General features: G+C 35.2%; 2 pseudogenes; one reads left to right on the top strand and one right to left on the bottom strand.

The window, feature by feature from the left end:
- Positions 1-30034: 30034 nt before the first annotated feature.
- On the top strand, positions 30035-30363 carry LOC117038698 (non-histone chromosomal protein HMG-14-like; annotated as a pseudogene).
- A 24383-nt stretch (positions 30364-54746) lies between these two features.
- LOC117038641 (2-iminobutanoate/2-iminopropanoate deaminase-like) lies at positions 54747-55159 on the bottom strand (annotated as a pseudogene).
- Positions 55160-72089: the final 16930 nt, after the last annotated feature.

The raw sequence follows: 72089 nt of genomic DNA, 5'->3' as shown, positions 1-72089 counted from the left end.
CTGCGCCTGGCTTGAGTTGTCTCCCCCCTCACCCCCCCCCCGTGGGGAATCTTACTCGTCATTGGCTGACCAGCCATCTTATTGGGGCCAAACAGAGAGACATGAGGTGCAAGCACAAAGGTGAAGCAAATTCCCTGAAAGGATCCGTCTCACAGACTCTCCTTGCTTTAGGGGCAGGTACGAGGGGACAGACGGGTAGGCTGCTGCGTGTCAACACCCCTTGACCTCTGGGGAGGGGAAAAGGGTTGAAGGTTGAATCGATCAATGGCGAATGTACAAAGATTTAACAAATCATGCCTATATAACTAAGCCTCCATAACAACCCAAAAGTACAGGCTTCAGAGAGATTCTGGGTTGGTGAACACATGGAGATTCTGGAAGACAGCATGTGCAGAGAGTGTGGAAACTCTTAGCCCTTTTCCCATACCTTGGTTCCATGCATGTCTTCCATCTAGCTGTTCCTGAGTTATATCCTTTTATACTAAACTGGTGATTTGGTAAGTCAAATGTTTCTCTGAGCTTTGAGCCACTCTAGCAAATTAATAAAACCCAAAGAGGGGGTTGTAGGAACCTCTGACTTATAACCAGTCAGTCAGAAGTACAGGTGACAACCTGGTCTTGCAACTCACATCTGAACAATGTTGGGGGGTGGATGGAAACAAGATTGTGAGACTGAACCCTTACTTAACCTGTGGGATCTGCTGCTATCTCCAGGTAAATAGTGTCAGAATTGAGTTGAATCATCAGATACCCATCTGGTATCCAGCGAATTGATAGATGTGTGGTGAAACATACTCTACCCTCCTCACATTGGAAATTGGGGTCAGAATCAGAATCACCCTTTAGATGTATAAAAGCAAAAATTATTATAGTATCATATCTTAACTGACTTTCTCATCCTTCTGGATCTTTCGTTTCTCAGGACAATTGTACTGATAGCTTTATATTGAGAATAAGACCTCTCTTGTCCTTCATCTATGTATCTGTATACATACTAATTGTGTAGTATTAGGCAAAAAAAATCGTATGGATGGGTTTTCATGAGGTTTTTCAGTATCAGAAAACTCTTTGGTTGTGAGACAGATTAAAAGAATCATATTGGGTCATTTTGTAAAGTGATATGTATTAAAATAAAAATATATTCTAGAACATCTATATTGAGACACTCTAGAACTTTTAGTAAGTAACATGTGCTTAATCTTCAGAAGTCGTAACATACAAATGGGGGTGGCAAACTTTCCTAGACCATTAGTTCTTACGGTACCCACTCCAGCTAGTTTCAACAATCAATATCAAAATGTCTAAAGGCATAAATTGCCAAGACACTAGAGTGTAAGTTTCATGAAAACAAACATTTGTAAAGTCCTGTTCACTGCAATATTACCAGTGCCTACAAGAGAGTAGTCACTCAATAAATACTTGTGAGGCAAAAGAATACTACTCTTGGTAGATAAGCATATTTTGATTACAAGTGATTTCAGGTTTCCAAAATGCCAAACTTCGGAAACTTCTTTAAATATTCCCAAGAAAACATTGGAGTGTGACTTGTGTTGCTTAAGAGCATCTTTGCCTCAATATAATCATTCCTTTGTGTGCATTACTTGGGTTTCCATAATTGTCAAGTCAACCTGTATAACTACAAAATAGATTTTGATTAATGTAGAATTACTAGGAAACAAAACCTCTAGAGATATTAACATTTTTCTGAGATTCTCTGCTTTATTATTACTTCCATCAAACTCTCTACACAAAATTAAGTTAGACAAATGAAAAGAAACATGATGACATGTTTTCCATACCAAAATGAAAGCAATGACTATCCAAGAGACAATTTCTATTCTTCCTAGATTTACCTAAAACATTGACAGTGGAAATTGATATTTGACAATAGCTCAATTTAAATACATATTTGATTTCATTTATATACCAGAAAAATAAACATGACAATAGGATATTGCTATAGTGAAAGAATATATAATTATAAATATAATACCAAAGCTCTCCCAGAATGCCTAGAATTATAGCCTTTAATACAGCATACTGTGTTTCCCCGAAAATAAGTCCTAGCCGGACAATCAGCTCTAATGCGCCTTTTGGAGCAAAAATTAATATAAGATGTGGTCTTATTTTACTATAAGATTGGGTCTTCGATATGATATGATATGATGATATGATATGATATGATATGATATGATATGATATGATACGATATAATCTAATATAATATCAGGTCTTATATTGAATGATTTCTCCTGCCCAAAGTTACATCAAAATCTAGACATTTAGATGACTGTCCAATTAGTAAACTGTTTAATGAATATTATTCTCTAATAATACAAGTGAATAACTCAAACGTTCCTGTTTTCTCTATAGTTTATATACTCAAGTTAAAAATAACAGAGATTTAAATATCTCTAATTACAAACATGATATTATGAAAATCATGGAGTTTGCTTTATGCTTTTAGATCTTCCATCTCTGTTTTACAAAGAATTTCCAAGGTCTTCTGGCAGAATTTAATTAATAATTTAATCACTAGGCATATTCTACCCTCCCAGAGAACTCAAATGGTAGAGTCTAATCAATTTGGGGAATCTATAATTGCCTTTATATCAGTCATTCTAAAACTGTGCCATCCAATATAGTAGCCACTAGCCACAGTGGCTATTTAAATTTAAATTAATTAAGAGTAAATAAAATTATAAATTCAGCTTATGATTTTGGTTCCAGGTAAAAAGGAGTAAGCATGCTTCATCCTTTCTTTCACACTAAATACAACTATACAACCCAGAAAGAATGTATGGGGCAATTATTTGAAGACTCAGAAAAGTAAATAGTAGCAGGCATATTAAGTAAGGAAGAACACCAGAATTTGAAGAACCACAGAATCAGTGGTGAATTTACCATTCTTCTTCTCCCGTAGCCTGTGACTTGAATTCAAGGCAGCCCAAAATCCAGAAGTAAGCATGATGGCACAGGCAGACGAAACTCCAGCAGAAGCACTCCAGACATGGCTCAAGACTAGGAAAGGGACCTCTCAATGCTCAGGTTGGGGAGAAATTTATTTTTCCCATTCTGCCATGTCCCAGCATCTAGACAATCCCACAGCAGAACTGATAGTAACAGCTATGAGACCCTGCAAGGGTCAAAATTCCTAGGGAAGGGAATGTTCTTCCCTATTCTGTGAAGCAGAAGTTGAAAGAGGGTAAGGACAAAACCTTGTTGCTTTTTGTCTCTCTCTGTCCTCCTTCTTATTGGGTCAGAATGAAGTACATGATAGAGATGGGTCACTAAAGCCCCAAGTTTCTAGACAGAAAACCAAAGAGGGGTCTCAGGAAGTTAAAAAGCACCTGGGAAATGATAGAGATGGAGAAACTTGGGAAAACAACTCCATACAGTTGTTTATGAACTTCTGAGCTCTCCTCTGACCTGCACCTGAAGGATCCTGATCCTGATTAGCATACCAAAGACAGAGAACTGAAGTAACTACAGACCACTGCCTAAGCTGCAGACTAACCACTGGATGGTGCATACCCAAGACATATCCAAAAAGTATTACAAAGACTTTGAAAACTAAACTGACATTGAAACCATAGCCTGCAGAAGATAGGAAGGAATTTGTGGCCTGAATCTAACTAGATCAATTGCTTGCTAAAACAAGATAGCTACATTCTCCATAGAATTTAAATGAGTCAGTCTTTCATAATATAATATTCAAGGTGTCTATTACATAATACAAAATCACTTGATGTAAGATGAACCAAGAAAAATATCAACTCACATAAGAAAAGAAAATCAATAAAAAGCAATGCCAAGATTACACAATTGTTGGATTACATGACAAAGACTGAAATACTCAAACTAACAATTGTGAACACTCCTGCAACAGATGTTAAAATAATAAAAAAAAAGCTTGCAAATAAATAATAAGATATAAAGAAGAGCAAATTGAAAAACAAAACTAATGTAAAAATACATTGGACTCAATAGCAGAATGGAGATGACAGAGCAAAAGTCAAGTTGAAGATGTAGTAATAGAAATCATCCAATCTGAACAACAACAAAAAAAGAATAAAGAAAAAAGCAATGAATAGAGCCTCACGGACTGTGGGACAGTAACAAAATGTCTCATGTCATATCATATTTGAGGAAATAATGGCTAAGATTTCCCCAAATTTGGCTAGAGACGTAAATCTATAGATACAATAGCAAACCCCAAGCAGGATGAGAAAAAAAAATCATGTCTACACAGAGCAAAATCAAACTGGTGAAAACTAAAGATAAAAACAAAAACAAACAAACAAACAAACAAAAGCAGACAGAGGAAAACAGCACATTAACTACATGGGAACAATGATTCAAATGGCTGTATATTTCTCATCAAAAATCAGAAGCCAGAAAAAAGTGGCATAACATTTGTACAGTACTGAATGTCACTAAACATTGAAATCTATATTTAATGAAAATATTCTTCAGGAATGAAGGTGAAATAACCTTCAGGAATGAAGGTGAAATTTCTTCATTCTCAGATGAAGAAATACTAAGACAATTCTTAGCAAGCAGATTTTCTCTAAAATAAATACTAAAGGAAGCTTTCAGACAGAAGGAAATGATACTAGAAGATATATATAGCAAGAAAAAAAGAATAGCAAGAAAAAATGGTAAATACTTTGGTAAACATAATAGACCATTCTCTTCTTGAATTCTTTAAAATATGTTTGACTATTGAAAACAAAAATTGTAACATTAATTCATGGGGTTTACAGTATAGATATAATATGTAAGACAACTATAGCATAAGGTGGGAGGCAAAGGGATCTAAAAGGTGATAAGATTTTTACATTCCAATTGAAGTGGCAAAATATCAATTGAATTATACTATGAAAAGTTAATTATGTATTTTGGAATTCCTAGAGCTACCAATAACAGTATATATACAAAATGATATAGTAAAATGTTACAATAGATAAATTAAAACAGAATACTAAAAAATATTCAAATAACCCAATGGTGGCCAGGAAGGAGAAAAGGGGAACAAAAAAAACAAAGGGAACAAGCAGAAAAGAGACAACAAAATGGCTGACTTAAATCTAAACATATTAATAAATACATTAAATGTAAAAGATACGAATTGTCAGTATGAATTGTCACGTCCCTCAGGACAAGAGCAGTGGGTAACAACAAGAAGGCGGCACAAGGTTAAGAAAGACAGTAGACAAGAGTAGAGTGCAAGCAGGGCCAAGGGACTCAAGTCTAAAGGACTGAGCCCCGAATCGGGCCAACGCATGGCTTTTATTAGTTAGGTGTGGAAGTAAAAGAGGTAAAGCTTGTCAACCTCAAGATCTGTGAATCCCATACATTGCAATAGGAAACTGATTTAAGCCAATCATCTTTGCCTGCAGGCAGCGGAACCGTAAGTCTCAGAATAAGTACTTCCCCAAGGGACAAAACCTTTATGCATATGAATAGATGGAGAGCACATCGTTGAGTCACTTTCCCTGCAGTTTTGTGAGAAGGAATGTAGCCACAGAGGCTCTCCTTAGCCAGGGGAATGTGGGGGCTGTGCCCACCTCTACCGACCCCATGAGTTCCCCAGATGGTCCCCACGTGGCTCTGTCTGGCTTGGGTTGTCCCCCCCATGGGGAATATTACCCATCATTGACTAGCCAGCCATCTTTTGGGGCCAAACAGGGAGACATAAAGTGTAAACACAAAGGTGAAGCAAAGTCCCTGAAAGGATCCGTCTCGCCGACTCTCCTTTCTTAAGGGGCAGGTAGGAGGAGACAGACGGGTAGGCTGCTGTGTGGCAACAATGAATAAAATATATTGACTCAACTCTAGGCTGTCCACAGTACACTCACTTCAGATATAATAATATAGATAGGTTGCAAACACTAATCCACAAAAAGTTGGAATGGCTATATTAATATCAAAAAAAGTCAACCTCATATCAAAGAAAACTTCCAGGGATAAAAAAATATATTATGCATTGATAAAAGAATCACTTCACAAGAAGGCATAGCAATTCTAAATGTTTATCCATCTTACACTAGAGTTTCAGAATACATGAAGCAAAAACTGAAAGGAGATATATGCAAATGCATGCTTATAGTTAGATAATTTGACACTCCCTTCTCAGTAACAATATAAATAATAGAAACTCAGTACAGATATAGAACTGAACAATGTCATCAACCTACTGAATATAATAGACATTATTAGAACATTTCACCGAACAGCACAGTTTTTTCCAGTATATATAGAACTTTCACCAAAATATGTCCTGATTCATAAAACAAATAGCAGGACATTTAAAAGAATTGAAATTATGGAAAGTATATGCTCAAACCAGAATGAAACTATACTGAAAATCATTACCAGAAAGATAATAGGAAAGCTACAGAAACTTGGAAATTAAACAGCACTTCTAAATAATCCATGGGTCAAAAAGATTTCTTAAAGAAAATTTTAAGATATTTTATACTGAATAAAAATGAAAAAGTACCACAATAAAATTTATGGGATGAAGTAAATGTCTTTTAGAGGGGTATTTTTAGTATTACATCCTTATAAGAGAAAAGATAAAGTTCTCAAATCAAAAACCTAAGCTTCCACCTTACAAAACTAGAAAAAGAAGAGCAAAATAAAACCAAATAAAGTGGAAGGAAATAATAAAGAACAAAAATCAATGAAATTAAAAACAGGAAACCAATAGAGAAAAATTGATGAAACCAAAAGCTGTTTCTTTGAAAAGGTTAATAAAATTAATGTACTCCTAGCAAGAAGAAAAGTAAAGAGAGAACGCAAATTTATCAACATCAAAAATGAAATGAAAATTAAAGAAATATGACTACGATACACACAAATGTAATTTTGTCTTTCCTTTGTTTAATGAACATCAGACTAATTTTTAGCCTTTCCGTAGACTTATGTTCCTTCATCAAGGAAAGGGCAAGGATACAAATGTTAGAAAGATTGCTTTCAAGATGTATGGTTAGGGTACTGAATGGAATTTACCTGTGTCGACATTTTTTATGTCAGAAACTTTTTCCAGGATTTTGACTGGAATTTTAAGTCAAACGTTAGCCAAATTTAACTTATTCATTGGAACAACTCATTATGGCAATTTCAGGCCTTTATAAAGACATGAAGAAAGTTATGAGATAATTTAAAATATTCTCAAAAATTTCTCTTTCTTTGAAATGCCTCTCATCTCATTGACTTACCATGATTTATCAAAAAACCACTGAAATAATTTATTTGGGTTAAAATATTTTGTCCATAATTCTCCTATTAAAATCCAAATATGTCATTCAGGAATTCACATAATACCACTTCTTTTTCAAATAAGCAAAGAAAGAAGAGAACTCTGAGAAAACAAGACACAGAAAAGATCATTTTAAGTCAGGCAATGTAAAATCTACAGTGGGATGCTCCCAATAAATCTAACACGAGCATGAGGTTTTTTCTAATATATAATAATAATAAAAAAAAAGTCCATCAGAGCAGGAGCAACCTAGAGGTATATTAGGAAAAAGTCAATCTGCTTTACCACTTCCTTAGAGCTTATTTTGCTAATGGATCTAGGCTGACCATTTTGCCATGTAGATAAAATACTGTCAAACTGGTCCTTATTTACAATTTGTAGTTTACGAACAATCTATATTACTGATATAAACTATCATGACTGTCTTGGATGCCATTTATGTATCTAATTATAATATTGTATTCTATAATAAGAAATATATATTTAGTCTTCATCCCCATTTCTGGCACAGTGCTCCTAAAATCCCTTGGAATTTCCTAAGTGATTAAGGCAATAAAGTTGTATTTTTTTTTTAATGTTATCACCTAATAATGGGAGTTGGTTGCCAGGACAACCAACTATGTGATTAGAGTGTTAGAACTTCCAGTCTCACTCCTGACCTCCAGGGTGAGAAAAGGGGCTAAAGATTGAGTTCAATGACCAACAGCAATGATTTAATCAATCATGCCTCTGTAATGAAGCTTCTATAAAAATCCAAAAGGACAGGGTTCAGAGAGCTTCCAGGTGGAGATTCAAAGTGAGTGGCACACCTGGAGAGAGCAGCACCCCTGAAGAGAGCATGGAAGCTTTGTGCCTTTTCCCCATACCTTGCCCTATGCATATCTTCCATTTGGCTATTACTGAGTTACATCCTTTTACAATAAATTGGTGAGGTAATAAGTAAAATGTTTCCCTGAGTTTTGTGAGCCACTCTAGCAAATTAATCAAAACCCAGAAGAAGGTCATGGGAACCTCTCTGATTTATAGCCAGTCAATCTGAATTACAGGTAACAAAGAACCTGGGCATCTCAAGCGGGGAGGTGGCAGTCTTGTAAAACTAAGCCCTTAACCTGGGGCATATGATACTACCTCTGGGTAAATAGTGTCAGAATTGAGTTGAATTCTCAAAAACCCTGCTGGAGTCTGAGGATTGCTTTGTTGGTGGTGTGGGAACTACCTCCCCCATGTTGAAATTGGGTTCAGAGACATTTTATTAATGTTCTAATATATACTCGGAAAGTTAAGTATATGATACCTGTAGATCTCTTCTAGTAGGGGAAAAAATGATCATAAAATTGGAACAAAAACAAGATTACAATTATAAAGGTTGTGAGTATCAAATGAACACTGAATTGAATTGTATTCAGCAAGAAAGAACCATTACATAACTCTAGCCCCAGAAGAAACAGGAAACTTTAAGAAAAGTGCCCATGTGTTTTTCAAATTCATGGAAAGCAGGGAAGCAATAATGGACAGGGTCAGACATTCCCTTTATGCATTTGCCATGCATATACCAACAAACAACAGAGAAAAGATTAACATGAGCCCATGGAAACAGACTATAAAAAGAAAGGAAGATACAAATAGATTAAGTAGTTCCAATAATTATAAATCTAACAATACGATTATAAATGATCCTGAAGAAGCAGCAAAGGGCAAAGGTAACTAATAAAGCAATTTGTCTGTCTAACTGACGGAAAGAAAGCTGCATTACCCTCCCTGCCCTGAGAAAAAAGTGCAAAAGAATACAAATGTTTGGAATCACTCAAGAATGAAGAAATATAAAATGAGCAGAGAGTTGAAAAACCTGGTACAAACAATGGGTGGGAATGCATTTTAAGTGAGTTCCAAACTGAAGAAAAAAAAGGAAGGAATTGAACCAGTGCTTGAGGCAGTTGGTAAAACATTAATAGATGCAGAGAGAAGGCAAAATGCTCTATTTTTATTTTTCTCTAAAATTTTAAATTCTATTTCTCTCATTAGTTCCAGCAAGAAAAATTATCTTAAAACTGAGAAGCATGAAGACCATCTGAGAGAATTAAAGCCAAGCTAGGCAATGGATTGAGTAGAAGAGAATTCAACTACTTTAAAAGAGCTTCTGCCTCTAGCCCAAATGAAATATGTTCCTACATACTAAAAGCATACACAGATTTGACTATACATCATGGAAAATGAAAGAGATGAAAGAAGACTGCTTGTTGCCATTTTCAAAAATGAGAAAAAAAATTGTTTAAATATAATTTGGTTTCAGTTTTATATCCCACATATTGGTGAAATCATATGGTTCTTGACTTTTTGTGTCTGACTTATTTTGCTTAGCATAATTATCTCAAGATCCATCCAAGTTATTGCAAATGACACTATTTCATCTTTTCTTATGGCAGAATAGTATTCCAATGTGTATATATACACCACATCTTCTTTATCCAATCATTTCTTGAAGGACACTTTGGTTGTTTCCATGTCTTGATCACCATAAATAAAGCTGCAATGAACATGGGAACATATATATCTTTACAGATAAGTGTTTTCAGATTTTGGGTGTATAAGTGTTTTCAGATTTTTGGGGTATATATCCAGTAAAGGGATTGCTGGGTCATATGGTAATTCTGTTCTTAATTTTTTGAGGAAACTCCACACTGCCTTCCATAGCAGTTGCACCAATCTGCATTCCCACCAACAGTGACAAACAAATACAGAAACAAAAACTCATAGATATAGACAATAGTTTAGTGTTTACCAGAGGGTAAGTGGGGGAGGGAGGTGGTAGACGAGAATGAACGGGATCAAACATATGGTGTTGGAAGGAGAAATGACTCTGGGTGGTGAACACACAATGTGATTTATAGATGGTGTGTACAGAATTGTACACTTGAAACCTATGTAACTTTACTAACCATTGTCACCCCAATAAACTTTAATTAAAGAAAAAGATAAAAAATACAATTTGGTGAGATGGTGAATAATTTCCAAGAAAATTCTAGAATGGTTTATCACATCAGAGGAAAGTTGTATCCAAAAGGAGTTTGCTCAAAAACAGATCACCATAAACTAAGTTCATTTGTTTGTGCAAAAATATTAACGTTTTTCTTTAAAAAATGTTAAGGTTTTCTTTAGAAGTCTGCATAAATACCTACTTCTAATAATTTAATTCTGAATTCAAATGCTTCTTCCGCATAGGAGCTCTCATGAACCACCCAGTCTAAAGTGTCCCTCCTCTCTGCCTTAAGTGTTCTATTATCATTCACACTGTTTAATTTTCTACATAGCATTTATCTAAAAGTACCTTGCTTGTTTACATATCTGGCTCCTCCACTTTAAGAGCCCATAATAACAAGGATTTTATCTATTAATCATTATTGTATCCCCCATTGCAATGCCTGGCTTCAAATAGGCAGAAATAAGTATTTTAAAATAAAATAACAGAATCTCTGAACTGAAGGGACATAAAAGTCACCCAGGTCACACACGACCCCTATCCTGACCCCCAACAAGTGATCACTGGAACTTTTTTCTTAAACTTCCAATGGCAGTTACTCACCTCACTTCAGGTACTTTATTTCAGCTTCAAACAGTTCCAATTGTGGGCAAGCTCTACTTATATTAAAATGAAATCTATCTACTTTTTGTTTTCATCCATGAGGGTCATCAGAACCCAGCTTTCCCAATAAGTCCACATGTAACAACAGATTTAATCTCTCTTTTACATAACAGTCGTTCAACATTTGCTTCTCCAGGCTAAAAAGTTCCAAACTAATCACTCGTGGAATTATTTTTGTTTAGATGGGAGTCATCTTCAAATCATCTCAATACAACCTCTAGATCACCACATCAACCAGAGTTGGCTCTAAAGAGGAAATGAACTTGCCATCCCTGTACTAGATATTAATGCATCCTAAGATGACATACATTTTTTTTGTAAATCATTTAATAAGCTGGTTTTAGGAAGCCTACTACAGTCATTAAGTTATTTCCCCATGTGTTGCTGCTAAGCAATGTCACCTCTCCTCTTTATTTAGGCAGTGTTTCGTTTTTGGTTTTGTTTGTTTCTGTAATCAGATACATAGGCTTATGTTCAACTACACTCAACAAAAATACCATTTAATACATAAAGATAGAAAAACCATTATTAGGCCCAATGTTTCAAAATTATGTTGAAATCAATATAATCTACCAGCATAATATGGGAGAGGAGAGTAAGTATCAAAAAGTAATAAAAAATTATAGCTGTACACATGGAAAGAACTAAGGATTTCTGCTGATGTCAAACAAATTATGCATCAATAATGAGACATGGCTACGAAACAAAAAATGAATGCAATCTTAGACCACATTAATAAAATAATATCAAAATAAGTATCCTATTGTAGTACCAGGCCGTATGTTCAGTTCTGACAACATCATACCAGGATGTGTTAGGGATGCAAGCTATAATAAGATTTCCAGTTCAAATTTAGTAGAAGGAAGGAAATAATGAAGATTAGAGCAGAAATAAATTAGAAACCAAAAAGACAATAGAAACAGTTAATGAAACTAAGAACTGGTTCTTTGAAAAGACAAATAAAATAGACAAACCTTTAGCTGGATTTATCAAGAAAAAAAGTGAAAAGACTCAAATAAAATTAGAAATGAAAGAGAAAACATTTCAACTGATACCACAATAAAAAGGATTATAAGACACTACTATGAAAAATTGCATGCCAACAAATTGGGTTACCAAGAAGAAAAGGATAAATTCTTAGAAACATACAATTTACCAAGAGTGAACCATGAAGAAATAGAAAATCCGAATAGACCGATTACAACTAAAAAGATTTAATCAGTAATCAAAACCTTTCAACAAACAAAAGTCAAGGACCAGACATCCTCAGTGGTGAATTATACAAAACATCCAAAAAATTAATACTAATTCTGCCCCCAAAACAGAAGAGTTGAGAACACTTCCAAACTCATTTTACAAGGCCAGCATTACCCTGACACCAAAACTAGACAAGGAAATTACAAGAAAAGAAAATTAAAGGCCAATATCCCTGATGAACACCGATGTAAAATTATTCAATAAAATATTAGCAAACCAAATTCAACAGTACATTAAAAGGATTATACACATGATCAAGTGCAATTTAGTCCACAGATGCAAGTATGGGTCAACATCCAGAAATCAATCAATGTGACTCACCACATTAACAACACGAAGGATAAAACTCATATGATCATTTCAATAGATGCAGAAAAAAAAATTGACAAAATTCAACATCCATTTATAATAAAAACTCTCAAAACAAAGAGGGAACATTCCTCAACTTAATAAAGTCCATATATGACAAGTCAACAGGCAATATATTATTCAGTGGTGAAAAGATAAAAGCTTTTCCTCTAAGATCAGGAAACAGACAAGGATGCCCACTATCACCACTTTTATTCAACATAATATTGGACATCCTAGCCAGAGCAATTAGGCAAGAAAAATAAGTTAAAGAAACATCCAAATTGGAAAAGAAGAAGTAAAATTGAACAGGAAGTGCATACCTTTTTCCCAATGTCTCCCAAGCTCTTAGCACCGCCCCTTGCTTGTAGGCACTCAGTAAATATTTGATGAATTGAAAAACAAATGAAGCTCCTTTTCCCAGAATGTTGGGCTAGGCAACACAGACTGACCCTTTTACTAAAGACAACTAGAAAACCTGAACACTTCAATAATATCTGCTTAGAGGCACTGGACAGCAACAAGACTGAAAAATTACAGGATAGGGATCTCTGGGAGGATATGCTTAGGAAAACGCTAGGAAGAGTAAGGAAGTGATTGTTATGGTAGTCAGGGGATTGGTTACATTTGAGTTAGAGGGAGTTAGTGATTCGGAAGAAGCATGAGGGAGATTTTCAGGATACAGATAATATTCTTTTTTTGTTAACCTGGTTGTTTGCTGTGTGATAAACCATTATGCTGTATATCTTTTTATTGTGCATTTATTTGCACATTTGTGCAAATATTTCACAACACCACAAAAAGGTTTTTAAAACATACTCTTAAAGTATAAACAAATGAATCCTGATAGTGTTAATCATTTGAAGTTACAAGTACTTCAGAAAGAATATAGGAATTGGAGTAGGAGACAGCATTTCATTTCAACAAATGGCTTCTCCTTTCTGCTTCAGAGAATAATATTAGTTGGTCACATTCTGACCAACGTGAGCCATTACATAAGGCATTATGAGAAGGGACTATGAGAACACAGATACCTGAAGGTGCTACTTACACAAGGTCCATTTTTCTTTTTGCCTTATGCCTAAAAAGCTGAAAGAGAAAACATAATTCTCTTAGACAAAAGCAAAAAATACAAGCTTTCCAGACTGATCATTAGAGCTTCCCACAGACACTCAGAATAGCCCTGGCTGGACAACAACAGATCTTAGAAAAGCAAAAGTTTCCAAGTTAATGCAACAGAGAGTTGTCTGTTCACATTCAGTCGAAGAAGTTAGGTAAAGACAAGCACATGTGCAGACAACTCCATATTTCTAATAAGCAAATCATGCCTAAAAATCCATTAGCTGTTCTTCAGGCAGATCTTTGGGGAGAATTTCTGTTTGACTGCATTAAGGAAGAGGCTTGGAAAAGCTTATTAGAGAGCTTTACAAAATAATTTTGAAAAGCAGCTCTTCTACTGGACTATGGGAAAACTGACAAAACTTTGATTTTTCATTTTGATCACTTTTTAGTTTTGTTCATAATCAAGCTGCCATTTCAGAGCTGGTAAAGTCATCAGCAGCCTATGCTGTTCTCCTCTAAGTACTGTAGGGCATTTTTCACTTAAACTTAACTTTTCTCCAACTTAAGGTTTTGGACCCTATCTGAGACGAAAAGGCACACACTGCCCCCATCAGGTCAAATTATCCTGCAAAATTAGATTCTTTGGAAGAAGAAAAATAAACTTGAGTTCAGCAAGTATGATAGGAAAGCAGACATGTTGTCAAGCCCTGGATCCTACTTAAAGTTATTTCCATTTAATGAAATCTGGCTCTAAATAAGCTTGTCTTAAATGAATTACCCTTTAAATAGATTGTTATTTAAATATTCAGTTGTTAGCATTGACTCTTTAACTCTAACATGATGAAACTGGTTGTCTTACACCCTCACTTCCAGCCAAGGAAAGAAACCTGAGGAAAAAACTATCCTTTCTGTTCTCTCTCCATTCCTACAGCATCAATTGTTTAATTCTTAATAACATCAAGTTAATTCAGAATCATTAATCGTTTCCATAATAAAATCTATCCTATTACATGATGTTATGCTTCTCTGCAATTTTTAAGTAAGAACTATATGGTTTATTATTTTATTTCCATAAACCATCTTTGGGAAACATCTGGATTTTATTAATAAGTTATTGCAAGTGAATGAACACTGTGGTGATGCTGAAGGTAATACTTACTAGGAATATGTTGAGATCCTTCTAGGGAGAAAGCTAATGATGGTAAATGCTATTTCAGTATTTGGAAATGCCTATTTATGTATGGCAATATGGTAATTCATTCTTGATATGGGTTAAACTGGCCATGCTCTGTATGGTGTGATCTTAAAGAGGTTATTTAAAAATATTCTCTACCTGCCTGCCTAGATATCATAAATTTATTTTTTAGAATAATATATTAAAACTATAGTAACCAGTAGTAACATATTAAACTCACTAAGCTATCTAGTGTTCAACAGTCTCTGAAAAAAATATGCAAGATAGGTAAATTTTAATGTAATGAAGAAATACAGAAAGGGGAGAGAGAAAGATGAGCAGTATGATATGGCAGCACCACAACAATGTTTCATTTTGCCTGGAATGATTTGTCTGGAGAACTCAAAACGATTCTTTAAATTATAACTCAAGTCAAGTCTTTATTGAAACCTTTGCTTTCTGTTAAAATGGCACTGATTTATAATCTATTTTTACATAGATTTTTCTTGAACTGTAACATATATAACAAAAATACATAATTTTAAAATCAAGCCCCCAATGATTTTTCATAAAGTGAAGACACTCATGGCCAGCACCCAGAACAAGACATAATATTGTCAGCACAGAAAAGCCCTCCTTATGCCCCCTCCAAATCACTACCACCCCAAAGGTAACCAGCATTCTGACTTCTAACACAACAGTTAGTTTTGCCTGTTTTTGAATTTTATTCAAATAGAATCCAGCTTTAGGAGATACTACCAGTTTTCCCAAGTAGTTTTACCAATTTATATTCCAACCAGCAGAGTTCAAGAGTTCCAGTTGTTCCATATCTTTGTCAGCACTTGATATTTTTCATCTTTTTTCTTTTTGTCAATCCTCTTGATTGCAGTGATATGTCATAATAATTTTAATTTGGATATTTGGGGTGACTAATGAGATAAAGCACTTTTCATATATTTCTTCATAATTTGGATATCCTTTTTTGAATTGCCTATGGAAGTCAATTTATTCATTGAATTTTTTTTCTTTTTTTCATATTGATTTGTAAAATTTCAAGACATAAATCTTATCATTACAAATACCTATTTGTATCCATGACAAATACCATCTCATTTTTGGTCTATTTTGTTGTATATAAAAGGTTACTTATTTTAATGTAATTTATTTTATCATGTTATTGCTTTATCATTCATGCTTTTGATGTTCTGCTTGAAAAATACTTGCTTACTCCAAAGTCATGAATTTTTACACATTTTATTCAAAAACTGTACCTGTAAAATTTATGTCTATGATCTACCTAATACTGAGTTTTATATATGGTATGAGATAATTGTCAACTTTTTTTTCATTTCATCGAATTAATAGAGAATCTTTACGGGAGAAATCATCCTTTCCCAAATCTACTTCCATGACACCATGTCAAAAACCAATTAACTGTTTTTATGTATGGGCCTGTTCCTATACTTTATTTTGTTCCATTGTACTATTTGCCTATCCTTCAACCAATAGCATACTGTCTTATTTACTATAAACTTGGCCCTTTCCATTTCCATAATCTAACTTTGTTACAGAAAATATTTGAGGTAGCTTACATGGACAGATAAAAAAACACACAGAAGACAGTGAAGGTTCTAGTGGCATACAAATATCTATCAAGGAAACTACACACACATACACATACAAATCTATTTGAAAGCCTCAGAAAATACCAAAACAGCTAGGATCCAATATTCCAGGAAGGAAAAAAAATTAAAGTTAACCTCTGGCATTTTACTGCTGCTTTTTCCTTTAAAGCATTTATTTATTTCTAAACAATACAAGCTGTGTTGGACGTGCCCTTCTAAAATAACTTAGCTAAGAAGTTTAAAAACTAAGTAATACATTTGACAGTCTCATGGAGCTGAGGAAGTAAGAAGTGGAATTCATGGCTTATCAACGCAGATGGATCCTACTTATCATCCTAGACTTTGTCGGGACCCCTAAAAGACTATGCCATAGTAGTAAGGACAAACCAGAATATATCATGCCTTAAAAAGACTAAAGCACAGTTTCAAATCAATTATCCCCTGGTTAGAATAAGGTGTTCTTCCTCTATTTAAACAGTCTGTCAGAAGTTAACATTTCAAAGAAATATATGAAGAATGCATGACAATAACAAATTGAAATTCTAAAAAATGAAAAACTAAGTTTTAGACTATAATAAAAATTGTAACATGAGATAGAATACAGTGGAATACAGAATTAATGAGCTGGATGACAAGTCAGTATTAAATATCCTTACTGAGCCACTGAGAACAAGAAAATAAAATAGAGAAAAGAGTATAATATATATAAAGGATGCTGTGATATGCTGAGATATTCTAGCATATGTATAAAGGAATCCCAGAAAGAGAACAATGATAAACAATCTGAGGCAATATGTGAGGAAATAATAAACTCAAATTTTCCCAAAGTGATGAAATACATCAAATCAAATATTTAACAGGTGTGATAATCCACAACCTGGATAAATAATCATATAAATACTCCTGTGCATGTTAGAGTAAAATGGCTAAAAACTGAAGACAAAATAATCTTATAGGCAAATAGGAAAAAAACACATATACTTTCAAAGGAGCAAAAAATATGATTTACAGGTGACTATTCAAGGGAAATGATGAAAGTGAATACACAGTGGAAGAATATCTTGAAAGCACTAAAGATTATAATGACCAACGTATAATTGCACACCTAGCAAAATAAAGGCAATATAACATGTTTCTAGACACAACTGAGAGATCGAGAGATCGGCAATATACTTTAGAACAAAATTCTCACCACAGAGTATGTGGTTTTAAATGGTAACATTTGAATGAGGGCCACAACAGACTTTTGGAAAGGTTAGCTAACCCCTTTAGGAAAAATACGGCTTTAAAAAAAACAATTAAGCCTGAAGTCTAATTGGATATGTGTCAGGGACCATTGATCTAGATCAGGGACATATATCATTAGGCCCTGTATAACCAATATATCATATATAACGTTCAAGCCCTAGAGAAAAAAATACACTCAGAAATATAGCTCTCCCCACATCAATAAATTCTGGCCCAAGTGCATTTTATGTACAGTACAGCTCCCAGACCTTTGTGATTATTCCACTGACTGAGTTCAGAAACATAATTGCCAAAAGGGTCTTTGATTAAATTTAGAGTCAATACTTCATAGTCATATTTAGGTTGGAAATGAATTGTACGTTAAAATGTGCATTGAAATATACCCGTGGTATAATATCAATAATAGGTTTTTAAAAACTTTCTGATACCACATTTTTAAATTTTGTATTTACAACAATCAACTAGTTCATTTTTATAATTTATGTATTTTGTTTCTACATAGCAAGCTGAGAAATAAAGTTTCAGTGTCCTGTTTGTAAGAACTTCTCCACAAATAAGATGTTAAGGCAGTGACTAGTCATTATTTACAATCAGTGACATTATAAATGAAATAAAATTATCTTTTTAACATTGTTTATTGAAGTGTTGGTAAGATTTTGATATCCTATGTAAGAACTTTGATCAAATGCAGATTTGTGAAAGTACAGATTTGTGACAAATCATCTTGCAGTGAATTTACATGTTATAATTGTATGTCTTTCATTAAACTGCTATATTTCAGTGTCAACATTGTTTATGTTTCCTAATTTAAACCAATGGTCAAGTATGGGTATGAATTAAACAATATATGATTAAAAATAAAACTGAATGGTAATTCTGAGTAACAGTTATAAGCATGTTTATCTGGTCTCCACTAATTTCCTCATGTGTTCAGTGGATAGAAATTAGGACACTTTTAAACTGACCTGTATGAAAGGAAAAAATTCAAATAATCAGCTTCTTCACTGATATATGTAAATAGATTCCAATATCCCCTTTAGAATGAGCCCCTGGTAAATTATTAGTCATGTTTGGGAAACACTGACTTGAGCTACTGCAACAGGCTCCAATACATTTGCTCTGCTTCCATCTCTGTTCTGTGCAATCCATTCTACATAATACAACCAGCCACATTAAGATTCTTAAAGCTCAGCTCTGTCCAAATCATCCCTTTTACCAAAATTTTTCAATAACTTTTTTATTCTCCCAAACTTCTCCACATTCCACTTATGTGAACCCTATGCATCCGCCTAACTGGACTACTTGTTTTTCCTTATAGAGAAATCATTTTTTAAGAATATGATTGCCTACAGACAAAAGTATCCATTGGTAAAAATATAAATTGTGCACACCTAATATACCCTCAAAATTATTAAAGCAAAACTGATATAATTACAAGGGAAACAGACAAATTTACAATCATTGTAGGATATTTTAACTCACCACTACTAGTAACAAAAAGAAGCAGATAAAAGTTAGTAAGCACATAGAGAGGATTTAATAACATGATTTAAAAAAAACCTAAGTGACATTCTTAGAGTATTGTTTCCAACAACTGCAGGATACACAGTGTTTTCAAGTACACACAGAGTATTTGCCAAAATTGACCACATATTATTCTTAAAGTAATCTCAACAAATTTCAGATATTTGAAATCATATAAAATATTTTTTCTGACCAAAATAAACTTAAACTAAACATCAACAACAAAAATTAGTTAAAAATTCCTAAAAGTTTAGAAATTAAGCACCGCTGAATAACTCATGTGTCTAAGAAAAAAATTGCAATAAAAATTTTTAATATTTTGAAATTAATGACATTAAAATAATATATAAATATCAATATTTGAGAAATTCTTCCAAAGTTTATTTAGTAGTAAATTTATAAGCCTTAAATATATAAGAAAAAAGGACTGAAGAATTAATGATCTAATATCCATCTCAATAAATTAGAAAAATAGTAGCAAATTCATACCCCCACAAAAAACAAGAAAGGAAATAAACTAAAGCAGAAAACAATTAAATACAGAGAAAACATAAAGCAGAGAACATGAACCAAATAAAAGCTTGATTCTTTGAAAAGAATAAATAAAATTGTATAAGTTCCTAAAAACATTAGTTAAAGTAAAAATTAGAAAACACATAAATAAACAATAACAGAGAAACTAAATACAATAGAAAGATAAGAAAAGATTATACCAACATATGTACTATGATCTGAATTTTGAGTTCCCCTTCAAATTTATATGTTAAATCCTAAATCCCCAAAATGATGGTATTTGGAAGTAGGGCCTTTGGGAGATGATTAGGTCATGAAAGTGGAGCCTTCGTGAATAGGATTGGTGTCTTATAAAAGAATTTCCACAGAAATCCCTTGCTTCTCTGCCACATGAGAATACAAGATGTCTCTGGCCTGGAAGAGGGCCATCACTCAACCATGTTGGCATCCTGATCTCAGACTTCCATCCTTCAGACAGGTAAAAAAATAATTTTTTTGTTTATAAGCTACACAGTCTGTGGTATTTTGTTAAAGCAGCCTGAACAGACTAAGACAATATGTAAAACTGTACATACAACAGATAAATTCCTAGAAAACACCACTTAATATAATGATACAAGAAAAGATAGAAAATGTGAATAATTTCATACCTAATAAAGAAACTGTATTTGTAATTAAAACCTTCCCACAATGAAAAACTCCAGGCTCACCTTCGCCAGAAAATTCTTCTAAGGCATAAATTAATACCAAACTTACATAAAATCTACCAGAAATTTTTAAAAAGAAAACACTTCCCACTTATTTTATGAGGTCAGCATAAAATTGATATAAAACCTGTCAAAAAAAATTCAAAGACCAATCTCTCTTACAAATACAAATGTAAAATCTTAAACAAAATATTGGCAGACCAAATTCAACAATCACAACCAAGTTGGATTGTTACTTATATTTTTTAATGGTGAGAAATCATATGATGATCATCAAAAATTGAAGAAAACACTTGATTAAATTCATCATCCATTAACAATTTAAAAAGAAAAAAAATGGTTGGCACTCTAGCAATATAGGAAACTTCTTAAATTGAATAAAGCTTAACTACAAAACACCAATGACAAACATCATACGTGTACATAATGTTACACTACTGAAAGCTTTCCACAGATCAAAAACAATACAAATAAGTATAGATATTGTGACTTCTATTAATCATTTTGGAAATGATTGCCGGTGTAAAAAGACAAAGAAAATATAAGTAAGAAATTAATCTGCCATTATTCATGGGCAATATTATTGTACATATTGAAAACCAAAGTAATCCACAAACTATTAGAACTAAATTTATTAGAACTAAAAAACACATTTACCAAGGTTCCTTGGTCAAAATTTATGTCAAACTAAAGTGTATTTCCATATGTCTGCAACAAACAATTAGAAAGTGAAACAGTTTTTAAAATGCTCTTTTAATAGTATCAAAAATCTCACATACCTGAGAGTAAATTAAACACAAGAAACGCAAAATCTCTACACAGAACACTTCAACTGCTGTTGAAATAGGTAGAACAAACCATGGTTATGGGTTGGAAGACAATATTATAAAGGTATCATTTTTTCTTTTAAATTGATCCATAGATTCAATTCAATCCCAATTTTTGTGGAAATTGACAAGTCGATTCTAAACTTAAATGGAAATGCAAAACCCCCCAAATACTCATGACAATCTTGACGAATAAGAATACATCTTGAGTACTTATACTACTAGATATCAAAAGCTATAGTAAATAACACAGTATGGTATTGGCAGAAGGATAAATAAATAAACCAATGGAATAAGAAAGGTTCCATAGACAGACTCATCCATACATATTCAAATGTATACATGGCAAATGCTGAAAAAAAGTGCCAGGGTAATGTATTGAGGAAAATGTGACTAGTAAATAGTACTGGGTTAATCAGACATACGTTTGTATAAAAGAATGAATGGTGACCCCTACTTCCACCATACACAAAAATCAATATCAGATGGACTGCACACACAAATTTCACAGGTTGAAATATAAAGGTCCTACACAACCACAGTAAAATATCTTCACAACCTTGGGGTAGGCAAAGATTTTTTAATCAGTACATATATAAGGTTGGGAAATTGGACTTTATAAAATTAGAAACACCTCGCCATAAAAAGGCATCCTTTAAAAAATGAAACGGCAAGCCACAGAGTAAGAGAAGTTATTTTCAATACATATACTAGACAATGGTTCTACATACACAAAATGAAAAGAACTCCCACAAGTCAATAAGAAAAAGGCAGAGCACTCAACTTTAAATGTGGGCATAATCCATAAACAGGGAACAGGTAATAGGCACAACAGAAACAATCTCTCTCTCTCTCTCTCTCTCTCTCCATAAATATATATATATATATATATATATATATATATATATATATATATATATATATATATATATAGCAAATAAGCATATGAAAGGGGGCACAACGTCATTATTCATCAGCTGAATGCAAATTCATAACAGTTAGATACCAATCTTTATCCATCAGAATAACTAAAATGAAAAAATAGACAATAGTAAATGTTGATGAGTACATGGAGTAGATGGAACACACTAATATGAGAGTGTAAATTGGTGCTGAAACACTGGAAAATTTTAACACTATCTACTGTATGATCCTGCATGTTGCTCCTCAGATTATTCAACAGAAAAATACATGTATTTTCACCAAAAGACATGTACAAGTATGTTTATTGAGGCACTATTCATAAAAGCCCCAAACTGAAAACAATTCCAATATCTATCAACAGTAGAAGGGATACTATATAGCAAAGAAATGGAACCAACTATTACTGTAACAACATGGATGGATCTCATAGACACAATGTTGAATGAAAGAAGCAGACACAAAATAAGCACATGTTATATCACTTCATTTATATAAAGTTCAAAAACAGGTGAATAGACTCTTCTGTAATAGAAATCAAGATAGTTATTCACTTTGGGAAGGGGGCGGGTAGTGCCTGTGAGGAAGAACAAGGGAGACTTCTGCCGTTCTCGTAATATTCTATTTCCTGATTTGGAATTTTCACAGAGTGAAAATTCATTGAGCTATATTCACAACATTTGGTACTTTTCTACATATATATTATACTTTAAGTGAAAATAAAAGACAGACAAACATGTAAAGGTATTCAGTGAGCCAAGACTAAGATAGGCATAGATGATAGATAGATTGATGATAGATATGCAGACAGATACACAAATTATCTATATGTTATGCTTGGTTTTTTACTAAGCAGAAAAAGAAGCATTGTCAATTACAGTATTTACATTATCCATATGATAAAATTTTACCAACTTTTTGGGGAGAAGTATAACTGTTCTTAAAATTAAAAGCTGATGGGGATATCTTCTCAGGATCCTCATAAAAAGTAGAGTGAGAAAGGCCATTAGTAGCACCCCAACAATTTGTATTTGTCTCATTTTGTTAGACTATTTTTCTATCAGTTGTCAGGAGAAGTAAATGGAATTATACCAAAGTGCAGAGGAAAACCAATTTTGTGAGAACCACGGGCAAGCTGGTTTCTTTCTCCTTCCTGCTTTCCTGCACTTGTTGTGTATATCTATCATACCATTTACCTCACTCAATTTGCATCTCCCTTAACAATCAACACAGTGTTTTGCACACATAGCCATAATCGATAAAAGTTTTATGACTGAATAAATAAATGAATGAATGAGACACTTGGCACCCAAAAGAGGGTGAAGAAGAAATAGCAACAACAAAAACTGTGTCTGCTTCACAATTTGGCAGTAGACAAAAATCTCTGACATGTAGTTTTCAACCTAGGACAGATATCATTGCTAAACACCAATATAAATGATCTATGGTGACATTGAACTAGTATAGAGATTAAATGTCGTGTATTAATCTTGTGCAGAAACAAGTAATATAACTTTACAACACTTTTCTATATTTTCAACCTTTTTTAAAGTTTTTAATTCTACCCTGAAAATAGCTATTTAACAAGTCAGTGTAAAATGCAAGATGCTATTTTATGTTATGCCAAAGTCAGAAGCAATTAAGGGAGAAACTGCAAGTCTAAGTTGTTATTGCTTGATTTAATTTCAGATTTTGTTCTGCAAACCTTTTTTTTTCTTCCTGCTAGAGCTTTCATTTCAATTCTTTACTCTTTCCCACATTTTAGCCAAGTCATTGGCTCAGCTGGCAGATGACAGAGCTTTCTTGTAGCTGAAATTGCGTTTGTCACTTTGGTATCAATGTGTCCTGTCTCTGAGGATTGGTGTAGTCTTGTCTCTAAGTGAAACTATCTGTCTTGAAAGGGAAACCTTCTGAGTGAGATTTATGAGGAAGAGCATTTGAATTGCTCATCTCTCTCTAATTCAGTCGTCATTCTGACACTAAAATGTCTCAGAATCTTTTCTTTTTGCAAAAGAAATGTCCTTTCCCTTTTGCTCTTCAACTAGCCTTTTCTGCATTTTGCCTATAAAATAGGCAGCATACGATGGGGAGGAGGGTAACAGAGCATCCAGTCCCTCTTGGAGCAGCATCTTTCCTAGTTGTAGTCAGGTATATCAAGAACACTTCATTCATAGCTGATGCATAATCTTTCTCTCTCTTCTTCTTCTTCAAATTTCATTTAAACATCTAACTCAAGTCTGAATGCTCTTAAGGATAATATGTTTAGTCCAATATCTTGTAAATAGTAATTAGTAATCAAACATTTGGTTAATTAGTTGTATAGAGAAGAATAGTTCAAATACACAGATTTCATGGGGCAAGCCCAATACTTTTGTGACTACATATGTATAGTTAACAAACAAGAGAAATGTTATATATTCTTATTTCCTTTTTCCTCATTTCCAGTTTCCAGGAATGGTCCCTTGAAGACAGAAGAAACTATCTTAGAAGTAAGAATGAAAAACAAATACTCCTTTCTATTGTTTTATTACACCATTTCCTAATGCCCAAACCACTACTTGCTTTCTGTGCTTTCCAGTAGTGACTAGAATGGCTAATTAAAAGATATTTTGGATAAAGAAGATCTGGTATATACACACAATGGAATACTACTCTGCCATAAAAAAGATGAAATACTGTCATTTGCAACATGGATGGATCTTGAGCTTATCATGCTAATCTAATAAATCAGACAGAAAAAGTCAAGAACCGTATGATTTCACTCATATGTGGAATACAAAACTGAAAGCAACAAAGGAACAAGACAAACAAACAAAGAAACAAAAACTCACATAAACAGACAATAGTTTAGTGGTTACCAGAGGGTAAGGGGGGAGGGAGGATGGTAGGAGAAGGTGAACAGGGTCAAAATATGGTGATACAAGGCGAACTAACTCTGGGTGGTGAGCATACAATGTGATATATAGTTGATATAGAATTGTACACTTGAAACATATGTCATTTTACTAACCATTGTCACTCCAATAAAAAAATTGTTAGATGGTAAAAAGAAAAAGGTACTTTGGTATATGGGGAGAAAATGTATCCATTGAAAATTCATAATTGAAAAACAATTAAGTCCTGCACAAGGATCTAGATATCAGACAACCCCGGTCATAATCTTAGCAACGCTGGCTATACCCAGTGAGGCCTGTAGCAATCTGAATCCAGATAAAATGAACTATATGCTTTCTAAATTTTTTTCAAGTTCTGAAATTCAGTTATTTACTGAACTTTGTGAATTACCTAACCTTAAAGAACTAAGACAAGTTGCCAGATCAAAGACAAACTTTCTCCTTGACATTTTCACATAGAAATCTTACGGCTATCTCAAAATTAGTATAACCAAAACAGAATTCTTGATTTTTCCCATGGTCCCTGAAACCCACTCCTTCTAGCATTTTAATATACCACCAGCATCTATCCAACTGTTTGAGCCAAAACCTAGGATTTGTTCTCTCTTCCTCTTTACCCTCACCTTCTTTATCCCATCCATCTCAAATTTAAAGCAGAGGAGTATTAACAATCTCACTTTGTCTGCAGATACAAGCCACTTTCTGTAACCCAAGTGTTGTCAGTAATAAATCTGATGCTTTGATCTTCATGTACTTGATTCCTGCATCTTGATCCAAACTTGGGCCGGGAGAAGCGGGGAAAGAAGCCATTTATTTATTCACAACCACCACCACCATTCCAAATCCCAACAACTAGTACCACCAACCTCTTTCCTGCTGTCTTTCTTCAACCTCCATAGCAGGAGCTATCTAATTCTACTTGTGGCTTAGCACTGCTCCAGATTCTGGAGCCTAATGAGCCACATAAGAGGGAAAATATAAAGCACTGTGCCATAGGCCATCCTTAATGTGGTCTACCACCTGACTTCACCTTATAGTTCCAAAGTCTTCTCTCTTCTTATACAGTCCTTGAAACAAACCCTTGCCCTGAACCTAGTTGAGAGTAAGGATTCTTATGGGTTCTTATGGAACATGAAAAGCTAAAACATTGTACAACTTATGTTTGGGTAATAGTTGTCCCAGCCCTCCTAAGTGTTTCATCTTATTTTTATGAAAATTCAACACTGTTCATCTCCAGTAAAATATTTTCTATGTTCAAATGTATCAAGGATACAAGGATTTGTTATTTGACAAACTGTCTAAAACAGGATATCCAGGTGATAATACATATTAAACTATACTTGATGAGCTAATACTTAGAGAAAATTCTGAGATTGTATCTCTATGAGTCATAGGAAATGAGGATTTCTATTTTCTATGAATATTCTCAGTGAGCTCATATGATTCTGGGAGCAGCTGCTACAAAAAGAAACTGTACAGTTCAAATCTGGGACACTGTAGTGGAAATCCCTCCCTGCATAACAAAGTAGGCAATCATAGAGAAAAACAAAGCTCAATGTATTATTCATAATTCTAATTCTGGATCATATACCACCATCATAAAAGCAGAGGATGCTTTCAGTTTATATTTAAAATAACTTAAACACCATATACCTATTTATAAAATGCCATATCAACTCTCAGATGCAGCATGGGGAGTTCCATAGTTTCATTTTCTGTAAAGATGCTTTAAAATGTTTATTGTTTTAAACCTTGAAAGGCACAGATAATAAAATCACTATAATAATCCTCACATGAAATAACTTAAACTGTTTTCCTCAAAGTTCGTCATCCCTCTTATTCATTAACTCTTAGTTCCAAACAAAACTCCCCCAAAGAAATGATGCATTCTAAATCCACTTCTGAAAGTATAGCTCTCCAAAGGACAAAAAGAGAACTTCTGGTCAAAATGTTGGAGTGCTCACCCCTTCATATGACTTCATCAAAATTACAACTAAACTGCAGAACAATGACCCTTGAGAATCACCTGAAGACTACTAAACTAACAGAACTCCTATAATTAAGGATATAAAGAAGAAGCCATCTCCAAACTGCTACTGTGTTTTCCCAAAATATAGACCTAACCAGACAATCAGCTCTAATGCGTCTTTTGGAGCAAAAATTAATATGAGACTTGGTCTTATTTTACTATAATATAAGACCTGGTCTTATATAATATAATATAAAACCAAGTCTAACATAATATATATAATTAATATAATATAATCTAATATCTGATATAATTAATATAATATAGTATAATACTGGGTCTTATATTAATTTTTGCTCCAAAAGATGTATTAAAGTTGATTGTCCAGCTAGGTCTTATTTTCAGGGAAACATGGTAGGAGAGGTAGAGATGCAAAATGGGCTGATCCCACATCCGCATGTGGTGGTTAAGAATTCTGAGGGATATCTTAGCTGCAGAGGTCCTTCCTGAGGAGCAAGTGGTCCCAGACCTACACCAGGTTCCTCAGCCCAGAGCACCAGTGCCTGGAAGAGGAGTGCCCACAACTACTGGCTGTGAAAATCAGCAGGGACTCAGTCCAGGTGAAACAAAGGGCTGCTGGTGTCCCAGGAATCCTCCTAAATGGCCCACGCATAAAGCCACTCACTTAGACACTCACTTTTGGCTCCACTGAAAACAGCAGCTCAAAAGGTGCCAGGGACTATGGGGGAGGAACTGAATTATCTGGCTGCAGGAAAACGGATGGACAGGCAACTCTTTCTGGTGCTGGGGACAACTGTTCATTTCTTGAGCCCTCCCACCACTCAGACTGCAGGTGCAGGTGGGCACCACGTCTGAGTCTTCATTAACCAGCTAACACTACTCTAGCCTCACCCTGATAATTCTCCGAGACCCCACCACCCCCAATTCGTGCACCTAGCCTTCACCTCTTTTTGGCTCCACACAAGGAGCCACGCTGGGCCTGCACTGTGATTTTCTTAAAATCTTTCAAAGGTCAACAAACCCCAAAAAAGGAGCTGCTGGTCTCAGTGTGTCCTGTACCTCTTGCTAAGCTGCCCCAAGCCCAGAACTAGTGGCAGTTGGCTTTGGTTTATAGCATAACTACTCCCAGGTGCCTCCAAGCCCAGCACAGAGAGTTACCAACAAAAGACCACTTTGTAGCAACTACCAGGTGGCCCCAGTTCAGACACAAGCAGCAGCTGGACTTGGTCTTCATCAGAGCTCCTCCCAAGAAACCCCAGAATCAACACACCAGGTGGCTGACTTCAGACCACAACAGAGCAGCAAGCAATTAGCACCACAAGTCACATACCCAGAGAGTGCACTTGCGAAGCACCTGAGTCATCTAAAGCAACTCCCACTCCATAGGGTCATCCCATAAACAACAACTTGTCTTTTGAAATTATGGCCAGTTCTCACAACTAGTCAGCTTGAGGGTCAATCTCATCCACTGATGTGCCAACAGCAATCAATGCTCAACTACAACAGGAGGGCACACACAACCCACACAAGGAACACCCCTGAAGTACCCAGCTCACATGAACAGGGAGACTATGCCACTGGGACCTACAGAACAGCTACTACATAAGGCCATTCTGCCAAGACCAAGAGACACAGGATTTATTTCTAATACATAGAAACAAACACAGGGAGGCAGCCAAAATGAGGAGACAAAGAAACATGTCCCAAATGAAAAAACAGCACAAAACTTCAGAAAAAGAACTAAACAAAATGGAGGCAAGCAATCTACCAGATGTGGAGTTCAAAACACTGGTTATAAGGATGCTCAATGACTTAGGGGAAGAATAGATTATTTCAGTGAGCACATCAGCAAAGAGATAGACTGTATTAAAAAGGAGATAGAAAACATAAAAGGAACCAATCAGAAATGAAGAATACAATAAATAAAATGAATAGATGGAATCAATTGCAGAGAGGAAGCAGAGGATTGAATCAGTGATTTGAAAGACAAGGTAGTGGAAAAGACCCAATTGGAACAGCAAAAATAAAATAAATAAATAAATGGTAGTTTAAGGGACCTCTCTGACAACATCAAGTGTGTAGGGGAAGAGCCAGGAAAGCAGTTCCCAGGCTCTCAGCCCCACATACAAGGTCACTAGGAGAGTAGTTCCCAGGCTTTCGGCCTTGCTTACAATGCCATTGGTTTGTTCCCATGCCCACTTAGACCATCTGGATGCCCCCTCCTTATGTAACCAGCTGGTTGTAAGCCACCTTTGTTCTGCATGCTATTTAACTGTCGGTGTTGCCCCAGTGGGCATGGATGCCCTTGCATATGTGGATACCCTTGCACATGTGGGTGCCCTTGCATATGTGGATGCTGTTCCTGTGTCTCTACCAGCTGCCCTCGAGAATATACCTGTGGTATGAACCCTTTGTCTAAGGCTCCGTTTTCTTTTTTCAGGCTCCCCAAATCCAAGAATCTACCAGGAGTCGAGCTCCTGCATTACAAAGTGTAACAACATTCACATCATGGAGGTACCAGAAGGACGAGAGAAAGAACAAGGAATTGAAAACCTATTTGAAGAAATAATAACAGAAAACTTCCCTAACCTGGTGAAGGAAATAGACATAAAACTCAGGAAGCAGAGACTCCAAATCAAGATGAACCCAAAGAGGCCCACACCAGACATCATAATCAAAATGCCAAAGGTTAAAGACAAAGAGAGAATCTTAAAAAACAGCAAGAGAAAAGCACTTAGTTACCTACAAAAGAGCTCCCATAAGACTGTCGGATGATTTCTCAACAGAAACTTTGCAGGCCAGACAGGAGGGGCACGAAATATTCAAAATAATGAAAAGAAAGGGCCTGCAACCAAGATTACTCTATCCAGCAAGGCTATTGTTTAGAAACGAAGGCGAGATAAAGACCTTCCCAAACGAGAAAAAGCTGAATGAGGTCATCACCACCAAACCAGTATTTCAAGAGACGTTAACCCAAAAGCTCAGGTGGCAGGAGGAGTGGAAGTTGCCAAGCAGCCCAGTTTCTGGAAGGCTTTCGATGCATGCCCACCATGCCCCCACAATTCCCAAAAGGAAGGACAGCTCCACCAAGGGGGCAGCGAAAGAGGAGTCCAAGAGAAGTTGGCAAGGTTGTCAGCTAAACCTGCTCCTGCAAAAGTGGAAATGAAGCCAAAAAAGGCAGCAGGAAAAGATAAATTTGCAAACAAAAAAGTGCAAACAAAAGGAAAAAGGGGAGCAAAGGGAAAACAGGCCCAAGTGGCTAACCAAGAAACTAAAGATGATTTACCTGCAGAAAGCAGGGAAACTAAAAATGAGGAGAATCCAGCCTCTGGTGAAGCAGGAGAGAAAGAAGGCAAATCTGATTAATGTCATATCATGTCTTATCAGTGGTCCTTGTCTCCCTTCTTGTACAATCCAGAGGAATATTTTTATCAACTATTTTGTAAATGCAAGTTTTTTAGTAGCTCTAGAAACATTTTTAAGAAGGAGGGAATTCCACCTCATCCCATTTTTTAACTGTAAATCCTTTTTTTAAAAAAAGGTGAAATCATTTGCTGGTTGTTAATTTTTTGGTACAACCAGAAAATAGTGGGGTATTGAATACGGGAGGCTTTGATTGTCTTGGGTATCAGTTTAACATTCTGTAGATGGGGATAATTTTAACACCCTATAATACAAAGCATACTAAATGGCAATTTGGAGTCAACTGTCCGTTTAATATGACTTGAACATTCTAAAATTACTTCTCATGTTTTTGGTAGAATTGTTTCTTAAACAAAACCACTCCTTGATTTTGGCTCTCCTTTTCAGGATTTTGTACACTCTGTACTATCTTTGGTCATGGTAGTACAGTTTTTCTAGTAATTTTGTTAATAAACTGTGAAAGATTGAAAATTTGAGTATGTAGTGTATGTGATATTAAATTGTGAATCAATGGGACTGATGTAACAACATATCAACATTTGCAGGTATTGGTATTTAATATTCTATTAAGGAAAATTAGCCTTCAAATTTTAAGCTGGAAAGTCACTGAAATAATTGTGTATAAAAGAACTAACTGTATATAAAAGAATAACTGTGTGTAAAAGAAATAACTGTGTATAAAAGAAGCTACATGACTTTTTAGGTTTTTGGTATGTATGTTAAGAATTGTGTACAAATTTAAATGTCTGTACTTATCCTCAAAACAACCAATAAAATCTCAATTATGAAAGGAAGAAGATGTTAAAGAGACTTCAAGAAGAAAAATATATTAAAATATGAATGAGAAAATATTGCAAAGAAAATATTTTTCACAAAGGCAAACACATAATAAAAGCAGTGAATCAACCAACATTAAAACTAGTACAAAGGTTAACAGGCAAAAAAAAAAAAAAGGATGATCATGTGTAATTACAACAGGAAATTAAGGGATACATACAAACACACATACACAAAGTAAAAATAAGAACAAAAACATGAACGTGGAGGGGGTGAGTAAAACTAGTAGTGATAACAGAATGTGTTAGAACTTAAATGACAATCAACTTAAAATAGACTGGTATAAACATATCTTGGTATATATGAAGCACATGGTAGTCATAAACCAAAACTATACAAGAGATATACAAGAAATAAAGAAAAAGGAACACAAACACAACACTGCAGTGAATCAACAATATACAAGAGAAGAGAATAAGAAAGGAACAGAGAACTACGAAAACCATCAGAAAACAATTAATAAAATGGCAATAACTACATCCCTATTAATAATTACTTTAAATATAAATGGTTTAAATGCTCCAATCAAAAGATAAATAGGTAAAGAAGTGGTACATATATATATATAATGGAATAGTACTTGGTCATGAAAAACACTTACAATTTACAACTGCCTGGATATACCGAGAGAGTATTGTGCTTAATGAAATAAGTCAGACAAAGACAAAGACCATATGATTTCACTTATATATATAATCTAAAAAATGAAATAAATGAATGAACAAGACAAAAGCAAACTCATACAGAGAACAAACTGATAGTTGCTGGATAGAAGGGTTGGGGTGCTGGGTGAAAAAGATGAAGCAATTAAGAAGTACAAATTGGCAGTTACAAAATAGATATAGGGCTGTACAGCACAGTTTAGGGAACTTAGTCAAAAATATTGTAATAATTATACATGGTGTCAGGTGGGTGCAAGACTTATTCAGGGAATTATTTTGTAAGTTATATAAATGTCTAACCACTATGTTATACACTTGAAGCTAATACAATATTGAATGTCAACTGTAATGGAAATTTTTTTAATTGAAAACAAAAGTATATTTATATACTGGTATATAAATATTGAATCACTATGATGTACACCTGAAAAAAAGTACCAAAAGGACTAGATGTACTTTTGTTCATGAAGAGGTATAGTGTAATCCCCACATAAAAATTCTATTTCTAAAATAAGGAGAGGTAATCAGAAATTCTAACATGTGTCCCTGCTGATAAAGCATCCTAGAAGTTGAGATTCACTATATAAAAACAATAGAGGGAATTGAAGGGAAAATGAGAAACTGGGACTACAAAGGCATTATTTGGGGAAAACTGAAACATAAGGACATTTAAAAGAAAAAGGAACTAGCCCTTGTGTTTTAAATTTTTTGAATGAGATACACTATAATTGAGAGCTTATAAAACCACATACCCTTATATCCTTGCTTAAATTTCTCCATCAATATTCTTCAAGTGTGTGTGCAAATATTTGGATTTTAGCTCCCCTGGAGAGTCACTTCTGAATGAAAACACAGATCGAGTGCTTTGAGTCCATGGTATTATAACAGGAAGAGTTATCATTTTTACAGGTACAGGGATGTTTCTGAAGGGTGGGAGGAGGGGATATTGAAGAGAAAAAAACCCGTTGCCTTGTTTTTATTGTATATATTGTTTCCGGAAGCTGGAAATTACTGACTAGTCATCTACAAAGTAGCTATACAGGAAGCACAAACTATGACTCATCCATTGCAGCTGAGATAGATAGATTTACCTATGGCAAAGATAGGACAGAGAAACCCACCATTGCAGCTGGTTTTCATTTTTGCTTTGTTTAATTTCTGAGCCAATTATTGAAAGAAGAAAGTTGAAGGAAGGAAGGAAGGAAGGAAGGAAGGAAGGAAGGAAGGAAGGAAGGAAGGAAGGAAGGAAGGAAGGAAAGAAGGAAGGAAGGAAGAAAGAAAGCAAAGCAAAAAGAAATAAGAGAGCGGTGTACTTTCCACATCCCTCAGTCTCTACACCCCATTTCCAAACAAATAAAATCCAGTATTTTATAACACTAATCCTCCAATTGTCTCTCGATTTTAAAGTTTTTCTGATCTTTCAATGGAATTGATTTCCATAATAACCAGACTCCAGTTTACAGCTAGTTCGTGCTTAGTGGTATTGCCTGAGTTTTGTTTTCTACAACTCATCCACCCCAATCCTTTAAAGATACTTGACAAAAATGGAAATATGCCCTTTCTTAGTACCATAAGCTGTTCCTGCAACAAGTCTATAAACAGAAAGAAAAATAAATAGGAGCTATCCTGTTTGATCAGAGCCTAGTAATACATACATACCTGGTCTTTTGCTTAAGTCCCAGAAATAAAGGCAGACACACTATGGTAGGAACGAAAGAAATACACGCAATCACACTTGTGCACTTAACTAGCCATATAAGCTACAGGGTGTTCATGTCAAAACTCATCTGACCTGTGGCTACCTCCTCACTCTGTATGAGTTTTCCCCTCCCTTTCTCTCCTCTCCCCAGTTTTACTTGAAGAGGGACTCTGCCAGCAAATCATTAGAATTGAATTTATCTTTAAGAAAACTCATTGTTTGTCTTGTTCCTTTGTTGTTTTCAGCCTTATATACCACGTATCAGTGAAATCATATGGTTCTAGACTTTTTCTATCTGATTTATTTCACTTAGCATAATAATCTCAAGATCTATCCATGTTGTCACAAATGGCACTATTTCATCTTTTCTTATGGCTGAATAGTATTCCATTGTGTATATATACCACAACTTCTTTATCCAATCATCTATCAAAGGACACTTTGGTTGTTTCCATGTCTTGGCTACCGTGAGTAAAGGACAACTGACTCTGGGTGGTGAACACACAATGTGATATATAGATGATGTATTACAGAATTGTATACATGAAACCTATGTAACTTTACTAACACTTGTCACCACAATAAACTTTAAGGTAAAAAAACAACTCATTGTTTCCAGCTCATTCAATATCATCTATACCCTGATTTTAGCCCTCTTCTTATAGTTGATATCTGTTCGTAAAACAAAGATATTTCTGGAGCTTTAAGAAAGGTCTTAGAGGAATAAAATCTGCTTTTTGGTTTAAAGAGCAATAATGTCCTATGATTCCATTCAACTGCACAAACAAAAAAGAAAAAAAATGAGAAAGAAACAAAACCCAAATTAATAGTGGCTTAAATAATAATAGTGGTTTAAATAAATTTCTTTCTCTTAGACTGGGTTGGTGTGGCAGCTAGTTGAGGTAGTCAAAAATTCACATTGCTTCTGACATTATCTCCAAGTGTGGCCCTTGCCCTAACAGCCAAATATGGGAGGTGGAGCTCCAGCCATCACACATGTATTTTGAATCAGTATAAGAAAGAAAATAAAAGACAAGCTTCTACCTCCCTCTACTTAAGGAGACTATCTTATATGCAAAGGATGGTGGAAAATTTTTAACAGCAATGTGCCAGCTAAAAGCTAGGGCTTATTTGCCTAAAAGGGAGAAGTGTACTTCCTGCTACATGCTTCTCTCCTCATTTTGTATAACTGAATATTGTCTATGCAATCATCTTCACATATCCTCATAGATTGCATGTGCTTTTTTCTCTGTGCTAAGTCTTTCGAATGCATTGTTTTACTTAATCCCACCCACCCACCCAATAAACCCATAAAGCTAGTACTAATGTTAATCCTATTTTACAAATGTTTAAAAAGTAGGTTCAGAGAAGTGAAATTTCCCAACGACACATAGCTTATAAATAACATAGGATTTAAGCCCATGTTTGTATAATTCCATAGCCTGAGCTCTTACCATGTAATGTCACTATTTCCTAAAGAGGTGCCCGCCATAAATCACAATGATGATCAAATCAGGTGAGATGTCAGTAGCCAATCTCCTACAGTATGTCAAAAGTACATAAATATTAACCTATTATATTAACCAATAACTATGCTTTTAAATTATGAACAGATGACCATGATGCATGTACAACAGTGAGAACTGAAAACATAGTCATAATGAAATAAAACTTATGACAAAATTAACATTTAAAATCAATGATTATGATTGTGCTGTACAAAAATGATTTTAAGCATTAGTCTTCTTAATTATAGAATACTCATAAGACATTTAGATAATTTGAAAAAAAGTTTTCAGATTTCTCAAGGTCTCAACATTTTTATGTTTTTACATAGTTACAGCATCCAGATAAATTGGTATTATATTTTTTCTTTCTTTATTGAGGTATAATTGACATACAACATTATTTTTAGGTATGATTTTTTTTGTTTACTTTATATACTAAGCATGGTAGACATGATTAATAAATAGTTGCAGTAAATTCCTTTGGTTCATGCACTACAGCATATTTAACATTTAGCTTATTTCTAATATTTCACTATTCTAAATTGCTTTATAAAAAATTAAGCATGAATAAGAAAACATTGCTAAACCAATTTCTCACAGCATTTCACTTATTTGTAAGTTGTGTAGTTTCTATAATCATTATTGATAACCAGCAACTTCCCTGATATCATGTAGTCATTTCAATAGATCAGTTCACTAACATTTAGGTAAACCTAAACCAGCAACTAATCATACGCAAAGATGAAAAAAACACAGCCTTTGTGCTCAAAAGCTCAGAGAATAGAGGTGGGAATAGACCTGAGAAATGTAGACTTCTGGCTTGAGTGTGTACAGAGTACAAAAAAGAAGGTATTCAGTTCAGCCTTGGCATCAAGAAAAACTGCCTCTAAGAGAACTTCTTTACACACACATAGTTATGTACATGAAAAGATAAACATCATACACCCAGCCCTCCAATAATATGCCATTATGGCCCTATAGTTCCAAATCAAGCCTTCCTGTGCTCCTCCATGTCCCCCATCTAATTCCCTACTACTCTCTCATTGCCTAAGGTGTTCTTGACAAGAGCAGGGACATGGAATCTGAGAACATCTAGATGTGTTGTACTGAATATCTCAAGGTCACAGGAATTCTGGGCCACAAATCTATATTGATGGACAATAGGAGGGAAAATACCATGCCTCTTCCCATGCGAATGGCATATTGGAGAGAAATCAATACCTCAGAAATGGTGTCTGGAGCCTGGAATTCCAATCTAGAAAGGGGATTAAGGAAGCTGAGTCAAGGAAAAGGAGTCTGGCATAGGTCAATCATGGAAAAATAAGTGTCTCTCAACCTGCATCAATGAGAATCAAGTAATCAAGTTCAATCAGAAGGACTTCTGGGTTATTTTAGCTGTGTTGAGCAGGACCACCAGCAAATGTGAGAAATAATTAAAACTGCCTTCAGGACTGGCTTTGGTAGAACAATTTTAGTAACTTAGTGAGACATAAATCTCTTCAAAAGAATTTTAGGATTTTGTACTCTGGAGTTAGAACTGAGGATTAAAATCCACTCATTTATGAAGGGTTACATTTTTTCTTTTCTTTTTTTTTTCTTTTTTTTTTTTGACGGGTTACATATTAATTTGAACAAATTTTTTCTCAAGGACAATTAAAAGTCATAGAAAAAAAAACAGAGAATGGAAAGGTATCGGAAACTTAAAGTAAGAGAAAGGAAGAATCCAGTAATGGAGGAAAATGGGGCAAAAAAAATGGGTGGAGGGAGTTTCCAGAAACAAAATTCATCTGCTTCATTATTATATATCTTTTAAATTCAACCAAACTGCAACATTATTGCCTATGCTATAAAGTCCAAGACAAATTCCAAAATCATATTATTCCAGGTACTTTCTAGGAGCAATTCAAGAATTCTTGAAAGCTCCATAGATTCATTAGCTATGAGTGCATAGGAAGCTTAGCAGAAACATTTATAATCAGGCTCTTTTCTTTTATGTCTAATGGCATTAGACAATAACCAAATGCTATGTCTTTTTCTCAAATACAGTATGTTGTATACACAGCAACTTTTCAAAGCATCTTGTCACAGATAGTTCTCAAAATAACTTCTTGATATAAGTAGGTAGAGCAAGAACTATTAACTCTGTACTTGACCCAAGTGATAACCATTTATATTAGTTAGTATAGGCTAGGTTAGGCTATGGTAACAAATGTTTCCCAAATTTCAAAGGCTTAACCGTAAAAAGGTTTGTTATTTCTCACATGCTCAAAGTCTGTGACATGACTGAACAAATCAACAAGTGTAATAGATTAAAAATGGCCACAAAACTTTCATAGGTCCTCCCATTAGGAGGTAGAATCTATTTTCCTATCCTTGAATCTTGAATCTATGATGTTCTTATTATTTGCTTTAACCACTAGAAAACTATGGAAGTATTCCTGTTTGAGTTCTGAACTAGGCCTCTAGGGGATATACAGCTTCCATTTGTTCTCTTTGAATGCTGCCTCCATGTGAACAAGTTGATCAGCCTCCTGCAGAAGAAGAGATGACGTAGAAAGAGGGGTTCAGGGGCCACAGTCATTCTAGCTACAGCCCCAGATAAGGAGTACAGCCACAGTATAATAGATGGTCTAATCTCAGAGAATCTGGCTTGCACCAGAAGAACAATTCACCAGCCAATATTCATGCAAAGTAATAAATAATTTCTGTTTTAAGCCATTAAAATTTGGGGTATTTTGTTACTCAGCAACAGCCAACTACAGCTGTCCTCCCTCCATATGCAGGCTTAGAAATCCAGGCTAACTCAAACTTTTGGCACCTCCATATAAACACATGCCTCCATGATAGCCACAGCAGAGGAAGAAACCACTAAGAAGTCATGCCCTGGCAATTAAATACTTTTTTCCCAGAAAGGACCTATGTCACTTTCTCTCACAATCCATTAGCTCTAACCATTCATATGACTCTGTCTAACTGCAAGAGATGGTAAGGAATTTTCATCTTCCTGTGGGTCCATAAGAAGAGGAGAACCAAATATGAATAAGATGTAGATTTATTATACCCGCATGTAAATGGGCTATTAATTTAGAATTTAATTGTGCTTTGGAATTGATAGGTTAGGATTCAAACTTCTTTAATACCCTGTTTTCCCGAAAATAAGACCTAGCCAGACAATCTGCTCTAATGCGTCTTTTGGAGCAAAAATTAATATAAGACCTGGTATTATATTATATTATATTATATTTATTATATTAAAGACCCGGTCTTATATTATAGTAAAATAAGACCAGGTCTTACATTAATTTTTGCTCCAAAAGACACATTAGAGCTGATTGTCCGGCTAGGTCTTATTTTCAGGAAAACATGGTATTAATTCCATTTAAGATTATTTTTGGTGTTTTTCAATTGGCTTATCAATTAAGCTAACATTGTCCATGCTGTTATACCAGGCTGATTTCAATACTGAATTGGGATTATCCCAGAAGCTTCCTAGGTAGCTACCCAAGCTATGTATGAGCCTGCATTAACTTTCATAGGCCATTACAATTTAATAAATCACTGCTTCATAAACAATGGTATAAGGTTTCAGGCCACCAGGATTCAATTTCTAAATTACTACATACGTGCTGTAATATATAAATACAAAAACCTTACCTTCTTAACCTCCTCTAAAGCAGAAAGGTATGACTAAATCTCTTCCTTTAAATGTTTTATAATAGAATACATTTAATCCCATTACAAACAAACAAGAGAAACAAGAATTACAAGGACTTATTCCACCCTCAATAAAGTGTAATGTTGTCAGAACTCTAGACTGACTCTCAGTTGCTCAAGTAAGCCTTAATAAACAACTTTGTCTAGAACAAGCCATATAAGACATGACCTTGTGGAGCTCAAAGGATATTAGTTATCTTGCTCCTCAAATGTCTTTAATAAGTATGTTTTTAACTTCAGATTTGGGCAGGTCAAGGTTGAGCTGGCCAGGAAGTCTTGGAAGGAGCCACTAAGGAGGGGCAGCATCTTCCTTTAGTATAGCACAATCAGAAAGACCTTTAGCAGATTGTTTTTAGTTAAAAAGATTGGGCACAATACTTGTTTCCTATTGATGCTGTTACAAATCACCACAAATTTAAGGGCTTCAAAACAACACGAACAAATTATGTTACAGTTTTGGAGGTCAGTTTCTAGAGGTTGCTCACATTCCTTGGCTTGTCTTCCCTTCTTCCATCTTTTGGTTGAGTCTCTCTCACATCACATCACTGTGACATTGATCTCTCTGCCTCCCTATTTCATATTTAAGGACTCTTATGATTATACTGGCTTACTTGGATAATCTCACCATCTCAAAATTCTTAACTTAATTACATCTGCAAAATTCCTTTGCCAAGTAAGGTAACATTCAGAGTGTCTTAGTCCCTTCAGACTATTATAACAATTGGCTTATCAATTAAGCTAACAAAAATATCATAGACTTGGTGGCTTAAATAACAAACATTTATTTCTTATAGTTCTGGAGTGTGAGAAGTCCAAGATCAAGGTATTGGTAGATCTAGTGTCTGGTGAGAGACACTTCCTGGTTCATAGACAGCTATCTTCTCACTGTGTCCTCACATGGCAGAAGGGCAGGGGAGCTCTCTTGGGCCTATTTTATAAGGGCACTAACCCCATTTATGAGGGCTCCATCCCCATGACCTAATACTTCTTAAAAGCCCCACTTCCTAATGTTTAATACATATTGGGAGTTAGAATTTCAACACGTGAATTTTAAGAGGACAAGAACATTCAGTCTATAGAACAGCACTTAGGATGTCGGCAATTTGTGGGGACCATTATTCTGTTTATGATAGTGCTACTTCCAGCAGCTCAGGGTGCCTAGCATAACTAAGGTTCTCTTCCACATGTCAGTTATCTTGGCCTGAATCAGTCGTTATAGGAAGTAAATTAAACTATACTTCAATGAAGCAATTTCCAGGAGGGAAATTATAGTGATACTAAAAAGTATGGATAAAGTTATGTCTCTGATTTCAGCTTTATTACATTTTCCATTCTTGCTACTGCACTTTGTAAAAGAGGTTTTTAATCAGCCTGAGTCTACTGTTTCCTTGCAAACCAAATGGAACTGTTTTCCCTTATAAAATCAAATCTAATAAAATTTCTTCATGAATCTGCTCTGTGGGGAAATAGTGCTTCAAATCCTTAAGAGTGTGAATGTAACAGTCTAAGTAGAAGCTTGCAGTAGAAAATTATGGATCATCTTTTGAGCACAAATTTTGAAATATTTTAATCAGGATGTACCATAGTAGCTGACCTAGAAAGAAGTCCAGCAATGGGGTGGTAGATGATGAAAACGGGATAATTTAGGGGTCTCAGAGAATTAGGAGATTACAGTTACAAGCCTATATGACCCAAGGCAAATGGCCAATACTAAGGGTCATACGTCATTTATCTTTTTCAATTAATGTTTTTACCTATTATGTGCCAGCCGTGGTGCTAGCCATGGGGATATGATGGCATTCATTGCTGGATTTATGGAGCTCACAATCTACTGATGGAGAGAGGCATACATCAAATAATTGAAGTAATGTATAATATAAATGTGGATAAGAAATATGAAGGAAAAGTGCAAGCTGTTATGATAGCGTAAGAAAGGGGAACGGAGCTTTGTCTGGGAGAGGGAGTATCTGGGGAAGAGAAATTTGAGCTTATAGCTAAAGAAAGAGTTGGTGTTAGTGAAAGAAGTGACTGGAAAGGCATCCTAGCAGAGGGATCAGAATGAGCAAAGGCTTTGCCTCTAAAAACATGACCTGGCACAAGACTGTTGACGGTGGGATGAGGCAGAATAGAAGAGCCTATAACTTAAGAAGAGATACAATCACAGGACTGAGGCAAGGCCTGAGGAAGTAGGCCCAAGTGCAGAAAATGGCAAGTGGTCCTCTCTGGTGACCAAAACATAATAATCAGGAAGTAGGAGTGACTAGTTAGCCACATGGGTGGAGCTCAAAACCAGGGGATAGCAAGTATTTGATACTCAGAGAAGCAGCATCAGGAAAATATCAGATATTAGAAGAAACACCCACTCCCAGGCTTCAAGAAGGACTTGATGTTAACTCCTTGAATATGTACGTACCTGTTAAACTATATCACCTTTGGTTCAAGAGACAAAAACAATGCTGAGGATGTGGATGCTGATAGACTACAGCCATGGGGAAAGTAGAGCAGGAAAGGAGCATCAGGGAAGAGGGGAGTCCTGACAAGGTCATGTCTTCTTTGGAAAATGAAGCATGATGACTATTGTCTTAGAAATCCTCATGAGATCATCACTGTATTAGTTTGCTAGGGTAGCCTTAACAAAATACCCCAGGCTGGGTGTCTTAAACAACAGAAATTTGTTTTCTGACAGTTCTAGAGGCTTGAAGTTTGAGTTCAAGGTGTTGGCAGGCTTGGCTTCTTGTGATGCCTCTCTCCTTGGCTTGCAGATGACACCTTCTCACTTGGTCCTTACATGGTCGTTCCAGTGTGCTCAAGAATTCCTTGTGTCTCTTTATGTATCCTAATCACCTTTTTATAAGAACACTATTTAGAATGGATTAGGGTCCACCCTAAGAGCCTCATTTTAACTTAATCACCTCTTTTAAGAGCCTATCTCCAAATAGTCACATTCTGAGGTATGGGGTTTGGAGCTTCAACATACAAATTTGGTGGATCACAATTTAGCCCATAACAGTCATCATCAAGAGAAAATGTGGTGAATGGTGTATAGTCACTAAGGTGACTAGAGCAAGTGTTTAACCTCTTTCGTCTTCATTGAGTGGTTATAACAACATGCATCCGTGAGCTTTGTTATATGATATAGAGTTCTTCATGTGTGTGAACCACGTAGCACAGAGCAACCTCTCATTAACAGGTGGCTAGTACTTTGTTTTTGTTTTCGTTTTTTTTAATCCTCCTAACTCATTAATCAAATAAGAACAATGGGCCCAGAACAGAGCTTAGGTATACTGATTCCCACTATATTCTTCCCACAAATTACATACACTCTCACTTAATGAAGAACGATGAACTAACACACTGCAGTGTTGCTGACAGACAAGAGCAAAAGGTGAACCAGAAATGCAAGTTTGCTTCTACAGTGCGATAAACCAGCCCATTCTTCCTTTATGGCTTTTCTGGTTTTCTAGGTTGCTTTTAAAAACGTCTGACACTATAAAGATGTTTTAAATGTTTCCCAATTTTTAATACTTTATAGTTTTGTTGTTTACATTATGATCTTGAAAGATGTGTGAGGAGTTTTATGCAGGGAAGTGACATGACCAGACATGCATAGTAGAGCACCATTCTGGCAAGGTGGGATTAAGGAAGATCAATTAGGAAGTTATGGCAGCAGTCCAGGCACAAAAATGTGATGGCGCCTACCACATTGGGGCAGTCAGAATGGAGAAAAATAATATATTTCAGAGTCAATGACAATTGACTCAATTGTACTTAGAATCAATTGTACTTAGTGATTGACAGATGGAGCTGGAGTGAGGGGAAAATAAGATTTAATGACGACACAGTGCTTTGGGGTTTTTTTATAGGCAACAAAAGACATCATTTATTGAGGGAATATAGGATTATAGGATTAAGAGTGGTTTGGGGAGATTCTATTGTGAGCTCAGGTTTAGACAAAGTTTGAAAAGAAGGAAAATGGAAAAACACATTAGCTGTTAGATATATAGTTCTGGAACTAATATAAAATCTAGGATAGAGATCTAGATTAATTATTATACAGATAGTAATTACAGACATAGAAATAGATTAAATTATCCTGGAGGAGAATGTAAAATGAAAAGCAAAAAGCTTGTAGGACTGAACCCTAAAGAACATCAAAATAGGTAATAAAGGAAGCAATCAAAGTGATAGGGTGTGTCCCTTGGGGAATGTGCATCAAAGAAAAGAAAGAGCCACAAAATTAATGTAAAAATCAGAGTGTAATAATGACGTGTGATTCTGAACATAAGCTCTTTATACTCAACCTGTCATTATTTGAGTCAAGACTTTAGGTGTGTGTCACATTGTGGAGAGCTAGAGGAACCTTTCATGGTCCTGTAGTCTAGATAGAAGATGATCTGAAGAGCTAGAAAGAAAGGAAAATGTGAGGTGACAGAAAAAACAGGTGGCAAGGGTAGCTGTTTGCAGCTCAGACGAGAAGAAAAGTCCTGCAGGGGACAGGAGGGAAGGGCACCCTGTGGTGGTATGGTGTGAGCAGAGGAGGTGCCCAGGAAATGGAGGGTTGAGGCAGCTGGCAGAAGTGGGAAGGTGAGAAAGGGTCCAGGCAGGGACCCCCTGAGACAACTGGCAGGAGGAGAAGGAGGAGGGCAAAACACCCCCAGTGCCCTTCAGCATTGGGGTGTCTCTGGTCACCACGTGCTCACCTACTCAGTTTAAACTAGGGGGAGTAGGGTTGCAGATGTCAGTGGGGACCCAGGCCAGGGTCCGAGGCCCCTCCTGTCCATCTGCTTTCCCATGATAAACCTGGAACTTCTGGGTCCCTTTTTCTTTTGTGATAAGAATGTCAGGGCAGGGGCCACATCAGTGTGTGGTCTGACTGGCCGCAGCCTGGAGAACACGCCAACTTGCCCTTTGTTAGAAACACTGCACAGAATGCCCAAGGATGACCAGTGAAGCACAAAAAAAAAAAAAAGACTTTATAGTCAATTCTACCTCCATCATTGACAGTTTAGTAATCTCATTTAAGTCCACTAAGCTATCAAAGAGTTACGAGTCAGGAAAATCGTCATTCTAACCAAATGATAATTCTAAATGCAGACTTCTACCCACGTTCTGCAAATATTTTAATAGTAAAATGCTGTCAGCTCAGATGTCAAGCTAAGAAAAATATAAAATTCAGAATACTGATTTTATAGACTGTAATAGATTAACTGGGTAGAATTATACATATTTTTATTTTTTATTTGCTTTCTAGCCTTGATTGCTTTGGCACAAATTCCAAATTAAACATTTTAAGTAGTATTCAGTAATTTGATTTACTACTAACCATATGCAAATTGGGTTTAATGTATTTAAGAATGTTGAAAAACTGATTTGTTCATCTGAAAACTCAACTATTGTAAAGAAGTTCCCTTCATCATTTTTGAAGCAACTTGTAGTATTTTTCTCATTAGAAAAGTTATCAATCTCAGCATTATAGCCCCCTTTATCCCTTTGCAAAGTTCAAATACTTATTCATTGCTCATTGACTCTATATCCTTAGACAATTTTTGTTTTAATCCTGTCTCTGTACAGTGCGATTGCACATCTTGGAAATTGCAGAAGCATTTGAGAAATTGTAAGAGAAAATATCACAACATTTCTAGTCGATTTGTTTTGACCCAGGAAGTAAATCCAGAACTTTCTGCATTTACCCTAATCTCACTGTTCTTTGGGTCTTTTCATGTTTTGTCATCCCTGAAGTTTAGTTGACATCATATATCTGCTCTTCTTCCATCTGTCTTTGCCATTTTCTCCTAACTTTTTCTTTCAGAGAAAACCAATTCAAAATCTTTCTCCTTTTCCCCTCCCTGTCTGAAGATTGACAAGAAACAATAATTATACTGTCTTTTGCCAGAGGGTTCAATATAAAACAAATGAAGGTAGACATTACATTACTTTTATAAAATGCCAGCAATGGAAGTTTTTCTTATACTTAACACTCAATAAAAGGAAGGATGATTTTGACACATCTCTATATACAAGAAAAAACAAGCTGCCTTACTGTATAAAATACATAATATTTTCCAATATTCTCATTATCCTATTTTATATTTTTTAAGATGTCAATGAATGTTTTTGGAAGAATGACCTCTGTTTTATTAACTATGTTTAATTCTGTTTTTACATATTTGAGATTTATGAACCCACTAAGGGAAAGAGAATTTCCAGACATTCTAAAATAGAAGGAGGCCATACTCAGGTTTATCTCATTTTCATTCATCTCCCAAATATTTGAGCTCCCTGTGAATCAGCCTTCTACTCACTTCTCTTCATTTTACATTCTCTATGTGATCTCATCCAGCTCCATAGATTAAATGAAATCTGTAAACTTCAGGTCCTTGGCAAGATCAAATCTGAAAACCCTCCCATTTCAAACCTCTAGAAATACTGGATAGAATGTTCAAAAATTATTTTAAATGTATGACTAAGGTTCTAAGAAATAAAGAATGCCAGAAATGAAAAAGACATGAAATAGCAGAAGTAAGCGAGTTAATCATGTACCTGCCTTAAAGAAAAATTTTTTAAATCTAAATAGGAGAACTAAAAAGAAAGCCTCAAATATAAAAATAAAAATACAGCAGAATAATGACAAGATATTTACATACCCACATTCATATATAGAATTTTTTTTTTTTTTTTTTTTTTTAAGGAGGGCACAGCCCACAGTGGTCCATGCAGGGATCAAACTGGCAACCAGCACCACGCTCTAACCAACTGAGCTAACCAGCCAGCCCTGGGAATTATTAATAGATCTCTCTATGCAGCTGATAGATTAAACAGGCCAAAATTAGTACAGAAATAAAAATTTGAGTACAAACTTTACATGTATATAATTCTATACTTAACAATTAAAAAATATGTATTTTTAAGAGAATAAATTTTTATGAAAATTGACAGGATACTAGCCTTAAACCAAGTTTCTATGAATACTGAAGGGACTATTTTATACAAACCACATTATGTTGTCACAAAGAAATAAAAATGAAATGCGGTAAAAAGGGGGGAAATCTTCACATGTTGAAAATGTAGTCTACTGCGAAAGACAATAAAAAAGAAATCATAGTGGAAGTTATAAAATATTTAGAACTGAAAGACAGTATATATTTTAAAATAGTGGCATAGATTGACTTTTCTGGTAATGTAGCAGATAAGAATTATTGAAACCTTACTGCTACATAACACATTTACATGCTCAAAAGAAAACTTTGAAAATAAAATAACTGGGTGGTGAACACACAATGTGATATATAGATGATGTATTACAGAATTGTACACTTGAAACCTATGTAACTTTACTAACAATTGTCACCCCAATAAACTTTAATTTAAAAACAAACAGAAAAAGAAAATTACTTTTTAAATAAATGGATGAGATTGCAAGAAATAAAAAAATATATATAAAGCCAGGTACAAAGCCAGAACATCGGTCCAGGGAAGTAAATAAACACTGAAACCATCAGTTTTCTTAAGAGTGTATATGTATAAATGCCCCTCAATGATCCAGAGTTTCAGGCCCAGACAGTCTGGTAGAGACATACCAAATAAAATTGACATTCAGATGAACTATTCTCTCAGAGAAAAGGTAAGATAGAAAATTAATAAGATAAAATAAAGTCCAGAGGAAGACAAGGAAACTTCACTACGTAAGCCTTTCTCTCCACGGAGGTTTAAGTAAACAAAAGAAGGGCATCCCTTAGAATCCATGGAAAGTGGTAGGCCCACCTACAAATGTTTTGGCCTAAAACATGTTATCTAGTGAGTCTAAAATTCATAAGCTAATAATTGTAATAAAAGTATTTAAGGCTATGAATGTTCCACAAAGTATCAATTTAACCACAGCATACAAATATTGATAAACAGTACTTTCGGCAAATAGACATATGACAAAATGCTCAACATCACTAATCATCAGAGAATAGAAACCACAATGAGATATCACCTCACCCCAGTCAGAATGGCTATCATCAAGACAAATAGTAACAAGTGTTGGAGAGGCTGTGGAGAAAAAGGAACCCTTGTACACTTTTGGTGGGAATGCAGACGGGTGCAGCCGCTATGGAAGGCAGTGTGGAGGTTCCTCAAAAAATTACGAATAGAATTACCATATGACCCAGCAATCCCTCTCCTGAGTATCTACCCAAAACATCTGAAAACATTTATCCATAAAGACACGTGTGCTCCAATGTTCATTGCAGCTTTATTTACGGTGGCCAATACATGGAAACAACCAAAATGTCCTTCAATAGATGAATGGATAAAGAAGTTGTGGTATATATACACAATGGAATACTATTTGGTGGTAAGAAAAGATGAAATAGGAACATTTGTGACAACATGGATGGATCTTGAGATTATAATGCTAAGCGAAATAAGTCAGACAGAAAAAGCAGAGAACCAAATGATTTCACTGATATGTGGTATATAAACCAAAAACAACAAAAGAACAATACAAACAAATGAGAAACCAAAACTCATAGACACAGACAATAGGTTAGTGGTTACCAGAGGGTAAGCGGGGAGGGAGGCGCTAGATTAGGGTAAAGGTGATTAAATATATGGTGATGGAAGGAGAACTGATTCTGGGTGGTGAACACACAATGGGATTTATAGATGATGTAATACAGAATTGTACACCTGAAATCTATGCAACTTTACTAACAATTGTCACCCCAATAAACTTTAATTAAAAAAAAAACAAAACAAAAAACTGTACTTTCACTTCTGTTCTAAGTGTTTTCTCATTTTTATTTAAATTTTTTTGTTAGCATTTCTTAATTTTCAAACATAAGTAAAGTTTCTAATTATCATTTTGTTATTTATTTCAAATTCTATTGCACTGCCATCATAAAATGTATGCCATTCAGAAATTCTAAGATTTGGGTGTCCCAAGACTTTCTTGGTACACCACCAATCATTCAGAATACATTTTTTTATGTTGTCAACATATTGGCTTAAATTTTATCTGGTAAAATCTTTGGAACTCCAGATCAGACTTTCTTTTTCTTTTACGATACGTTCTCTTTAATTTTCTCAGTTATAACATTATCACTGAATGGTGTGCTTTAAGATTCATTCAAAATGCCATAGCCAATGGATGGCATTCTCCTAGTCTGACTTGGTATGACACAGCAGGGAACTCGATAAAAACCTAGAAGTCAATGCTTTCCTAATTTTCTGCTCAAAACAAGGCTGTCAGTTGAGGAATCTGACCACTACATAAGAGGCTGTGGTGTGAGGGTCTGCCACTAGATGGTGTTTGGGGCTTGATGTATACACATGGATATGACATCCCTGCTCTATGTTTCTTTTTCTATCTGCCAGGATGGATTATACACTGGGCTCTGGAGACAATCATCTTAGGCTACATTTCCCTGTTGTGATAAATTTCAGTGGCGTACAACATTTAAGGTTTATTTCCCACTCTCGTTTTATGTTCCATGAGGGTTGGCTGCAGCTTTGCTGCCCAAGTCCCCATTCCAGGACCTCAGCTGACAGACAGTCCCTATCTGGGACACAGCAGGGTCTTGGCAGAGGGTTGGAGGTTGGGGTGAATCCATGAAAGCTTTTAAAGCATCTGCTCAGAGTGGCTCATGTTATTTTCACTCATTTCAAAGGATAGAATTGATGTGATCAATGTGGAAAGAATTATAACCCTCCAACTGAAAAGAGCTCAGGGCAACAAATATTTGCACAATGAAACAAACAATCAGCTGATGTCTCAACAGAAACTTTGCAGGCCAGAAAGGATTGGCATAAAATATTCAAACTGATGAAAAAGTAAGGATCTAAAATCAAGATTACTCTTCCCAGCAAAACTAACATTTAGAATTAAAGGACAGATAAAGAGCTTCCCAGACAACAAAAAACAAGGAGTTCATGATCATCAAACCAGTATTACAAAGCAGTATCAAACCAGTATCATCAAACCAGTATTACCAAGTTAGAGAGACTTCTTTAAGACAATAACAACAAAAAAGAATAAAATAGCAATAACTACATATCCATCAACAATTACTTTAAATGTAAATAGATTAAATGTTCCAATCAAAAGATAGGGTGGCTGCATAATAAGAAAACAATGTCCTTACATATGCTGCTTACAAGACATTCACTTCAGATCAAAAGTCACACATTTACTGAAAGTAAGGGATGGTAAAAAGTATTTCATGAAAACGGAAACAAACAAACGAAAAATCTGAGTATCCATACTTTTACCAGACAAAATAGATTATAAAAAAAGACTACAACAAGAGACAAAGAAGAACCCAGTAATTCCACTTCTCGGTATTTATCCAAAAAAACCCAAAACTCTACTTCGAGGGGACATGTAAAAAAAAAAAAAAAAAAAAAAATATATATATATATATATGTGTGTGTGTGTGTGTGTGTGTATATATATGTATATATATATAATGTTTATTATTGCATTGTTTACAATGGCCAAGATATGGAGGCAGTCTGGGTACCCATTAATAGATGAAAAGATAAAGAGTAGGTGGTACATATATAAATGGAATATTGTTCAGCCATGGAAGGGAATGAGTACTTGCCATCTGCGGCGGCTTGGATGGACCTGAAGAGTTTATTGCTGAGTGGAGTTTGTCAGACAGAAAATGACAAATGTGATTTCATTTGTATGTGAAATCTAAAGAACAAACCAAACCAAACAGAAACAAACTCATTGATACAACATTTTTATGGTTGCCAGGTGGGAGGGGGGTTGGGGGTATGGGTGAAAAGGAGGAAGGGATTAAGAAGTACAAACTGGTAGTTACCAAATAGTCATGGGGATGTAGAATAAAGCTTAGGGAATACAGTAAATAATAATACGGTAATAACAATGTAGTGCCACGTGGGTACTAGACCAGTCAGGTAATCACTTCTTTAATCATTTAAATGTCTAACCACTATGCTGTATACCTGAAATTAATATAAAATAATATTGAATGTCAGCTGTAACTGAAAAATTAAAAAGGGAGGAAAAGGAGAAGGAGAATAAGAGATTCAAATTTCCAGGTGTAAAACAAATAAGTCATGGGGATGTAATGTACAGCATAGGGAATATAGTCAATAATATTCTGATAGTGTGGTATGTTGTCAGATGGTTGCTAGACTTACTATGATGATTACTTCTTTAGGTATATACATGTTCAATAACTATGCTGTAATATTGCATATTATATTAGCTATATTTTAATAAATATAGCTAATAAAATTAGCTATATTTGAATAAAAATCTTAAAAAATAAGAGAAAAACAAGCAAAAAAATAGGTAAACTACCTCTCTCTGAGACAAGAAGTAGCAAGAATCTTGTCACAAGCTTAAAATTGAAGACAGAAAGATAACATCACAAACATATGGTGGGAAAAGCAATTAACTTAAGGTAATGAGTGAGACTGGGTTGCACAGATATAAGTGTTTATCAATTTCTTCATTAAAGAAAAATTTTACGTAAATTATTATTTGTTTGTCTTTAGCAAGAGCAAGAATCACAACTGTGCCCAGAACTTTGAACCATATAACTGGAAACAGTTAGAACAAGGGCCCACATGCAAAGAATTAAGTTCTTAACAATTATTTTGTTAGCATTAGGTAAGTTTATTAATAATAATGATTATCCCTACTCAAGTGAAATATTAGCATCAGATAAATATGCATTGGTATCCATTTTAGTATTTTGGAATTAATATTTGTTTTTACCATTGTTTTGAAATATTTTTAAATAATTTCTAAGTTAAAATTTATAAATCACAAGCCAGGGGGAATAATTCTTTCCTGTTTTTGGTTTGCTCTACAAAGAGAGAGGAGAGGATGTGGGAAAATTAGCAAGTAATTATAATAGAATGTGAAGATGGCCTGTGAAAACAGACCCATAGAAGATATACCCAAACCAGTATGGGATTGGGGATGGGAGTGACCAAGAAACTTACATCTAAACCAAGATCTGAAGCAGAAGTAAGAGTTACTCTGCCATAGAAGGGGAAATAAAAAGCTGACATTCCAAGGCTAAATGGACAAAGTGAGAAGGAAAAGCAAGAAAATGATATAACAAGTTTGTTTGTAGTAATTGTGGCAATTTGGATCCTAACATACCACAGCAGAGGTGCCTCCTATATCATAAGGCATACTGAGATATTGTGGTTGACAATATCTAGAAGTGGAAGACCCATTCCTCTGCCTGAGAGGAGATCCAGTTCCTACCTTTGGACCTGAAAAGTATCACAGCGTTAGAGATGCACAGTTCCTGAAACTCCCTGGGTAGTGTCACAGAAAGACCAAGACTGAGAGTCAGAATCCAGTGCTGCCATTTAGTAGCTGACTATAAGCAAGTTACTCAGCCACTCTGGGCTTCAGCTCCCTCAATAGCAAATATCATCTCTCAGAGTTCTGTTGAGGATTAAATGAAATTGTGAGTGGAAAACACAGTGCCCTCCTCTTAGGTGCTCAATAATCGTTTGTGCCTTCCCCATCTCACCTCTTATATCTTCAGTGCAGATGACCTCTGAGAGCAAATGCGTAGCTTCCCACCCACTTCACACACACACACACACACACACACACACACACACAGAGTTTAGTTTCTATTCAAAAACAATTCCTCAATAATCCTCCCTAGCACTGCTGTGTCATTTCTACTGAAGCCACGGGTCCAGCAATGTGAGAAAGCACGTTAGCTGTTTCTGTACCGCCTTTTTCTGTTGAGAGTCCTGATACAGGAAGGGGTAGATGTGGAATTTGGCACAGGCCCTGCCAGGAAATACAAGAAGTCCTGTCCACACTACATCTGCCTCTCTGATCTCCACTAAGGAGACAAAAAAGTCAAAGTAACATGCTTTCTATTTTGTTTTGGTGTTTTTGAAATAAAAGACTTTCATAAAATTTTCCTGTCTAAAAATATCTAAGCAAACTGATCAAGCTTACAAATCTGAAAGAACATTTATGCAGTTGTGTTCTAAAAATCTAAGCTTTTCAAACACATTAAAATCTATTGGTCCCAGAGATGATTTCACCAACCCCTCCTCAACATAAATTATATATGCTCTGCTGCTTCAAAATCTCTTTAGCTTTAGCGCAACATTTCTTTCCTTTAAAAATGCAAGAGATCAAAAAAGAGTTGGAAATATCATCGAAGGCTATATGAAACAAAAGAGATGCTGCTAAAGAAATAGAAGTGCACGCAACAAAGGAGAGAATGTAAACCTTCAGGGAATGAGCTAGCACAACCCTAGGAATCTCTTCAGGAAACCAAATAATAAGCAAGAGAAGTTAATAATGAATGAGCAAATAAATTGGAATTGGATACCCTAAACTCTACAAAAGCAAGAGCCCTCCTCCTGAATTTGGTTCTATTTTTCATTTATTTAGATCAAGGGCAGGGTATATCCTAGGCTGATGCTAGAAAATATATGGTTTTCAGCAATTCCACTCTGTGAGAAGTTACGAGGCATGATTCAATATATAGAGAGGTTAGATTTTAATAAAGTAAAAATTAAGAGCTTATCCAAAAGCACACTTCAATTTAGGACTTGGATTTTCCTGCAGCAAAACGACATCTCAGAGGATAGAGCGGAATAGAGCATATTCTCAGCCAAGGGAGAGCTAAATCGACCACTACTATTTACACCTAAACAGGTAATTGTAATATTTGCTGCTGCAGAAGCCCTAAATACTTCGCCAATAGATCACCTACCCATGTTTGGGAAAATTCAAATAGAACATCATTCTGCCACGGATGGATGGGTAGCATCATGGTAATAACTCTTTAGTAAACCCATCATTGGAAAAGCCCACCAACAATCCTTCCAAGTATATAAAATGTTTATAAGTATCCTTATTTTCAGATGAAGAAAATTGAATCTCAGAGTTTAAAGAACTTGCTTAAGGCCACACCTTTTAATTTAGTAAGTGACAGAATTAGAATCTTTGATCCCAAACCTTTGGACCTTGTCCTTACACTTGACAACATCCCCCACACTATACATTTTTCCTTAATTTAAATTGGATTAAACAATTAGATACAGCTTGAATAAAAATGTATATTAAATAAATTAAGCCTCTGTTCACTAAAATCCAGAGTGTGGGCATTTACACTACCATTTAAAGCATGTTAATATAAAACATTTCAGCCTACACTACTTTACAGTATATTATGTGAGTAGAATATATTAATATCCTTGTTTTGTAAATTGGACAACTGAGATTCAGAGAGTTCATCTTCTCCAAGGCACACAGCTATTGAGTGGCAGGTACAGGACTAGACCCAGACTTTCTAAGTTCAAGAGGAGTTTGTTTTCCTATCATGCTTTCTTTTCAGAGAGCCTGGTACATTATCTGCCACAGCACAAAGTTTAGGAAATATTTTCTCTATTTACAATGGCCACCTCATAATGCTCAAATTATATTCTGAGGGAAGGTCTGTCAGCACTTGAGCTCTTCCTCGAATCAGCACAAAGTATGTCGAATCCTCTGGCTGGATCAGAAACTTGACTCAGGATCAGGATGTCCTGTGACAACTGAATCATCTATTGCTACAAATCTCTTACCTGCCCTGAACTTGTGATCTACTGTCTGTTTTGGCAGATGTTTGTCATCTCTTTCATCGCTGTCCTGCTGTCTGTCGTGGCTCTTAAGTTATGCTTCCTCCAAATATGTGTCTTCCTGCTCTGACTCCTAACTTGCTCCTCAACTTTAAGCTGCCACATTAGCTCCTTATTCTCTCAGTCTTAGCATCTCTACTAGGGCTGCAGAGACACTGGCACCCAGCTCCTAGCAACTCCTGCTCTTGTTTTATGTAACAGAAGAGCAAAAAGAAAGAACCAAGTCTGCAGACGTCTTGGCTTAGGCAGCTGAAACTTCTCCCCTCATTTAAACATAGTTAATCTTCCATTTGACTCTCAGGAAATTGAAACATCCCTCCTTTGATATCTGAAGTCATTACTTATGCCATCGAATAACAAACAAGTTCACCTACAGAAGTTCAGTGAAATTGCCTTAATGAATATTTAGCAATATAAAACTTTTGCAAACTGCCTCAGTAAGAGATTTTTCCAGATTGATAATATATGAGGTGTGATCAAACAATACAGTGAATGTTTAAATTTAAAAAATTATTATAGTAAAAAACACATTGCCATTACTCCCCCTCAAAATACTCCCTCTCACTTTGAACACACTTATCCCATCATTCTTGCCACTTTCTGAAGCAGTTCTGGAAGTCCTCCTTTCGTGAGTGTCTTTACTTGTGCTGTCATGGCTTTCTCAATGTCCTGAATCATTTTGACTTTGGGGAAGAGCAAGAAGCGCCAAATGGTGAATAAGGTGGCTAAGGACACACTGTAATGTCTTGTTTTTTTTTTATCTGCTTATCTATTTTATTTCTGTTAGAAAAATATTAACTATATAAAATTTTAGTCTACTGTTTTCTCCTTTATCTCTACCATCAAACTTAAATCTTTAATTTTACTCAAGTAAAAACAGAATCATGTGTCTGACATGAGAACTAAATGTTTCACAACATTAATAGGATTTAACTGAATTAGGTGTACCCTTTATTATTTTTCAGGAATAGTAACTCCTTTTTCCTGCGTATTATTTCCTTTACCTTTTTTATTTGAGTAACTACGCAAGGCAAAGTGTGTTCTTTTCTCACATCCAGTAATATGAGTGTGCATAAGTGTACTTCATAACATCAGTAACTGGATTCATCATCTAATCTTTAATTCATATTCAATTCCCCTTATTAATGGTGTTTCCATAATACTTCAGATATTTTAGTGAGTCTTACATTTTCCAACATTGATTATGAAAATTAAGATGTTCATTTAAAAACATTATTAATATTCCAGACTAAATAACACCAGGTCCCCTTAGAGTGAGGCTATTGTGAAAGGGCCTTGGACAGCTACTGCTTCAATCTCAATATAGCCCCCTTTGGGCAAAGCAGCAACCTGGTAAGCAGCTCTCTCAGGAAAATTACTCTTGAAATACTGTTTGTAGATTTCATTGACAGTACCAAAGTCATTTAAGTCAGCTGGCAAGACAGTTGTTCTTACCACATTAGTGAAGTCATAGCCTGCAGCTTTCAGAATTTCACCCATGTTTGTAAGAGCTTGTTTAGCTTCCTCTGCCATCCCTCCTGGCACAAGCTGTCCACTTAAAGGTCCATGTCTAGCTGGCCTGAAATGTAAATGGTCCTGTCAACTAACACAGCTTGACTGTAAGGATCAATGGCCCCTGGGGCTTTCTCATTGCTGGTCACCCTTCTGATCAAGGATGACATAGCTAATCTTTTCCCTTTGAGGCCCCTTGGAAAGAACAATCCAGTACACTAACCTGCTCGTGACTACTCCCACACCGTAATTTTTTTTTATTTGACAGAAATTGCCGTATACCAGAAGTGATGTGTGACATGGAGCATTGTCATGATGATGATTTATGGCACACTTAAAACACACCTTCTCTCAACCGTAGCTCACACCCGACCAACTGCACCAAACAGGTTGAAACTTGTCACACGCTGTTACTAAGGTTCAGTGTGCTGCCTCCCATGTTGAAGATCCCTGCCTTTCTGTTTGATAGCGCTCGGCAGCAGCATTCACTGTATTTTGTGATCACAACAGAAAGGCTCCATTCTGGTACGGCAATTTCTGTCAAATAAAAACATTAGGGTGTGTCCTCATCCACCTTATTCACTGGATCTGGCACTGTGCAACTTTTGGCTCTTCCCCATAGTCAAAATGACCATGAAAGGTAAATATTCTGAATCAATTCAGGACATCAAGGCAACCATGACAGCACAACTAAAGACACTCATGAATGAGGACTTCCAGAACTGCTTCAGAAAATGGCAAGAAGGTTGGGAGAAGTGTGTTCAAAGTGAGGGGGAGTATTCGGAGGGAGATTAATGGGAATGTGTCCTTTACTGTAATAAATTTTTTAACTTAAACATTCACTGTATTTTCTGCTCACACCTTATATTTGTTAAGGTAGAGACCAGAACATTTCAGACAAATTTTCCACAAGATTTGGAATAACAATTCGACATCAGCATTCTACAAATCTGTGATACTCCCTATTCACTCCTCCTCACCTTTATCTGGAAGGCATAATTTGAGGCACAACTGTTGGCTTTCTTTCTTCTTTTTCTTCCTTCCTTCCTTCCTTCTTTTGGGGAGTGGGGGGTGGGGGTAGTCTTTGCTCCAGTTTCTATGACAATTACCCTGTAGACCGCTTTCACTTTCCAAACATTCACTTTAAAATGGTAGCATGTCTTTTCTTTATTTACCAATGTTCATAGGAGATCTATTTTTTGAATCTCTACATTCTTCCCTCTATCCTGTCTGTAGGTCCTGTGGTAGCCCAGATTATCCTAAACAGTTGTCAAATTCCACTACCAAATACTGTGATTCTACACTCCGCATGGAATCTTTGATTTTAAAATCTCTGTCTGGAAAGAAAAAAAAGCTCATAAAACACATTAATATAATAGAAGCACAAATTCAGGGGAGAAATTAAGGGCAGATACAAAAATCAAAATAAAACTAGTTTCATTTGTTCGTTTTCTCAGTTTCAAAATCTTTTCCTCCAAATCCCTGTAACTTCTCCCTTCTCCACAAAAGACTTTAATTAAAGTCCTATCTTGGTAGAGTTCCCACAGATTTATTCCAAATACTTGGTTAGAAAGACATGGTTTGCTTTCAACTTACTTGTAAATAAGATTTCAAGAATTTCTTTGCACTCAATACTCCCTACTGAGAAACTGATCTTCAAAACCTTGAAAAGGGTTTCATTATGAAACTGAAAGATCTTCCTTTATTTAGGTGAAACTCACAAGTGTTACAAACATCAAGGACCTAACCATTTTCAATTTTTCCCAAAGTGATGTTTGAGAAAACCTCTTAACGGGAAAAAAAAGAATTTTTTAACATGTAAATCAAAAAGGTGTCATTTTCACTAATTAAAAAAATAGGTTTTTTAAGTAAAATCCAGTTTGGTAAAAATATAATGAAATTCATATCCTCATACATTACTAGTGCCAGTCTAAAATTTTGTAAGCGCTTTTCATATAATAATACACTTCATCCTCACAAACCCATAAATCATACAGATAAGGAAACTAAGGTGAAGTTAATTAACTTGCCTAAGGTCCCATAGCTAGAATGTTGGTGAAACAGAATTTAAGTCTAGGCTATCTGGTTCCAGTGTCGGGGCTTTTAACCATGATGATGCCAACTTCTGTTAGGAAACTCGTTTGACAAAATAAATGAAGAATAAAAATATCCATGCATTTTGAACTTGCAATGTCAATTCTAGGAAGTTATATTGAGACAAGCATACAAACTTGTTGATATTTACATTCCTGAAGATGTTTATCTCAGCATCATATATAATAATAAAAAACAGAAATAATCTGAATATTCAGCAAAAGTACAATAAATTGTGAAATTTCCTCTTATGGCAATAGTAAGCAGTCTTTGAAAATTATATTTTTGGACGCAGAGTAGCAATCTGAAAAAAACTTTCAGGAAACAGTTATAGAATTTTATTTTTACACTGATAAGAATAATAAATTATGTTCATGAAAAATAACCTGAAAGATTTTTAACTGACATAATGTGTGTAAAATGAAAATCTGTTCTTTGCTTCTACTTGCTATATGGACAACTATAGCTTACTTCACAGAAAAACTGCTCTTCTGGAAGCATAGTATAAAACACATATCTTATATTAAATCTTCTCATACACATACAAATGCAACAAGAAGTGATTTCAATATAAAACAAGAGGCAGATTATCTAAGAAAATCTTGAGCTCGATTGTAACTTTTAAAAAATCCTCCTAAGAATACAGCATTTTTGATGAAAGCATAATTGTCACCTCTTTGGATGGCATTTCACATGATGTATCATGAGTTGATAAAATATTTAAACCCTTAAACCAGTCAAATACCCAATCTAAAAATTCATACTAAAAATGTCTGGAAAATAATTGTGTGGAATAGAAATTATAAACTAGAGCATATAGAAGAGGGATATAGCTTTGAATTGAAAACTTCCCTGAGGAAGTCAACTTTATAGCAAGACTTGAGTCAGCCAGATAAAGAAGTGGTGGAAGAAAGTTCAATTCAACAAAACTGCATGTAAACAGTCCACAGTTTGGGAAGAGTAAGGCAGATTTAAGGTTTATGGCATTGAAAAAAATCCAGCTTATTTAGAGTGACACAAGTATAAAACAACATCCATGAGTCTGGCAAAGTAGTTGAGGGCAAATCCTAAAGGACCTTAAAAGTCATTTAAACAATTTTGCTATTGATCCTAAATGCAGTGGGAACCCACCAAAGAGATTCAAAGTAGGTTTGTATTTTTTAAGTGCTGTCCTTGCAACAGTGAAGGTGAAGGGAAAGAGCACAAAAGATGTGAAGGAGAGCGAGTGGAAGCAAGGGTCCACCTAGAAGGCTTCTTACCATAGCCTTCCAAAAGAGGATGATGACTTAGAAAAGAGTGATGGTAATAAGGACAGATCCAAGAGATAGTAAGGAGGTGGATGCAAGCATCATTAGGTCAAGGCTGTGTATCTTATTTATAATTTTCTCCCCAAGCCTAGCATAGCAACTGACAATGAATAAAGGCAAAACAAAGAAAGGTTAAATTCTATTGCATAATAACGCAAGAAGAATTTAGTTTCCTTGGACACCTTGTTGCGTAGTGTTTGCAGGGCCTGGGAACACGGACAAGAGCAGAGATATGAACGGGTTCTAAAGCGAAAGTCTACCAGTGGAAAATTCCCTATGGCAGGCCAGGCCATGTCACATTAAAATAGAGGTGTCTGAATATTTAATTTTATGTGTTTATTGTGCTGTAAAATCTGATATATGTAATAATGGCCTTGTACAGTGGTATTGGGTAGAGGAGAAGAGAAAGAAGTGACTTAAGTAAGGAATATGGAGAGCCCCATAGGAGATAAGAGAAAGGATTAGGAACAACACAACACAAATGGCTTTCTTTATAGATTGATTCAGGAGAAATATAGGCACCACCTTCACCCACCAACCCCGAAAAAATAAATGTCAGAGAGGTTCTGAACTCTGCATAGGGACTCACGTGGGAATTTAGAGATATTCCATTACACCATATTACACAAAGACAGGAAACACTGACAAAGAACAGTTTAGGTAAAAATGGGAATAATTTCCGTGTAGAGCTGTTGACGTTTCTGTTATGCATCCAAGTGTGCAAAGTTTTATGTATACAATGAAATTTGGAAAAAACAGAAATGCTTAATAAGAATAGAATGGGAGTATTTAAGTAAATCACAATATAATAACTTGATGGAATATTATGAGGCCAGAAAGATTATATCTACAAAGAAATTTCAGTAACATGAGATTTCTTATATGAATTTAAATGAAAAAGAGTTATAAAATGCTTATACCGTTTTATCTACATTGGCACTGTGAATAGAATACAGGACCATTCGCAATCGCAGGATCATATACAGCCCAGTCATGTATTTTATTTGGTAATTGTAAAGCAAGATTTGAAATTGAATGCCTTAGACAGAGTGTGCATTCACAATCATGCTATAGTCCTCACCACTTCCTATTATTGTAAAATCTGTATACTGAGTTTGACAGTTCTGAAAAGTTTGTACTAAAATTGTTAATACCAGATGATGAATATCAATATGCTTACCACAGAAAATCATAGGAAACTTGTACTTTCTATGTATTATTTTTGTAATTGATTTTTATAGTAAGTATATATTATTACTTTTGTTATCAGAAAAATAAATATTTTAAAAGAAAAAATGGCAGAAGAAAATGTGTCAAAATGTTAAATGGTAGAAGTTAAGTGGTATTTACATTTTCTTTATGATTATCAACATTTTATAGTTGACCTATAATGGGCACAAATTATTTTTATAATCAGATAAAATACTGAGGAGTGTGCAACAAATATTTTTAAATCTTGCTTAATAGAAATAATAATTCGCTAGTAGAATAATGCCAACATTTGGTCATAAAATGTAAATAAAAGGTTTATGATATATTTATGCTGGTAAAAAGAGTCATTGTCTAATGAAAAAATGCCAGTTAAATTTAACAACCTGCCTATCTCCTCTCAAATTATCTGGAACTCAGCTATGCTACAAGACAATTCAAATTTTTCCTCTTCAGGAAGACTCTAAAGATAAAGCCTCACTCCATATCCCCCTTTTTATTTCACACATCTGGCAATTTATCATATTTATCCAATTCTTGTAACATTTTGCATGGAAAAAATTCTTACTACATGTCATCTTACTGTGTTATATTTTAGTAAATTTATACCTTGTCCCTCCAACTAGATCAAAAGTCCATGAGGATAGCAAACATGTTCTATTCATCTCTTATTTTTACAGTACCCAGCAAAATGAATTGAACATAGTAGGCCCTCAGTTTATATTTGTAATCTCATTTGTAGCTAAAATTCTATCAATTTATATCTAACTAATGGTGTATGACAATATACAATTCCTTTTATTTACCTAGGCACTCTTTCTTGTTTTTACTAGCCACTGGGATAATTATTGTGGGTTAAAGGAGAGCAAGTCATTTTTGTATCCAAATGAGTATTGATTTATAATCTTTATTAGGAAAAAAAAATAATTATCCCTTCCTAAATATGTATTTCAACTGCAAAAAAAAATAGCAAATTATGATATTTAGCTGGTTTGCTATTCATTTGACCCCAGGATCTATGAAAATGCCAAGGAAACACTGAACTCAGACACCAGACATAGACAGTCAAAAAGTAGTTCATTTCCTTATTGCTTGTATTAGTAAACAATGGAAGCAGGGACAAAACTGAGGGAAGCTGATAGCTATTGATCAAATGCTGGCCATTTAAGGCTGGTTACTACAAAGGTTGTGGTTTGGCTTCCTGAACTGGTTGCTGAAGGTTGTAGGCCAGAGTTCTATTTTTATACATGGTCTGACCCTTGTCCATTTGTATATTCAATACCTGCTCTTTTGGCCAATAATATAGGATGTCCCATTTGTAGTTAGCCCACTCTCAGCTTCTCCAGGTAGAGCTCAGCAGATTCCTTAAGTACAAGAGAGAAAATGAAAAAACAAACAATCCAATTAAAAAATGGGCAGAGGGCCTGAATGGACATTTCTGTCCAAAGAGGACATACAAATTGCCAATAGATGTATGAAAAAGTGTTCAACATCACTAATTATCAGAGAAATGCAAATGAAAACCACAATGAGATATCTATCGCCTCACACCAGTTAGAATGGCTATCATCAACGAGACAAATAATAAAAGTGTTGGAGAGGCTGTGGAGAAAAAGGAACCGTCATACACTGTTGGAGGGAATGCAGATTGGTGCAGCTGCTATGGAAGGCAGTGTGGAGTTTCCTCAAAGAATTAAGAATAGAATTACCATATGACCCAGCAATCCCTCTCCTGGGTATCTACCTAAAAAATCTGAAGGCATTTATCTGTAAAGATATATGTGCTCCAATGTTCATTGCAGCTTTATTTATGGTGGCCAAGACATGGAAACAACCAAAGTGCCCTTTGATAGATGACTGGATAAAGAAGATGTGGTATATGAGGTCTGACAATTAAGTTCGCGAACTTGTTGCAACGATGTTTCTAAACTTTTTTGATATCAGAGGGATTATTCATTATGAATTTGTACCAACTGGACAAACAGTTAACCAAGTTTACTATTTGGAAGTACTGAAAAGGCTGCCTGTTTGAAAAAGTTAGACAACCTGAACTTTTCGCCAACAATTCATAGCTCTCGCATCACGACAATGCACCAGCTCACACTGCACTGTCTGTATGGGAGTTTTTAACCAGTAAACAAATAACTGTATTGAAACACCCTCCTTATTCACCTGATCTGGCCCCCATGACTTCTTTCTTTACCCAAAGATAAAGGAAATACTGAAAGGACGACATGTTGATGACATTCAGGACATCAAGGGTAAAGACAGCTCTGATGGACATTCCAGATAAAGAGTTCCAAAATTGCTTTGACATCAGTGCATAGCTTCCGAAGGGGAGTCTTTCGAAGGTGACCATAGTGATATTCAGCAATGAGGTATGTAGTCCTTTTTCTAGGATGAGTTCACGAACTTAATTGTCACACCTCGTATATATACAGTGGAATACTACTCTGCCAAAAAAAAAGATGAAATAGTGCCATTTCTGACAACATGGATGGGTTTTGAGATTATTATGCTAAAGCAAAATAAGTCAGGCAGAAAAAGTTGAGAACCATATGACTTCACTGATATGTCAGATATAAAACTGAAAAAAACAAAAGAACAACACAAACAAGAAACAAAAACTCATAGAAGCAGACAATAGTTCAGTGGTTACCAGAGGGTAAAAGTGGAGGGAGGTGGTAGAAGAGGGTAAACAGGGTCAAATATATGGTGATGGAAAGAGAACTGACTCTGGGTGATGAACACAATGTGATATATAGATGACATATTACAGAATTGTACATTTGGAACCTATGTTATTTTATTAACCATTGTCACCCCAATAAATTTTAATTAAAAAAAAAGAAAGATCTAGAGTTTGTTGGACACAGTAACAGACAGTTGAGAGCAGCAAAAGTAGAGAATTCCATAGACCTACAGAGGGTCCCTCTCAAGTATTTAGCTAATTACCAATCACTGCAAGAATTCGTAGAAACTACCTAGGCTGAAGAAACAACCAAAAGGAATAGAGGTAACAGAGCCCAGTGCTCACACAAGGCCAAGAAGAGTGAGATTTCCCACCAGTCAGAATGGAAAACCTCGTGACTCATTAGGCATTTGGTAGTGCTCAGAGATTATTGCCTCACTAATAGAAAAAAATTATCCTTAAACTGAGCTAACATGGTCCCACCAAACAAATCTCAAAATCAAAACCTGAAAGGATCAAACTGCTTCCATGTAAATTAATTAAATTCCAAATTAAGTTGAATAACATTTGTAAGAATAAAAAAGTACCCAGCCCTCAACAAGGGAAAAATTACGATGTCTGACAACCAGTCTAAAATTACCAGGCATTCAAAGAAGCAGGAATACACAACCAATTATGTGGAGAAAAGTCAGTAAACAGAAACTAACCCAGATGTTAGAATTAGCACGGAAGGACACTACAACTTATAAATGTATTCCATATGTCCATAAAGTTAAGTAGGGAAATAGAGAATATAAAAATGACTAAAATCAACTTCTGGAGGTGAACACTATAATATATGAGATGAAAATTACACTTGATGGGATTGACAGTAGATACCACAAAAGAAGAAATTACTGAATGTGAAGACACAGAAATACAAATTATCCAAAATCAAACACAGGGAAAAAAATGATGGGAACATGTGGGGACAGAGCCCCAGAGAGCAGTTTCCAGGCTCTCGGCCTCACGTGGAGGGGTGCTGGCTCGGATAGTAGATAGCCGTCATCTGTGGCTGGTTGGCCGTCAGCTGTAACCATTAAGCCATTGGCCACTAATATAACTGCCGTGGCTACGGAGAGGAGAGTGGAAGAGAGTGGAAGAGAGTGGAAGAGAGTGGAAGAGAGTGGAAGAGAGTCCAGGAGAGTCGGTCGGTTGGCAGCAAAGCGGACAGCAGGTCGTACGTCGTGTGAATTCAGCCTCCAGTGAGACTATAGTGGTATGACTCCCCTACCTATGGCTCCGTGGGTGTTTCTGTTTGGCCTCACCATGTCCTGCATTCTTATGTGGGGAGTGGGAGCAGAGACCCCGCAGGCCGCCTCCATGACAGAACATCACTAAACTGTGAGACAACTTTAAGCAGCCACATATACATGTAGTTGGAATTCCAAAAGACAGGAGAAGAGGAACAGAAATATATATATATATATATATATATATATATATATATATATATATATATTTGAAAACTAATGTCACAACAATTTCGGATTCTTAATGTAAAAAAAAAGCTTTGATGTCACCACTCCATCCTAAAAAACAAGTGAAAATCTATCTAGACTTAAAAAAATAAATAACTCTCCTTGGATCTGTAAAAAAGGGGAGGACACAGGGCAAATCACTGCCCCCAAGACTGGAAAGACAGGCAGACAAATACAAGGGGTTTTAGGTTACGTGAGCAGAGACTCACAAGCAGAAACCACCACAGGGTGGGAAAACCTAACTGTAATTGATAAATTGCTAGAGGCTGAGTATGGACAAGTTTGAGTTAAAATTCTGAAGGGACCAAGTCATGGGGGTGAGATGCAAAATATTGTGAAATTTATCTCTAGGTACTCAACCAGATTCTCACAGTAAATAAAAGATAGAAATTCCCTCATACTTCCATCAAGGGGAGGGGAAAAGACCCATTTTGAAATATGACAGAAAACTCTGTTCCTCTTAAAAAGGCCTTCTCTCAGGAGAAACTAGTTAACCAGAGCCTAACTTGCTGAGGCATTATCAGAACCTAACTAACCTTGGAGAAGAGAAATACCCATCTCTAACCCACTCTGACCAACCTGTCCCACCTACAGAGAGAAAATACCTGAGAAACATTTGAGAAGTTCACAATCCAGAGGCACAGGCTGACAAAAAGATTGCCACCTAAACATAGGACTATAGAATGCTTTCTCTACCCCACATCTTACCCTCGCATTATTAAAGTCATATTTACAGCAGTTTCTTTTACTCAGTATGTCATGTTTGGCTACAAAGAAAAAATTACAAATATGATAGATATTAATCCAACTATATCAATTATCACTTTAAATGTCAGTGGTCTAAATTCCAATTAAAAGACAGAGATTGTAAGAGTGGATTAATAAACAAGACCCAACTATATGTTGTCTACAGGAAACCCATATTAAATGTAAATACATACATAGGTTAAAAATAAAGGAATGAAGAAAGATATGCCAAGTTAACAATAATCAAAAGAAAGCAGAAGTAGCTATATTAATTTGAAATAGAACATATATCAGAGTAAGAAAAGTTATCAGGGATAAAGAGAGGCATTACATAATGATAAAGTAGTCAATACTCCAAAAGACAGAACAATCCTTAATGTATATATACCTAACAACAGAGTATCAAAATACATGAAACAAATGCTGATAGAACTGTAAGAAAAAAGTAGATGAATTAACTACTATAGATAAAAATACTTGAAGACTTTAACACTCTCATAAATGGGCATATCCAACCAGCAAAAAACCCCAGTAAGGACACAGTTGAACTCAACAGTATGATCAATCAACTAGATACAATTGACATGTATAGACGACTTCATATAACAACAGCAAATTACACATTCTTCTCTAGTTCATGTGAAACATTCACCAACATAGACCATGTTTTGACCCATGAAACACACTTAACAAATTTAAAAGAATAGAAATACTACAATGTCAGCTCTCAGGCCATAATGGAATTAAACTAGAACCCAGTAACAGAAAGATAACTGGAAAATCCTAAAATACATGGAGATTAAACAACACAATTCTAAATAAACATAAGTCAAAGAAGAGAACTAAAAACAAATTTAAAATATTTGAAGAAAATGAAAATGAAAACACAAGTTTTAAATATTAATGTGATGAAGCCAAAGCTGGGCTTACAGTGAAATTGACAGACAGCATTGAATACATAACTTAAAAAGAATAAAGATCTAAAATCAATAATCTAAGCTTCCACCTTAGGAAACTGGAAAAAAGAAGAGGAAGTTAAGTCCAAAATAATAAGAAAATAAATAATAAAAATTAGAGCAGAAATCCATGAAGTAGAAAACAGGAAATTAATAGAGAAAATCAACAAAACCAAAAGCTGGTTATTTGAAAAGATCAACAAAATTGATAAGCCTCCAGCCAGGCTAATTAAGAAAATAGAAGATAATTTACTGGTATGACAAATGATAATTTACTGGTATGTCACTGACATTAAAATATAACAAAAGAATGCTATGCACAACACTATGCCTGCAAATTTGATAACCGAGATGAAATAGACCGAGTTCTTGAAAGACACATCTGTCTAAACTTTCACAAGAAGAAATTAACAATTAAAATAGGCTTATATCTATTAAAGATATTGAATCAATAATCAATATCAATCCAAAATAGAAAGCACCAGGTGTGGGAGGGTTCACTGGTGAATTCTGCAAAACGTTTAAGTAAGAAATTATACCAATTCTGTACAATCCCCTTCAGAGGATAGAAGCCAAAAAAAAAAAAAAATACTTCCTAATTAATTCTGAGGCTAGCATTACCCTAATACAAAAAGCAGACAAAGACATTACTAGAAAAGAAAACTTCAGATCAATATCTCTCATGAACATAGATGTAAAAACCCTTGACACAATATTAGCAAACTGAATTCAACAATGTATAAAAAGTATTGTATACCACAACTAAGTGGGATTTATCACAGGTGTCGTGCAGGGGACCCTGCTCGCTGCGCCATGTGTCATGCGGGGTGGCCTGCAGGGTCTCAGCTCCCACTCCCCACACAAGAACGCAGGACACGGTGAGGCCAAAAAGGAACACCCACGGAGCCATAGGTAGGGGAGTCACACCACTATACTCTCACTGGAGGCTGGGTTGGAGAAACAGGAACCAGGAGCAACACAATTCTCAACCCTCACTACGCCGCTTGCAGACTCAGCCACCATCTTCTTGCTAGCTCCCCCCTTTTTCTTTTTCTGCAAGCCTAGCCACGGCAGTTATATTCATGGCTAATGGCTCACTGGTTACAGCTGACGGCCAACTAGCCACAGCTGATGGACATTTGATCACAGTCCATGGCCATTTACTAACTGAGCCAGCACCTTTCTATGTGAGGCCGAGAGCCTGGAAACTGCTTTTTGGGGCTCTGTCCCCACAACAGGTATGCAAGACTAGTTCACATTTCAAAATAAATTAATGTGGTCTATCATATCAATAGGCTAAAAGAAAAAGACCACATTATCATATTAACAGATGCAAAATTTTTTTTATAAAATCCAACACTATTCACGTTAAAAATTCTCAGTAGGCTAGTAATAGAGGAAAACTTCCTCAACTTGATTAAAAATGTCTACAAAAAATCTATAGCTAACATCATACTTAATGGGGACAAACATGAAACTTTCCAGCAAAGAACAAATACAAAGCAAGGATGTCCCTCTGATGATTTTTCAACAGCATGCTAGAAGTTCTAGATAACACATAAGGGGGAAAAAAAGAAAAGGAAATAAAATATGTACAGATTTGGAAGGAAGAAATGAAACTGTCATGTTCATAGATGACATAATTGTCTATGTAGAAAATCCAAAAGAACCAACAAAACACATCCTGAAACTAATAAGTGATTATAGGAAGGTGGCAGGATACAAGGTTAATATACAAAAGTCAATCTCTTTTTATGTACCAGCAATGAACAAGTGGAATTTGAAATTAAAAATACATTAACATTTATGTTAGCATCCAAAAAAATGAAATACTTAGTATAAATCTAGCAAATTATGTATAAGGTCTATAGAGGGTAAGCTCTGGTTAATGAAATCAAAAAGAACTAAATAAAAGGAGAGATATTCCACATACATGGATAGGAATACTCAATATTGTCAAGATGTCAGTTGTTCCCAACTTGTTCTATAAATATAATGCAATCATAATCAAAATCCCAGCAACTTATACTGTAGAAATTAACAAACTGATTCTAAATTTATATATATAGGGAAAAAGATCCAGAATAACCATTAAGTATTGAAGGAGAAAAACAAAACCAGATAATTAACACTACTTGATTTCAAAACTTACTATAAACCTAGAGTAACCATGAAAGTGTGATGTTGGTGAAAAAATAGACAAATAAATCAACGTAAAAGAATAGACAGCCCAGACAAAAATCCACATAAATATAGTCAGCTGGTATTTGACAAAGAAGCAAAGGCAATACAATGGAGCAAAGAGATTCTTTTCAACAAATGGTACTGGAACAGCTATTCATCCACATACAAACAAAACAAAAAATAGAATTTTCACAGTTCACTTCACAAAAGTGAACTCAAAATTTATCACAAACCTAAATGTATAATACAAAACTATGAAACTTCTAGAAGACAACAGAAATGAAGCCTACATACACTTGGATTTGATGATGCCTTTTTAGATACAACACCAAAGGCACACTCCTTGAAAGAAATAACGAATAATTTAACTTAAATAAATTGTTTAATTTATTGGACTAATTTAAATTAAGAACATCTGCTCTGTAAAAGATGATACCAAGAGAATGAGAGGACAAGTCACAAAGTTGGAAAAAATATTTTCAAAAAGACACATCTGATAAAGGACTATTATCCAAAACATACACAGAACTCTTAAAACTCCACAATAAGAAAACAAACAACCCCTTTTGTAAAATGGGCCAAATACCTGAGCTAACCCATCACCAAAGATATACAGTTAAGAAATAATCATATGAAAAGAAGCTCTTCATTATATGTCATCAGGAAAATGAAAATTTAAAAAATGAGATACTACATGACTATTAGAATGGCAAACATCTGGAAGATCAATAACACAAATGCTGCTAAGGATGTATGCAATAGAAACTCACCCATTGTTGTTTGGAATACAAAATGGTACAGCCACTTTAAAAGACAGTTTGATTTTTTTTCTTACAAAACAAATATACTCTTACCATATGATTGAACAATCACACTCCTCGGTATTTACTCATAGAAACTAAAAATTTATGTCCACATAAGTCCTGTACATGGATATTTATAGCAGGTTTATTCATAATTGCCAAAATTTGGAAGAAACCAAGATGTCCTTTAGTAGGCAAAGAGATATATTAGCTATGGTATATCCAGACAATGGAATATTATTTAGTCTAAAAAGAAAAAAGCTTCGAGCCACAAAAAAAAAAAAAAAGGAAGAATCTTACATGCATATTACTAATTGAAAGAAACCAATCTGAAAAACCTATCTACTGTATGATTCCAACTATATGACATTCTGGAAAAGGAAAAACTATGGAGACAAGACAGTAAAAAGATCAGTGGTTGCCAGAGTTTGGATGGAGAGGGATAAATAGGCAGAGCACAGAGAATTTTTAGGGCATTAGAATACTCTGTATGATATCATAATGATGGCTACATGTCATTATACATTGCCTAAAGTCATAGATTGCCTAAAGTGCAATACCAATTATGAGTCATAAATTATGGCCTTTGTCTGATTATGATGTGACAATGTAGGTTCATCAATTATTACCAATGTACCACTCTCTGTGGGATGTTGATAATGAGGATGGCTCTTGGAGCAGAGCAGGAACAGACAGGGAGTGTATGGTAAATGTGTACGTTCCCCTCAATTTTGCTTTGAACCTAAAACTGCTCTGAAAAAAATAACATCTTAATTTTTTAAATGGCCAAAATTTTTCCAAATTTGATGAAAACTATAAACCAACAGATCCAAGAAATTCAACAAATTTCAAGCACGAGAAATATGAGAAAACATCCAATAAAACTATTTACAAAGAGAATGAAATCAGTCAAAACCATTGATAAAGAGAAAATCATCAAAGTATCAGAGAAAAGGGACATATTACATAGAGAGGAACGAAGATAAGGAAGTCAGAAGATCTCTCATAGAAATAATACCAGCAAGAAGACAGTGAAGCATCATCTTTAAATTACTGAAAAGAAAACCTATCACTATAGAATTCTATATCCAGGAATGTACCTTTCAAAAACAAAGGCAAATAACTGAAATAATTCATAACCAGCTGACTCACACTACATAAAATGGTAAAGAAATTTCTTCAGGTAGAGGAAAAATGATACCAGAAACAAATGTGAATCTACAGAAAGGAATGAAGACACTGAAAATAGTAACTATTTGGGTAAATCTATGTTTTTCCTTATAATTAAAATTTCTTTAAAAAAATAATAGCAATGTGATGTATGGTTTATAACATATGTAAAAGTAAAATGTATCACAACAGTATCATAAAGCAGAAATGGGAAAAAAGTAATGTAACACTTGTATACTATATGTGAATTGGCATAATATCGTTTAATTGTAGACCATTATAAATTAAACATATTTAATATAAATTCTGAACAACCACTGAAATAATGAAACATTATTACAAGCAATTATGGCTAGTAAGTCAGGAAAGGAAGAAAAAAATTGAATCATGAAGAGTGACCAATTAATCCAAAAGAAGGCAGAAAAAGAGGAAAAGCAGAGCAAAAATAACAACTGGGACAAATAGAAAACAATTAGCAAGATAGACTTAAAGTTAATAATATAAATAATCACATTACATATAAATGGCCTAAACACCCCAATTAATAGACAGTATTGGTCAGATTTGTTTTTTTTTAAAAAAGAGAAAGACCCAACCACTTTTTGTTTATAAAAATCACATTTAACCCTTTCACTGTGTTAATTGATTTCAAGTTTTCTTTTCAAAATATGTCAAAAATCCACAGAAAACAAAAAGTTGATATTTTGACTATTTTATGCATATAAATTTCAAACTCTGTAACAGAGGAAAAAAGTTTTTGAGCTCGTGGGGTAAACTTGAACACCACAGTCAGTAGATACAAATATTCATTCGGATATATCCGAATTAGCAGCAAAGGAGTTAAATATATAAATATAGATAAGATAAAAGTATAAGGATGATACATTATATTAACGCTAATGAAAATAAAGCTGAGTAGCTATATTAGTATCACAGATAAGCAGATAAGTGAAAAGATAAGAACAGATAAGATACAAGATGATACAAATTTTGCAGAACTAAGTTTTGACTAAGTTTGGCTCATATCTCTTTTAGTACAATGGATATACAACAAAATTTCTACATTCCTGTGTTTTCTATAGTTGGTTTTGAACATTTCCTAATTCAGCCCCATTGTTTCTGCATAAACAAATACTATCAAGTCCTGTTCATTGCTACTTATGAGAGAGCTACAGTGAGCTGCAGCCTTTTTCACCACCTCAATGTGGAAAAGTTCAACTCAAAATCTCCACCATGGATCTGTTTTCTGAAGGAGTACAAGATTCCAGGCCACAACCCTCTTCACCAGCTTGTCTCACTGATATCCTCTATTGGAAACAGAGCAAGAAAGGAAGCAATGACAGAAGAAAAACAGACTGAAATCAGTTCTTTGGTAACTGCCTTACTTATTGGCTAAAGACTCTACTAAGCATGTGTATCAATTTGGATTGTTTGTTAAAAAGCAAAGAAGTCGATTCTAGCTAAAATAAGCAAAAATAACAAATTTATTGGAAGGGTAAGATGTAGTTTACAGAATCAGAAAATAATTCTAAAAGAATTCTAAAACCCAGTTTTCAGAAAGGAAAACAACCAGCATATCTGGGAAGATGGAGCAAATGACAGACTCTTCACGGTAACAAGTTTTGAGTAGTAGGCAAAAAAATGCCTCCCACCCACAATTGTCCATGTCCTTATTCCCTGAAACCTGTGAATGTGTCACCTTTCATGGCAAGAGGAATGAAGGTTGCAAATAGAATGAAGATTGCTAATCAGCTGACCTTAATATAGGGAGATGATACTGGATTATTCAGGCGAGCCCAAGGTAATCACAATACTCCTTAAAAGTGAAAAAGGGAGGCAGAAGAGCAGAGTAAGAGGAGATGTGATAATGGAAGCAGAAATGCAATGTGAGTAGGACTTGACCTGCCCTTCACTTTCAATATGGAGGAGGGGATCTATAAGCCAAGAAACGCCAGCAGCTTCTAGAAACTGGAAAAAGCAAGGAAGTGGATTCTCCTCTAGAGTTTCCAGAGAGGAACACAGCCCTGCTAATATCTTAATTTTAGCCTAATAAAACCAGTGGCAAACTTCTGACCTCCAAAACTTATAAGACAATAAATTTGTGTTGTTTTAAGCCAGTAAGTTTGGGTAATTTGTTAGAGTAGCAACAGAAATTTAATACAGTCAAGATAAATCACCTCCAGTCAAATCCTTTGAGTTACTCAGTACAAAGTTTAAATTCCAGGGAGAGTATCTGATTGGCCTCGCTTGAGTCACATGAACATTTAGTAGCCTGAGAGGGTGGGTCATCTTGGCAGGCCCCCAACACTAATGAAGTGATTTCTCAAAGCAAAAGCAAAATCAGAGTATGTTAGTAGAAAAGGGAATGAAAGCTGAACAAGCAAAAACAACAAACTTTTCTACAGTGGAATAGACTTC

The sequence above is a fragment of the Rhinolophus ferrumequinum genome, chromosome 19 (genome assembly GCF_004115265.2).
Source record: "Rhinolophus ferrumequinum isolate MPI-CBG mRhiFer1 chromosome 19, mRhiFer1_v1.p, whole genome shotgun sequence".
NCBI lineage: Eukaryota > Metazoa > Chordata > Mammalia > Chiroptera > Rhinolophidae > Rhinolophus > Rhinolophus ferrumequinum.
The sequence above is the reverse complement of the archived record's forward strand: the minus strand, read 5'-3'. Positions and strand labels throughout refer to the sequence as shown.